The sequence below is a fragment of the Monomorium pharaonis genome, chromosome 3 (assembly GCF_013373865.1).
Source record: "Monomorium pharaonis isolate MP-MQ-018 chromosome 3, ASM1337386v2, whole genome shotgun sequence".
NCBI lineage: Eukaryota > Metazoa > Arthropoda > Insecta > Hymenoptera > Formicidae > Monomorium > Monomorium pharaonis.
This window is the reverse complement of record NC_050469.1, coordinates 16,152,302-16,223,561: the sequence shown is the minus strand read 5'-3', so window position 1 is coordinate 16,223,561 and position 71,260 is coordinate 16,152,302. Positions and strand designations below refer to the sequence as shown.

The following is a 71,260-nucleotide window of genomic DNA, read 5'->3' as shown; positions in this document are numbered from 1 at the left end:
ATTTAGTTTTCAATTAAATTTTATTTAATTAAAAATTAAATTTAATGCTCAATTAAATTTTGCTGTAATTAAAAATTCAATTCTCAATTAAATTTTGTTGTAATTGTAAATTACATTTTAATTTTAAATTAAATAAGATTTAATTTAAAATTAAATTAATTGACTTTTAATTTTTCAATTTCAATGTAATTAATGAAATATAAAAAATAAAATATTTATTATTTGCAACGCTGCCTGTCGTGTCCCATTTCGACACTGTCATTGGCTACACGGAAAAAGGAATTATAATCTAATTCTTAATTTAATTTAATTACATTGAAAATTAAAATTTCATTCCCTGAGAGATATAATTTTATTGAGAATTAGAATTTAATTATTGACTGAGTTTTATTTAATTAAGAATTACATTTCGATGATCAGTTAAATTTATTTCGGTTAAGAAATCAATTAAATTTATTTTAAATAAAAATTAAAAATTTTTAATTAAATTTTATTCCAATTCATAATTAAGTTTTAATTCAAAATTAAATACAAATTAATTAAGAATTAAAATTTTATTCTCAATCAAATTTTATTTAATTAAAAATTAAGATTTAATGCTCAATTAAATCTTGTTGCAATTGAGATTTAAATTTCAATTCTCAATTAAATTTTGTTGTAATTGAAAATTAAATTTTATTTCTCAATTTAAAAAAAATCTAATTTTTAATTATAACAAAATTTAATTAAGAATTGAAATTTAATTCTCAATTAAATTTTATTTAATCAAGAATTGAAATTTAATTTTTAATTAAACTAAATTTAATTAAAAATTTTTAATTTAATTATTCAATTATTAATCAATAATTAAATTATTTTGCAACTCTGCCTGTAATTAACTGCGTATAAAAATGGATTATAATCAGTATTATAGTCAGTACATCGCGTACTTTAAATATTACAAACGTACAGTAGCAGGTATAGTTGCTTCGCTGTAAAGTTCGACTGTGTCGAGCGTGCCTTCGCTGAGATGCGCTAAAACGGCCATTTTAACGAAAATCGATGGAGAAAGGATAAAAGCCAGCTTTGTTCGCTCGCATGAAATTGCACCTTTAGAATGAGAAAAAATATACTTATCTTACTTTAACTTATTGCACCGGTGCAACAGTGCAGCTAGAAAGAACAGACCAATTCATTCCTTACCGGCTCACCACGCGGCTCTGCAAGATCTCGCACGCATCTCCATCAACAGCGCAGGAAACTATCTCATAACCAAACACAGGCCGAATCGTCCCTCTAGATAAACAGGGACGGGAGCTTTAACGAGAAGAAGTTCTCTGATGCTCTCTGATGCTCTCTGATGCTCTCTGATGCTTTCTTGTGATACATCGAGATGCAGTGGCCTTCATTAAGCGTTGTTCTCTGTGAAATATTTCTGGCGTATATCGTGTACTCGATATACATTCTATCGTTGCTGTTCGTGTCACCGGTTTGCGAGGATGGACAGCCATGCCTCCAGTCATATCTGACTGAACGGCCGCGGTTGGATTTATACATGTACAGCTCTGTTAGAAGAAATCCTACCAACAGAGACACCGATCTCGTCTACTCGGCGCAAAGCTTTAATTACGATCAAATGCAAACCATGTGAGCGTCTCGGCGTTTACTCATTTACTGCGATCTCCTTTTGGTTACTTCAACTCTGCTCAACAAACTTTGTCCATCCTTTTTGGATTTTTATGTATACTCAGATAGCAAAATACTAGCAGCTTGCCAGAAATATACCAACAAATTCGAACATGATTTTGCAGCAGATTTCAATCTGCTGCCTTCTCTATTAAACTTAGTTTCTAACAGCATAGCTTAGTAACATAGAATGTTGACAGAAATGCAGCAAAAATTGAGCATTATCTGTGGCAATGTCGTAATAGCAAATACATAGCAAATATCAACCACAATAGATATGTCAAATTTCTAGCTACATCTTACTGACTTAGCGTGCGTTCGGGAAGACGCTATTAGCGCTATCAGCATCAGTCTATCTTCATTACTCATTAAAAGTAGAACAAGGATAGACTGATGCTGATAGCGCTAATAGCGTCTTCCCGAACGCACCCTTAATATGACATCATGACATATCTTAATTTTGATTTTTCTTGTGATATATTGTACCAACACAATGCCTAAATTTTGTTTTTTATGTAATTAAATTTTGTTATATTTTTGCTGCATTTTTAAAAATATATGATACAATGTTTGCTTCATTTTTACTGTATTGCTGTTAATGTTAGCTGAAACGGCAAATCATGTTTAATTGCTATCCAATTTTGCCAACATAATACGTATCATAAATTTTCAATTTATGCTCTCGGCAGGTTTGGCTATCTGGGTATATTTCACCTACTTGCCTTCTCTGGAGCGGGACGCCGCACCGAAGAGAAAATCCATCTATGTAAATTCTACTTTAAATCTAATTTAACACTTATATAAAAATTTGTGCAAGACTCCTGACTTGCAAATCTAATGAATGTACTTTCTTTTTTGTAGTCCAGTAATACTGACTGTACCACACAAGACACGGCAAAATGGAACATTGTTTTTACATATATTATTAATACCTTCTTCTGTAAAACAGGACAGGACATTTGTTGATTTGCAAAAAGTAATGTGATACATAATATTATGTATATATATATATTTTTATTGTATGTCCAATATCCCTTTATATTACTTTATATTACTTTAATTCTTCTACTTTATATTACATCTACTTTATATTACTTTAATTCTTCTTGTACTTTTATAGGATATATCTACTTCATATATTGCTATTAAAATGACACAATACATAGTACCTGAAGTGGAAGCATTCAAGTTGTTAGGCAACAAAAACCATAAGGCAAAGAAAATTGATAGCGAGATTGTCATACATCCAGTTTCACATGTAAAAAGTCACGTAACTTTTACAATAATGACAGACAATGTTACACTTCCTATATATGGCATGCCTGCCGAGCTCATAAATCATATCAAGTATATTAAGTTTCTATTAGTTCGACCAATCTATGTATGCATTAAGTAATGGATTAAAAAATTTGTCATCTTGCACATTTGTTGCAGAATAATTGGTAAACGGGCATTCTTGCCAATTATAAACTGTGATTTCTTACAAACACGACATCGAGATCTTAAGAAGATTACCCCACAAAATTATACAATAAATGTCACGATAGAATATTCTCCTGTGTCTCTAGGAAAATTAAGATTGATGTTGCACGTGCAAGCAACTATGGAAAATTTGAAGAATCTCGGCTTCTCCGATAAAGATGTTGATGAGGTAAAAGGCATCTTTGCTGATACAAATGTCTACTTACTAGGTGGTACGTTCTTCATCTCAGCTGTACACGTAAGTATAATAAGTACAGATATTTTATGTACTTAAAATAGGAAAATTATAAGAAATAGAAAAGAAAGAAAAAATAAAGGATTGCTTTAATCTTCCATGTTACAGTTGGTGTTTGACTTCCTTGCTATTAAAAATGATGTAAGCTTTTGGCGGAAAAAAAGTAATCTTATAGGTCTCAGCAAATGGACTATGATATGGCGTTCGTTCAGTCAAACTATTATTTTCCTTTACCTTTGCGATCAAGGTTCTTCCTTACTTATTCTCGTCCCGACAGGTATCAGCACTGTTATCGAGGTGCGTATATATGATACATTCATTCATATCGATGATATAGTTGATATAGCATGATTGATGTAATATAATTAAAGTTTAATCTTCCGTCGGAATACATAGGTTCGATACAAAGTAAGATCTATTTATAAAATTGGCAAACTTGTCTATTAAAAAAAAGATATAGAGGGACTCTCAAAGTTCTAGAGCCAATACAAAAGACAATATAGTGCTGAGCATGTAAAGGCATGAACTTGTGTCCCATATGTGATTTTTCTTCTATAAGTAACAATTGGATAAAAATGCCGATTAGTAGAGATCCCTACCGACGATCTTTATCTTGATATGTACTATTAAAGTCATTCTCTTAAGTGACCCTCAATAAGTTTTATTCGTTACTCGCGATAAAAAGTTATTTACAATCAAAGTTAATCATCTTTTTTGATATTTTAAACAATAATACAGTTTAGAAAATAAAGATTTTCTACGTAAGATGGGATGGATATCGCTTCACGGAAAATCGAAAACTCATCACACCTGCACGACGAGGGTTATTTGTTCTGTTCTATAGATTTCCGACTTTCCATGAGAGATTTCTGGAGAGAGATGATACGTTTTTCAATCTCTTTTTCTATTGATATCTTTTTAATAGACAATGAGCTAAAATCTTTTGAGGGTTATTTAGGAGGGCGACCTTGATAATATACAGTGGTGGCAAAAAAATAGGTACACTCTTGTCATTGTTTTTTTAATTTATAAACACATGCGTTAACGTTTGAATAAAATACTTTTTACCTCGACAAGGCATGTATTAAAAGTCTATTTATATATATAGAAATTTTTTTACAATTAAAAAGCTAATGACAAGAGCAAGTGTATTTTTTCTGCCACCACTGTATATCAAGGTCGTCATCGGTGGAATTTCCCCTATTTAGCATTTTACCAATAATTGTACTAATTACTTATAAAAAGTGTTTTTTATTAGTCAAAATGTTTCCTTAAAAGATTTTAAGGATACCTTCTAGTGTAACCGCATTAAAAATAAGATCTTTCTTGGAATTTTTTTTAATCCGTTTTGGCCCAGAACGACCTAAAATTTGTCTTCTTTTCATCCCACAAGTTCATCGAGAAAAAAAGGTCTTAGTGAAACTTTATACCCTATAGGTCTTACAATTAGTGAAACTTTATACCCGATAGGTCTTAGTGAAATTTTATACCCTATAGTTTTCAGATATGCTTTTTTTTAATCCAGCTTCAGTTTATCGCTATTTCTGACTATTTTTTCAATATGACGGAAAAAATTTCTAAAAATCTAAAAAAAAACATTGTTTTTTGTTCAATATTATTTTTTTTGTACAATACAAATCATTGTCGGATTATCTTAGCCATCTGGACCTAGTGACATAATAGGTTGTAGTAAACGATGATTCTAGTAAATTCAATATGGCGGATCCAAGATTGCGTCCTTATGACAATAATTTCTATTTTTTTACGTTTTTTGTTTATTTATAGTTTTATAGATACGTTATTATCTTTGCACATCTATGCATATTTCATAGATTTACATGTATATGTAGATGTAATTTTATCAAATGTAGTGAGAAAAATTAGCTCAGTACAAAAAATCCAAAATGGCGGTATTGCTACGTTTTCTGTGAAAATTTTTGTGTTTTTTTCCTATTTTTTACACCTTTCAGTGTATGAAATAGTGCATTTAAAGTTTTCTTCAATTGAAACACTAACATCTCTCATCAGATAATAGCTAAGATATTAGAATATTATAATTTCCATGTTTTGGAATCCGATACACCTGGGAAAAAGCCAACGATAAATTGTAATCTTAATTTGAAGTTGCCGCTGATTTCAAGTACCGTTCAACTATAATTTCCATGTTTAACATAACCTGTAAATGGTATAATCGTTTATTGTTATTTTGTTATAACTATATTATTTTGTGATAACTAGCAATCTTTCGGCTTATCTTTTTATTTAAAAACTATGAATCTTAAAAACGAAAAATATAAGAATATAATAAGATGTATTATTACGAGAAATATAAGAATATAATAAGATATATTATTCAGATATAATAAGCATTTAGCATAAAATATTAATTATTAAAAATGAATAATTATGTACCAAAAATACGGGTTCAATATAAAACAAAAAATATGCACAAATATGAAACAAAAAAAGAAGTGCATGTTTCTACGAATGATGTCTTTTGGGGACTATTAGGTTCTGTCTTGATTATCAAGAGCACTATTACATAAGCTGTTTTTCTAAGGTACATAACAAAAAAATGAAAAAATCAAAATATAAAAAATAATAATAAATTTTAATTAAAATAAAAATACAAAAAATATAAAGGTAAAAAAGACAGAGAGACTCTGACATCGTCGACCTTCATGCTGGTGAAAGTCGGGCAACGTAGAATTATCCCAGATAACACAAAATATTTATAAAATATTTATGAAATATTTATAAGGAAAAATATTTATGATAAACATTTTGTACATATTTTTATGTCCGAGTTTAACAGGTATAAAAACAATTATGATAAATGTTTATGAAAATGTTTAAAATAAATACTATTATTATCAAAGAATATAAAAAATATTTCGAGTTCATATACCATAAATATTTTTCAGTACATTTAAAAAATATATATTCTATATATTGTTGATAATAATTTTTGTATTATTTCTAAATGGTTTATGAAAAATAATTATATAATCTTTAAAAATTTTTTTTTTTAAATAAATTTGTAAAATATTTATGAATATTTATGATAAATATTCTGTGGTATCTGGGATATTTACGGCTGACAGACGCTAATTCGGCATCAATTAGATTTGAAAAAGAACTTTTTAATGAAATTTTCTTTCATAAAGGAATCAATTTCTATAATATTTGTCGTTTCGTATTTTGATATTTTTTGTTTTTAAGATACAAACAATTTTTTAATAAAAAGATAAGCCGAGAGACTGCTAGTACCATTATCATATAGTTATAACAATTATACCATTTACAGGTTATGTTAAACATGGAAATTATAATCTATCTTAAATATTGTTTGATAATAATATTAGTGTCTCAATACTACTTTATGATGTTGAAAAAATAAAAAATAGGAAAAGAACACCAAAATTTCCAAAGAAAACATGGCAAATGCCGCTATTTTTGATTTTTTATACTAAGCTGACATTTCTCGCTACATTTGTTGAAATGGGATCTACATACACGTGCAAATTTATGAAATATGTGCAGATACGTGCAAAGATAATAGCAAAAGCCATAAAAAAATAAAAATTGTCGCCATAAGGACGCCATATTGGATCTGCAATATTGAATTTAATAGAATCATCATTTACTACTACAATCTATGGCATCAAATCCAGGAGGCTGAGATAATCCGACGGTGGATTTATATAAAAAAATAATATTGAACAAAGAAAAATTTGATTTTTTCCCGATTTTTTGTAATTCTTTCCGTCATATTGGAAAAACAGTAAGAGATAGCGATAAACTGAGACTGGATTCGAAAAGAGCATACCTGAAAACTATAAGATATGAAGTTTCATTTAGGTCCATCGATTTTTTTCTTGAAGTACTTGTGGGATGAAAAGAAGACAAATTTTGGGTCTTAACAGAAACGGGTTAAAGAATTTTTTAAATCGATCGATTAGTTTTCCTGAAATCCTGTTAATCGGCCAAAAAAAAACGTTTCGAGAAAAACGCGTTTAAAGTATTTTTTAAATAAAATTATAACTAAAGTATTTACTGTTAATCAGCATATAAAGTAAATCTTATTGTCGTTTTGAGTGTTCCTTCCTAAGAAACGCTTTAATAAATTATCGTTTCGTCCCTTAGTCTCTTAATAAATTACCTTTGCCTCTTTACCTGCATTTCGAGCGCCGCTCGGTTTTTGACTGTAGAATCGTCAATTCTTTGAATTTCTTTCTGAAATTTTGACAGTGTATTCTTGAAATGTACAATCAAAATATGTAATTTAAAAAATCGATTTTTTTTTTTATTTTACACTAGAAGGTATCCCTAACAAATTATCACTTCCCGAATTAATTAATTCTGGATGACAGAATTCGTTCGGATCAAAGTTTAAAGTTAGAAATAAAATCTTTAGTGAACAATGTTTATTAACATAATAAAATCTCTCTACAACGTTGACAGACCTTTTGGGATTTTTTTTAGATTTGTTTTAAACTTTGAGGAAAAATTGCGTTGGACGCGATAAATCTTTTTGATTGAAAGAAATCGAAAAAACGTGTTTAGTCGTATTCAATTTTACCCATACCTGAATATAAACTACAATCTATGTAGACTTTTCATAACTATAGCAACACATGGCATCGAAACATGTTTCGAATTCAAATATAGAACAAGATTAATTTTTATTTTTATTAAATATTTAAACAAATCAGATTTTTAACCATTAAATTTTTAACAACGGAAATTGATTCTACGAGGAAAATTATTAGAAGAAATGGTTATTACTTTTGCTAAATCACATTGTAGTAAAATTTTTATAAACAATTAACTGGAAAGTTTTTTGATCTGGAAGTATTAAAAGTGTTTTAGTTATATATTTATCTTATCCTCTTTTTTGAAAATGCTCATTTTTGATACAGAAATCAAATGCATTATGTTTTACTATAACTCATGTAAATAAGAGTGACATTTTTTTCTATTTGTTTGAGCAATTACCGTTTAAATACATTATTAAAAATCAATTCTTTCCAATGAGCTAATAAAGGAACCTCGCGAACTCGAAAATTCAGATTTTAATGAAACTTGGCATAAATGTAGAGGTAAATACATGAATTTAGAAATTTTTCGTAGCTGCCCAAAAACGGTTTAAAAGGGTGAAACCACCCTTAAAAGATTGAGACATTTTTCGTTTTCTCGATATATCTCGTAAATTAAACAAAATATTAAAAAATGTTTTATACAAAAGTTTTACAGTAAAAGTATTTCTATCTAACTACCGTAATTAAATTTAAAAAAAACTTTTTTAAAAAAAAGTTTTATGGTAACAATTGGTTTGTTCTTTTTCGCTGCACTGCTGCACTGGTGCAACAGATTAGAGTAAGATAAATATATTTTTTCTCACTCTAACTTATGGCACCAGTGCAGCAGTGTAGCGAAAAAGAACAGGCCCAATATCTCTATCTAACTACATTAATACAATTTTGAAAAAAAAATTTTTTTTTTTTAATTAAAAAAAAATTTTTTTATAATTTAATTACGGTAGTTAGATAGAAATACTTTTACTGTAAAACTTTTATAATATAAAACATTTTTTAATATTTTGTTTAGTTTACGAGATATATCGAGAAAACGAAAAATGTCTCAATCTTTTAAGGGTGGTTTTACCCTCATAAACCGTTTTTGGGCAGCTTTAGAAAAATTTCTAAATTCATGTATTTACCTCCTCTACATTTATGCCAAGTTTCATTAAAATCTGATTTTTCGAATTCGCGAGGTTCCCTTGTAAGTACAGCAATCAATTGTACATACATTGGAAATTATTGAAGGAATAATGATTCTTTTGCAAATGTTTTGTAAATTCATTATGATATCGTAATAATTAGTGAGACTATCTTAGTCTGAATTATTAAAAAATAATGTAATTTATTATTATAGATACAACTAAATAAACTTGTCCATAACTATGAACTTGCTCGCGAAGACGTGGATTTGTCTGAAAAAATAAATTTTCAACAAATTACACAATCATTTTAACAAATAGAAAATGAAAGTTTTATTCACAAGGTTATGACAAAGTATAATGCATTTGATCACTGTGTGAAAAATGATTTCAAGAAAGAGAGTATTTAAAACTGCACTTTTAATACCTTAGTTTGAAAAACTGTCCAATTAATTGTTTATAAGAATTTTATAACAAAGTTACATATGATTTAGCAAAAAAAAAGTATTTTTTTAGTAATTTTACTAACAGAATCGATTCCCGTTGATAGTTTTTTTAACCCTCGGAGAACACATAGAGTCAATTTGACCCTTACCTCGAATTTGATTGTAAATATCTTGAAAGCATTTTGAAAATTGGCGGGCCTGAGGCCTTCTAGTTTGGGGTACTAACTATATGTTAAGATGCACCTTTTGCACAGCGCAACACCTAATAGGTATTAGGCATTATTCGAAGTCGGTGCAGGGTCATTCTGACTCTGTTGTGTACTAAGCGTCGGTTTTTCAATAGTGAGCACGATGGCATATAGTTTGCGGCCACATATTCAGAATGCCTTAGTACATGTCGAGCAAGAATATTTCAATGGCAACAGTTCTTCTGAGGTGAATAATGTGTCAGTACAGTCAAACACTAACATGTCGTATTCAGATTATAGTGAAGCCGTCGCCGACAATAAATAAGTTAACTTTTACCACAAGTCATTTAAATAATAAAGTATTCACATATATGTAATAAGAAATAAATTTTTCTAAAATTTTTTCACAAAAATGTTTGATTCTTTTTACCTTAAAAACTACTTTTATTACCTTTTCATAACAAAATAAATACCTTTTTTTTTAAGGTACACTAAAGTACAATTTTTTTCTTGATTCTACTACATTTCAAGAATACACACGTAAATTTTTAGCCAGAAATATTAAAAAAATAAAAAAATACAATTTTTGTCAAAAATTACATTTTTTTTTTAATTTCTTTGTGAATTTTTTAAAATATGTAAATAATTCCAACAGCACTTTTTATTTATATCAATTGATTTAACAATGTTCGAAGTACATCTGGAAATTTTTTCAAGTTAATCGCACTCGTCAATTTAAAATGGTGGACGATCAAAGTGTGTGTAGAGTCAGATTGAGCCACAGTGTTCTTCGTGATCGAAAAAATAGGTGTGTTCTCCGAGGGTTAAATTAAATTGCTAATAATTTGTTTAAACAATTATTGTTTAAACAAATAAGAAAAATTAATTTTTTTTCTATATTTAAACATGTTTGTTTACTATGTTCTGTCGTGCACAATTACAAGAAGCTGCAGATTATAGTTTAAGCTCAGTCATTAACGAATTAATATGTACACACACACACACCACACACACACACACACACACACACACGCGCGCACACACACACGCACACGCACACATGCACACACACCTGTTTTGTTTAATAGCTATGGAAATTTAAAAAAATATCGAGAGTGGAATTAATCAACAGTGGTAACATTTTGCCAAGAATACGATTAAAAACCAATGATATTGATACAGCAGAAATGAAAACTAGAGAGTTCGATGCCGAGAGTATGCGTTATCTTAGTTATTTGTTATATCCATTAGTCATCATTGGTGCAACCTACTCGTTGCTTTATCAGCCTCATAAAAGGTAAATGATCACTTATTCATGAGACAAAAAATATATGTACGAATAATCTTGTATCTTATTTTATTTGATAAATTAGGTTACTAATTAAATTGGTTTAAATTACAGTTGGTATTCTTGGAGTATAAATTCCTTAGTAAATGGAGTTTATGCATTTGGATTTCTCTTTATGCTGCCGCAATTGTTTGTCAATTATAAATTGAAATCCGTGGCGCACCTACCGTGGAGAGCGTTCATGTACAAAGCATTTAATACGTTCATCGATGATGTGTTCGCTTTCATAATTACGATGCCGACTGCTCACAGAATAGCATGTTTTAGAGACGACGCCGTTTTTCTAATATATCTGTATCAAAGATGGTAAGAGAATTTATAAATGTGATTTGAAATTTAATGCCGAATCCTACGGAATTTTGCAACTTGTATTAAAACGATGGAGATTCGATTTACCAAACTATCAAACGATTTCTTTCTTCTAACGAAATTTTACCTGAAGGCACTAGTCAAATTCAGACATGTATTTTTCTGTTTTTCGCGTTTTCAATACTTTTACCAGACCTCCTTTACATTGAAACCTCCTACATTGAAACCCGAAACAAAAATTGTGCTACGTTATTAATTCTTGGAAGGACCTAAACCTGAACCTGAACCTGAACCTGAACCTGAACCTGAACCTGAACCCGTTTTATTTGAAAATTTATCACTGTTTATCGCTACCTGCTGTTCAGTGGTATTCGGTGCGAATGGCACATCGCGTTTTGGATTTTTCGTCCGTCATATATGTATCGATCAATATTTCAGAACGCAAAAAAAAATTTCTCAACACTGCCTACAGGTTATATCCAGTGGATAAATCACGTATGGATACCAATACAATTACAGAAGAAGCTGTTGATTTCGGCAACGATACAAATAAAAAAACAAATTAATGATTCCTATTACATACTGTTATCGCTTATCTTCGTTACTTAGAACTTCAAACTTTCATAACATTATGTTAAAGCATTATAATATGCTAATAAACAGTATTTATATAACTAATGTGCAAATTTAACTAATATATTCAATTGTTACAAAAGTGTAAATTTTTCCATCTCTCTCTCTCTCTCTCTCTCTCTCTCTCTCTCTCTCTCTCTCTCTCTCTCTCTCTCTCTCTCGCTCTCTCTCTATCTATCTATCGAGCTATCTCAAAATTTTTAGTTTTTTTTTAAATCTGATCTTGTAATCAACTAAAATCAATGTGATAATATTATCTATAACGTTCTCGGCGTGATGCGTTCAATGACCAGTATGACAAAGGATTTGTAAAAGGAAATTATATAACATTGAACACGACAGGCAAAAGTTGGATAACGGCACATTGGTTTGGACGTTTCATTCAGTAGGTGTTATATCATCAAGCTGTTTCTAGGTATGATTATATTTGATATGTATAAAAAAATACTTTAACTGTGTTGCGATAACGATGGACCTTGAATTGAATCTAACGCGATAACACGTCAGTGTTTCGATAGTCACCGATATAATAAGATAGAGAAACGGTCTTTTCTGAAAAGTCTTTGCTCTACTAGATGGTAGCATTTGCATATGTAGATATATTTATGTGAATATATGTGTGGGTATGAAATTGGGCTTACGCGTATATTGCAACGCGTGCGCGGACACACACAATTTTTATGTTCTTTACAGCGTAAACGGAAATTTATATTGCAAGCCATAATACTTGTTCCACATTACAAGATAAATAATGGCGTATATTTTGTGCGTCATGCAAATAATGATTCCGCTTATTCTTTCTGTATGGATTTATCTTTGGTTTACGAAAAAACAGCTTTCACATTATCTAGGTTTAGGTAAGATATTCCAGGCTATGTAAATAAGTTACATAACTTTGTTTATTAGAATAATATATGAAAACTATCAAACTTGCTCTATTAGTTTTGCGATAATGTAATAATAATAATCAGTTAAATAAAATGATGCATTTGCATTAAAATTAATTTGGATATGTTTTGCAGATATACAGTTTATCTTAAAGCGATGGTGGGCTCTTTGGCGCATCTCAAAAAGGAAGACAAAGAAAAGCAAACTCAAAGACAGCGATGTGATGTCCAATATAAAGAAGATATTAAAACCATGCTCGGACAATCCAAAAATTATTATGGACGAAAACGTAAGTAGTATATTCGTGTAATATTTCCCAATAGATTAGTTATAATTTAAAGTTATACAGAAACAAATTTTTAAACTCATATTGTATGACACAGAGTTGCGATAATATATTCTTCTATGGTGCAGATCAAAAAGGTAATTGGTTATTTGTTAAAATAAATCATAAAGGATATCACACAACAGAATTGATGTTCCAAGTCACCTTATCGGACGGCCGAGTCTACGTGTTACCTGGTAAAATTCATTTGACAAATACACACAAGCGAAAATATAATACTCTAATGTAAACGTATTTTTTAAATGAGGTAGATTATCCCGATACAATGACGATAGAAAATACAGGCCAAAAATGGTCAGCATTAGGTTTAAAGATTGAAACATTAGAACCAAGGCAACGTTGGAGAATTACGTACAATGGTTTCCTCCGAAACCAATATCAAGGAGATATGCCCAATAACGATAATATGGAACATATTCGTCTAAATTTTATGTTAGTAAAGGCAAATAAAGCTGTAAAATGTTTTAAAAAGTAATTAAATAGATTTTCGATTCAAACAAACATCCTGTTTTTTCAGATTTACTGGCAAATCTCGATCGTTAGAGTGGCCAAGTGACTGGAGCATTTATTTGCATGCAGATGCTTTAGCACATGAACCATGGAAGAGTCCCGATTGGATGCACAAAATGTAAAGCTTAACATTATTGTAGTTCTTTCATTTCAGTGTACTTTAAGATCTAAACTTTTGTTGTTGTTTTTTTTTTGTTGATATTACAGTAAATTAATAGATTATACCGGGTTTGATTTATGGGGATCCATTATAATGAACATAACGTTCAAAGATTCAAATATAAGTAAGTTTTATTTACGCGGACTCTGCCAACGACGTTGGGGTAAACATGAATCTTATCAATTTCATCGAATAATCACATTTTTCGGTGTGACACAACATGGAGCGATGTATTATCTTGGCGTGAGCAATACCAAACACAGCTTCTCACAGTAAGACACATAAATACATATCTCAGTAACGCATCAACATGACAAAATATCATCGTTACATTTAGATAAAATTTTCTATATAAAGAAATTTAACTGTTTATTATTTCTTTCAATAGAAAGGGCTTTCGGATACATGCCGCGTCCTGATACAGCATTGCGCCAACGTTTTGTAAACGTTGCAGTTTGTATAATCAGGGCTAGGAACATTGAACTCTCTTGGATTGTGATCGTCTTTCAATATCCCTTATTCTGGTAGTAGGAGAAAGAGAGGGAAAGGGGAAGGGTCACTTAATTAAGACCACGCTTAGAATCACCAGGTGTATACAAAATTTTTTGCTTTTGCGGTGTACATAGGAGAAAATGGGAGAAAGATCAGTATACAAACCAATCATCAGTGGTGTACCACTTTCCTCAATCAACCTTAGTTGAACATTGAATGGAGACTGGACACTTCGTATCCAATACAACATAGCTACAATGTTAGCCTTTTTTCAAGGTTATTTATCAGGAAACATCGTGAAAGTCTAGAAATGTTGAAACATCCCGATAACCTTAACTGTGATAAAGATTATCAGATAAATCCAATTTGGCATACTGTTCTCCCGGTTTTTTAATTGATCAATTAATACATTGGAAAAACCATCCTCCTTCCTCTCTTTTTTCCATCACCAGAATAAGGGAAATTTAAAAACGATCACAATCCAGAGAGCTCAATATCAGGGCTATTATGGGCTCCTAGCCCTGATGATGTAAACTACAATGTTTGCGAAACGTCGGCGCAACATTTTATTAGAACCAACGTCAATAGCCACAAAAACTTTAAATGTAAAATATTTTTATCACTTATTTTACGCTATTGCGTCTTTTTGAAATATCACGATTACATTACATAGAGAGCTTTATACAAATAATAATAAATATATTTTTTAATATAATTTTTCAAATAATAAGTACATTAATCACGTTCGTGACACGAAATTCATTGTAGCATGCAATTTGGACATCTCCAGGAAGCCGGAGGGACAATAAGCAGAATTGATTGGACCAATTTGAAATTAAGCGATTTTGAAAAAGAAGATACAGTCCTCATGAACTACAAGATTGCATTTACAGGTTTTTATTCTGGATGTATTTATCTTATCGGTACAAACGAGTCATGCTGTTGAGACATAATAGTGCGCCATTGATACATCAAAATTAAAACATTTTGATATCCAAAAAAAAAATGCATCCCTTAATAACAAAAAATATTTTTAGAGAATATAAAATGTAACAAGAAATATAATATTAAAAATCTGTAATGGTATTTAATATATTACATATACAAGGTGTCCTAAAACATGTGGGTTATCGTAAAAAGGTAAAAGGGATTGAGATGAATATAAAATATTGTTTTAGGTTAGGATCCACCAATAATCGAGATATTAACGTATGTAATCTGCAAATAATCTAATTAATTTCTATCGTAATTATGAACAGTAAATTAATGAGAAAGCTTATCGTACATTCACGATAGATTTTTTCTTCCGTGTTATGGCTTGAGCGGATCGAGCTCCTCCCTCGGCGCGTTCTCATTCGCATAATTTGAAAAATTAATACCTCGATTATTGGTGGATCTAATTCAAGACAATATTAGACTTTTATGTTCATCTCTATTCCACCTATCTTTTTATGAGCATTGACCCACATGGTCAGGGACACCCTGTATATTACAAATGCGAAATAGTTAATAAAGTCATAGTATATATTTCACATTTAGTATAGATAATATAAATTCTTGTAAAAATTCACAAGATATATTTTTTTCATAAGCAATACTTTTCGTGCTCTAATAATCGCAAAATCATAAATTATTATATATAAAAATTAATATCTTTACATATTTTCAATTAAATTCTTAAATTTAATAACTTTTCATGATTTAATGATTTTAAATAATTTTCCATTAACAACAATTTATATTAAAACTTGTTTCATATAAAACTACTGTTATCAAAACGTTAAAATATTTTTAACTTCCTCTAAATTCGGATAACATTTATTAGTTAAAACTAATTATGAATTAGTTTTAAAATGTTTAAAGTAAAGACTGACTTTATATTAGAAAATATTAATAGCGTGTGCTGTTTAACTTTAGATGCCCAAGAAGGGTAACTTAGGATAACTAGTCCTACATGTATTGTTTTAACTTTTTGTTTCAATTAAGTTGGTAACCGTGCGTCCAGCTATAAAAGTTTTCAATATCATTTTTTAAACTATTTGAAACGTTTTAGAAACATTTACGACACTAGATTTCAAAGAAAATTCCAGGAGACTTAAGTTACCTTAGTTTAGTCATTACATAGATTTCATTAGTTTAGTGGAGCCTAGCTTAAGAATTAAAGCTCAAAATTTCAAAAAAAAAAAAATTTAATTGCATTTAGATCATTAATACTTAAAATTTATATTGCGCTCCTTCCAATTTTTTATATGCGGCAAGTACCTCGCTTATTATACTCTAGTTTCAGCTCTGTAATATATTATTGTTTTTCATTTTTTAGCAGCTGGAAAACGATACAGCTCCGTTATAAATTATTCAATGGGCAATGCGATAACCTGTTACAACGGCCAACCATGGTGTTGGACTTGCACAACTCGTAATTTACGCGTACAATTAAATGGCAGCACAGGTATGAGAATGTACAAGAAACTATGTGCGCTATTTTATGTGCCAAATCGAAAGACGATATTAAATCCACGATATTAGTCTTGAATTTATATATCTTTTTTAATGCACAGGTGTTGGGTTAATGATTACGTATTATCCATACAGTGGACCAAGGCAAGCCAAGACTTTGATGACGAAAATTCAACATATAACGCGACCTAACACATTTACGCAAAAAGATAAATACATCTTACATTTTGCTGATAAACAGTGTCAGAATGAAAAAGTCGTTGGGGGAAAGGGATATTCTCTTGCAATTCTGACATCTATGGCCGATGACGTATGTACTCGGGATACGTTGACCGTCAAGAGATTCTTTGTATGCAAAATTTATTTCTATTTATAGTTTATAGTACCTCGAGGCTTCTGCGTGACAAACCTCGCTCTGGAACGACAATTGCAACATTATCAACAATTGCAAACTTTGATCGCTGATATAATAGATATTAGTTGGAAAAGAAAAGAGGACCTCGAAAGTTACTGTCAAAAGTAGGTCAAACATTTCGTAAATATGTATCGCACTTGGGATTAAATGGCTATTTGTTTCTCAGGGCGGTATCCATTATTCAAAGTACTCCTGTCGAAGAAAAAATTGCGAAGACGATATTACAAGGTTTGGAGGAATTGGAATCTTCTGTAAGTGAGAAAAATTCACATGTTCAATACTACGCTGTAAGATCGAGTGCGGTTGGAGAAGATAGCGAGGAAACTTCAGCTGCTGGTCAAAACTCGACGTATTTAGGCGTAAAAGATGCGAATGATGTTGTCAGATGCGTTGCTAAATGCTGGGCAAGTCTGTTTTCGTATCAAAGCGTCGAGTATAGGTAATACAGATTTACCCCTCTACAATGTTGTTTACAATGTCAGTATAAGTTTTTTGAATTTGCTTCATTGATGTTATTTATATGATGTTTCTCTGAATCGATTACAGACGACAAAATGGACAACCGATAAAAACATCTATGGGTGTCTGCATTCAGAAAATGGTTGATGCAGAAGCAGCTGGCGTCATGTTTACTAGACATCCTACAACTGGAGATCCATCCAGCATTATTATTACAGCCAATTACGGCTTAGGAGAGGTCAGTTAACACTATATCAATATTAAAAATATTCTGGGAGGTATAAAATAACATACTGAGTTTGTTAAAAAAATAATACGCCACATTTTTTTATTGAGAACTGTTTATTCAACATAAATAAAATTCATATTTTGCAAAAGTATATGTTATTTTTCTACAAATTCTCCATTCTAATTGTAAGATATTACGAAACAGGGGCATATATGCTATTTCTGTATCAGAAACTATATTGTTCTCGTAGCCTCATCTCTTGACAGCTTCAACAACGTTTTCGTCACCTTCGCGTGGAACAAAATTTGAAAATGAAAATGAAGGTTTGAAAGTTATTGAGGTCAAATATCGGTAAGCACGCGGCGAGATAAGACTACCGCGAGATGAAGTTGTTGTTTACAAGTTTGGCATCGCTATTGCCGTTTGTAAACAATAATTCCATGCGTGTCTAGTGATCGCGGGTGCGTGTCTTGCTGGGCGGTCTTATCTCGCCACGCGCTTGCTGATATTTGGCAGGAGGCCAAACAAATTGGCTATTTTTTAAAATTAATAACTCCTTAACTATTGCGGAAATAGTAAAATGATAGAAGATTTTCCTCAGTTTACTTTGTTGTATCTCTATGCAAGCATTGTGTCAAAAATTTTTAGACACTCTGTATAGCTGAAACATGTATTAAATATGAATTTTATTTATGTTGTTTAAACAGTTCTCAATAAAAAAATGAGGCATTACTTTTGAAGCAAACAATCCTAGTATTTTACAAAAGTATTTTAACGTGTCGTTTACCCATTTATAAATTAATACACAATAGTATGTTTCGTATAAAATCGTCATACAAATATTATAAATAATTAATAAATTTTTCATTTAATAATACAAATAACATGTAATATTTTGCTTTAGACGGTGGTGTCGGGGAAAGTCGAGCCTGATACTTTGACGATTCATAGAAAGTGGAACAATACTTTGACCATAGGTGCCTCAATGATGGGAAATAAGAGGCAAAAGATCTCGCTCAGTGACGATGGTGTAACTTCAAGCACGCTAGGTGAACAGGAAATTAATAAGATCTCGATATCCGATAGAATTGCTCTACGATTAGCTGAAATAGGATTGCGCTTGGAATCACTTTTTGGATCTGCTCGAGATGTAGAATGGGCGATTGTCGGAGAACAGATCTATCTGCTGCAAGCAAGACCTGTCACAACCATTAACATATGGACGGATTTCGAGATAATGCACGAGTTAGACTCGGGAGTACCTTGCGACGTTGATCTTATGACTTTTGCCAATGTGGGAGAAGTGCTTCCATATCCCGTTACTCCTCTATCAATTTCTACACTTATCAAAGTTTTGAATCTATCGCTTAGTGCAAAATTTAACAACTTTGATAATAATTATCTTCATATGATCGGTATGAGGTGTGCGATAAATTATTTGGATGTAAGTACTTGAATTTTTCTGTCGTTAGCATCTTCTATCGTATATGTCGTTTTTTAAACAATAGATGCATAAATTGATCTCCCCCCCCTCCTCTCTCTCTCTCTCTCTCTCTCTCTCTCTCTCTCTCTCTCTCTCTCTCTCTCTCTCTCTTTCTCTCTTTTAGTCAACTTTACAAGATGTTGATAGAGAAATAACAATGACAAATAAGATGATAGATTTAGCCATATGCGGACGTGTAGTAATAACGCCACAAATACATGAGGCAGCAATAAAAAAGTATGGTATCGTAAGTAAATGGCGACGCATATATATGTTATACGATATGATCAAATCAGCATGGATGAATGATGCTATGGTAAAAAAAGCAATTGATACGTTTCACAAGTATACTCTGGATGCTAATGAATTCGATACACCTCACGAGTTATACAATACCCTAAATAAAAAATACGGGGAAATTTTTCTAGTAAGTCACTACACATTGAAAAATCATAACTTAAATTCAATTCTTTAATATACTTAGTTTAACGCTCTATTAATCCCATCATTAAAACAATCATATTTCAGATAGGAAAAAGTCATAATTTGGTGTCTTTTGTAAGTGTATCATACCAAATGATAGCAATGTCACTTTTAACAAACGGAAACGATAATTTTACGTCTGATCATCTTGCGGACATTGCTGTTCTATTGGGTTCATGCAGCAATGTTATCAGTACTGAAGTGCCGATAGCTCTTGGCAAAATAGCAGCATGCATCAGAAAAAGCGGTAAAGCGGATGAGTTTAACAAAATCGAGACCGCGAAAGTTATGGACTGGTTGGAATTAAATTGCCCTCCAGCTTTGGAAAAATTACAAACCTTTTTTAAAACGCACGGTCACAGATGTATTCATGAATTAGATTTTTTCACAGAGCCTTGGATACTTAAACCTGACACTATCATCAAAACAATTCAAGTACGATTTCAAATTATTTACAGAGACAATTAAAGATTGAAACAGTAGCAATGAGCGTGCATGTGTATGAATGTGTATATTTTCTATTACTCTCAGGTACTGACAACATCCATCGAAGAGAATTATATGAGTAAAACACTTAGCGTGCAAGAAACTATAGCATCTTTGAAAACACCCATGTCATCATTTAGCAAGTTTATTCTACAAAAACTGATACCCTTGTGTCGAAAAGCTGTTATACGTAGAGAAACGACAAAGAACATAACTGTATCAGCTGTGCACATATTGAGATTAGCTTACAGACGGCTTGGTGCTTTGATGATTGCGGAAAGTTATATCCCTGATGAACAACTTATATTTTTCCTGACACATCAAGAAATCGGTCAACTCTTGAATAATCATAATCCATTACTTGTACGGAAGTAAGTCTGAATTTACTCTGCTTTCTTTCATTATGATCATATTATTTATTACATTGCTTTTTATTGTTTCTTTTAATCATAATATTTGTTATGTCTATGATGTCTAAAATCTTTCAGAGCGCTACGTAGAAGAAAGATTTATCAGCAAGTAGCAAAACTTGAATATCCAGAATTTAGTATTGGAATGCCTATGCCAATAGAGGTTGTTTCCCATTGTTTTTTAATATATTTCTACCGTATATCTGAGGTTATATACTGTGTACATTTTATTACAGAAAACCCTCGACATCTCGTTCTACAAAGGTTGCGTAAAACTTGAAGGTACTTCGGTTTGTGGCGGTTCTGTGCTTGGCAGAGCGTGTGTGATAACTAATCTAGCCGAAGCAAAAAATATACAGCGTGGAGACATTTTGATCACACATTGCACCGATATCGGTTGGAGTCCATATTTTCCATTATTAGTTGGAATTGTAACAGAGTTGGGTGGTCTTATAAGTCATGGCGCTGTTGTAGCAAGAGAGTATGGTCTTCCTTGCATTGTTGGTGCTAAAAACGCGACTCAAATTTTTAAAACGGGTAAAGTTTCTTACATCACGTTGTATAAATTGCGCGCGCGTGCGTGCGTGCATTTGTGTAATGCATTCTTCCATTTCACAGGTGACACTATATTATTAGCTGGAGACATTGGCACACTCCAACTGATTAAAAAAGCTTAAATTCAACTTGATATATGAAAAAGGTGAAAACAAAATTTCCATCTGTTTTATGTTACGTCACGATGAACATAAGGAAAAAATATAGTTTTATGTGAATATCACTTAACGCATAGCAAATATATTCTTTAAAAATGATTAAATTTCTATTTCAAAAATATAAGGAACAGAAAATAAAATATTTTATATAACGAATAAAAGTATTTTACAATGACTCTTACACAAGTCTCAAGTTTGTCGCAAATTCAATACTTCACATTTATTGTACAATGTATTACCTCTAATAAGTATCTTTCATGTCAATAATGCTGATTAGTAATACATCAATACAGTATATACATCAATATTTGTACAACTTAAAATTATTTCTACGATTTCTGCATCATTCATGACTATGAATGAAATTATACTAACAGAAATATTGACACGTACTCTTCAACATCACAACAAAATCATTATTACTGTCAATATCTCTATCACACAATGTTACTAATGCTCGAGAATCGAAAAATTTGAATCAATAGGCCTGTTCTTTGTTGTACTGTTGCACTGGTGCAATAAGTTAGAATACGACAAATATATTTTTTCTCATTTTAACTTGGCTGCGTTCCGATATTCACTGCCAGCATTGAAATTCTATAGTGTATGTGACGTGAACTATAGATTTCCAGTACTGGCAGTGAATATCGGAACGCAGCCCTTATTGCACCAGTACACAGTAATGTAGCGACAAAGAACAGGGGTACTATTCCGTAACCACTTACCGACAACTATCGATGTCGTTAAGTGTCGTTGCGCATATTTTTTCACACATCAAAATACGTGCGCAAAAATACTTAACGACATCGATAGTTGTCGGTAAGGGGTTACGGAATAGCACCCCAGCAGTGCGATTCTGTAACTCGTTAAGAGGTATCGGTATCGGTATCGTTATACAGTTGTTGCGCAGATATTTTATATGGTAAAAAAGCTGCGCAACGACAGTCTAACGAAACCGATATTTCTTAACGAGTTACAGAATAGGCCTACAGGCCTATTATTCTATACCAATCCATCAGTGTCAACCATGAACAACAATGGCCGCGTTCAGCAGACACAACTGTTGAGTGAGCACTCAGTGATTCTTTAATATGATTGGTTAGATCTAAAGGTATTAACCAATCATATTAAAGAATCACTGAGCGCTCACTCAACAGTTGCATCTACTGAACGCGGCCAATATTGTTAGTACTAATCATTATTGTTGACCATATAAAGTTCTTATATATGTATGTAAATACCTTTGAGTATGTATACATGGAGGAGGAATCGCTATGGTTTCATGTAGACCGAAAGTGTGTCCAAGATCTGTGCGAGAGAGAAAGATATATCATGATACTCGCTTTCTCTGCGCATGCGTTAATATCATTATCTGCATCGCAGTTTCAACACTTCTTGTGCACTTTTGTACTTAATTACGCATTGTATGTGTGTGTGAAACATACAATGCCAGCCATTGTACATATAGCGTTTGATGCATGCGCAGAGAGAGCAAGTATCACGATATATACCCTTCTCTCTCGCACAGATCTTGGACACACTTTCAGTGCTGGCATTCCTCCTCCATGTATATATACTCAAAGGTAAATACACTCAGTCTCCCCAAAAAGCGGTACTTAAGATGTGAAAAAGTTCAGGTCATGTTCAAATCTTTATATCTTCGTGAAAATGGTTGTAAAAGTACAAATCAAAAAGCATTTGAAAGCTTAAACTCTCTAATTTTTTAATTCTTTGTTTAAAAACTTGGAGTTTTGCAACATGGCCATTTTTTCTTAAGGCAAAGCACAAAAAATTTTTTTAATTTGTATCAAATTTGAGCGTGTCCATGAACTAAAATAATTTTTTTTTACTTAATCTGATAAAAAATTTTTGTAAATTTGATTCTTTTCTTTAATTTGCTTTTTTTAAATTTTCCTACGATCATTTTTGATCGAGTTATGAACGGTTAAAGAAAAAAAGACGTCATTTTAAATTTAAACGCTCGTAACTTGGTCAAAAATGGTCGCGATAGAAATTACAATGACAGATTCAAAAAGCTTAAAATCATTACTTTGAGATCCTTTATTTGCTTATTTGATAAAAAATGTTCTGTTTGAAAACCACCTTAAAATGGCTATAAAAATTGCATATTTTCCTTTAGTCTAAAGATTTGGCGCCATTTTTAAAATAATCATGGAATTTTAAAGGTGTCTACGTTTTCTTTAAGTTAAAAATCCTTTAATTATGCAGGACTCAGAATATTTTTTCCGTATATCCTAGGACTTCAAATATGTCCTTTTTCAGTGCGATGATCGTTGGCAGAGGTGTGAGTGATTAAAGAAAAAATGTTTAAAATAAAAATTGCAGATTTTCTTTTATTCCTAAAACATGGCACCACTTTATGATTAATCATGCGATCTTTATTATATACCGCCTGCATTAGCATTACATAAGGCGAATCACGAGATTTCAAATGCCGTTTCTTTTAGTGTTCATAACTCTGTCAAGAATGGTCATAGAAAAAATTTAAAAAAGTAAATTAAAGAGAAGAATTTACAATTTATAAAAATCTTTTATCAGATTAAGTAAAAAAAAATTATTTTAGCCCATAAACACGTTAAAATTTGATGCAATTTTTTAAACATTTTTCTTTTGTGCTTTGTCTAAAAAAAGTGGTCATGTTGCAAAATTCAAAGTTTTTAATCAAAAGATTAAAAAACTAGAGAGTTTAAGCTTTCAAATGCTTTTTGGTTTGTATTTCTATGACCATTTTTCGCGAAACTATAAAGATTTGAATATGACCTAATTTTTTCTCACATTTTACCGCTTTTTGGAACTGAGTGTATAATACAAGATTTTATAATTTAATAATTACAACAGCTTTGTAGTAAAAAGGGCATAGCAGAGTAAGCAGGTGAAATCTGCCCCCGCACTAATCGAGCTTAAATTGATATCATTAGTTGGCACCCTTGAGATGTAAAACTTCCCCAAATATTAGCTACAAAATTGCATTTTTGGGGGAGTTATCGAGGGGGAAAGAAAAATAAAGAAAGTGGTTTTTTTCAAAAATGGTTGGACCGATTTTAATAAAAAAAAATATATGTTGTAAACATTGTTTAGACAAGTTTAAGAAAATTTTAAGTAATTTTTGTGGTGAAAAAAACCCGATAAAAAATTTTTGAATTTTTTATGAATTTTTTGGGGAGTGATAATTCTGAGATACCACTTTTATATTTTCACAAAAACATCTCTAGATTTTCTTCTTTAACACTTTTTTTTTTTTCAAATTAATCGGAGTGGTAGAATATGGTTAAAAATAATAATTCACACCGCGCTGCGCCGGCTGGGCGACCGCGCCGCGGCGCACGGCGATTGTTGTCATGTTGAACTTACATACTAGTTGCAGTGTTGCAATGTTTAGTTGCCAAGAAAAATTATGATATAATAAAATATAATAACACATATAATATTTTTAGGACATCTACAGTTAGCCTATAAAACTTATTGTTTCGGCAGTTTATCACGAGATTGCAGTACGTTTTTAAATTCCATATGTTCGGGGTGCTTTTTTAATGTGAGTCCCCTTGCCTCTCACATTATTTATCATCGGTGTGCTTTTTTAAAGTGAGTCCTCTTGCCTCTCACATTATCTATCATCGAGATGCTTTTTTAATGTGAGTTCCTTTGCCTCTCACATTATCTATTATCGGGGTGCTTTTTTAAAGTGAGTCCCCTCGCCTCTTACATTATTTATCATCGGGGTGCTTTTTTAATGTGAGTTTCCTCGCCTCTCACATTATTAAAGACCTATAATCAAAGATGCGCCAATGGCTCCCCACCATGACTGCTATCCACTATCTTGTACCCATACGGAGACTGGATGGGAGCTGGGGTCGGGGGGCTGGGGTCTGGAGTAGTGGAGATAGTAAACAATGCGAGCCTGCTCTAAGTTGTACGCAGCCATATAACAGATGCAAATTTAATTTTTCTTATTCTTCCTGAGTGTACCGTCAAAATATAGTGACCCTCGAGAGTGCAGAGATTGAATTACCTTATAATTTCTGACACATATTCCTTTAACCTATACTGCTCAACACAGAGCACTCTCCCCTCTTCCTCGCCCAGCGTGGGTACGCAATGGCGGATAAACCATGTGACTCAAGTGACCAATCAAAATTGTGTTCGCCATTGGCGAATCTTTGATTATAGGTCTTTACACATTATCTATTATCGGCGTGCTTTTTTAAAGTGAGTCTCCTCGATTCTCACATTATCTATTATTGGGGTGCTTTTTTAAAATGAGTCCCTTTGCCTCTCACGTTATCTATCAATGGGTTGCTTTTTTAAAGTGAGTCCCCTCGCCTCTCACATTATCTATCATCGAGATGCTTTTTTAATGTGAGTCCATTTGCCAAAAAGATAATGTGAGGCGAAGGGACTCACATTAAAAAAGCACCCCGATGATAAATAATGTGAGAGGCGAGGAGACACATTTTTAAAAAGCACCCCGAACATATGGAATTTAAAAACGTACTGCAATTTCCTCGTGATAAACTGCCGAAACGATAAGTTTTATAGGCTAATTGCAGACGTCCTGGAAATATTATGTGTTATTATATTTTATATTATTATATCATAATTTTTCTTAGCAACTAAACATTGCAACACTGCAACTAGTATGTAAGTTCAACATGACAACAATCGCCGTGCGCCGCGGCCCGGTCGCCCAGCCGGCGCGGCGCGGCACGGCGGCGCGGTGTAAATTATTATTTTTAACCATGTTCCACCACTCCGATTGATTTGAAAAAAATGTGTTAAAGAAGAAAATCTAGAGATGTTTTTGTGAAAATATAAAAGTGGTATCTCAGAACTATCACCCCCCAAAAAATTCATAAAAAATTCAAAAATTTTTTTATCGGGTTTTTTCCACCATAAAAATTACTTAAAATTTTCTTAAACTTGTCTAAACGATGTTTACAACATATATTTTTTTCATTAAAATCGGTCCAACCATTTTCGAAAAAAACCACTTTCTTTATTTTTCTTTCCCCCTCCATAACTCCCCCAAAAATGCAATTTTGTAGCTAATATTTGGGGAAGTTTTACATCTCAAGGGTGCCAACTAATGATATCAATTTGAGCTCGATTAGTGCGGGGGCAATTTCACCTGCTTATTCCGCTATGCCCTTACTACGTGCTCTTTGATCACTACAAATTACACAGTGGTAACGCGTTCGGGGTCTGCCGTTAAATAAGGAACATTTTCCTTTACCTCACTGGTAAGACATGATAGTTGTAATCGCATGCACATTGTAACTTTCGACAAAAGAGCGTCTATTCTCATATGATCTTCCTTGTTCACGGGCTGAGGTATCGCGTCAAGAGCTTCCTCGAAAAAGCTTCTGTTTATAAAAGAGAAAGAGAGATCGACTTCAATTCTAACAGAATTAATGTACAATTTACACAAGGTTATAGTCCATTTTTACCTTGCTCTGGTCGTGCTGTAAGCCTGTAGAGCGTTTCTCAAAAGTATTATATCTGTTTGAGCTTGAATAATTCCAGCCGGACGAAATTGCGTCACACATGACATGAGTCGCGCAAGTTCTTCTGCTATAGTTTCTATTATATGGGATAAAATCCGTTGTAACAGAGCCGGCGCAACTCGACGTACCTTCGAAACGATGAAAAAAATATAGATATGACAAATGATATCTCTAATTTGCTCAATCGTCCATTACCTCCGCGTGTACCGCGATTAGATTCGCCAATATTTCTTGAGCATACGGTTTCAAATGAGTCGGTTCTGTATCAAAGTCCCATTCTAAACCTCCTAAATACATACTAGGCTCTATTGTACCGACGAGTGGATCGCAACGGCGTTCGAGATACGCATCCAGAACAGCATTATCCAACGTCTCCAATTGTGTCCAATCCGAGTTCCATTCGACCGCGGTGGATAATTCCGGATAACCTTGCACTTTCAGGACATCTCCAATTCTTGGTAAAACGATATTTAGGGTATATCGTATATTACTTAACGAAATTAACAGACACTGCTCCCACGTCTGATAAGAAATTTTTAGATATTTTGTATATTTTTACGAAAGAAAGGATGTTACAGATTATTTTGTATACTATTGTATGTATATGGATCACTCAGTAAGTAATTATAAAAATATAATCTGTGAACAAAATCAACTGATTACTTTGAGGATTATAGATAGGTTTTTTTTCCAATAAATATAGGCACATAGTAAGAAAACTGCCCCAAGTCATCTTTTCAAAAAGTAATACATGAATATTTATAGCCTTTTCAATTGAATAAAAATTTGATCACAATTCATTGGGGGTAAAACCATCGAAATGTCTGGAAATGAATGAACAAGATGTAATGATAGATATATCTGTTCCTCATTTTTTGATCGAATAATCTATTCACTTCCAGATTCATTCTGATAATTTCATTTTCAATAAACTGTGATTAAATTTTTGTGTCATCTAAATAGTTGTAAAAAAAATGTTCTTACTTTTCAAAAGGATCAGGCAATTTTCTCAGTGTATACCTTGTCGTTATATATTGAGACAAGGTACAGCTTATTTATATAAGTCCTCAAAGTAATCAGTTGGTTTCGTTCGCAATTTATACCAAATTATTTTGCAATTATTTAAATAATCCATGTATTAGCGTCAAATCGATTTTGTTACTTACTGGTCCTTCATGCTTATTGGTTTTGTTCTTATAGCCAGAAGGCGATCCGATCAATTGCGATACCGATGTTTCATCATTCTCCATAGCTTCCTCACAGCCACTAAACGCCAATTGTTGTAAACACCGCGCGAATGATACGAATAATGTCTTAATGGTATTGTGATAAAGGATCTGGTTGGTCGGATTATTAAACAATGGTCCTTCTCTTGGACCGCAAGCAACTACCGTTTCTCGCGTGTGTCTCGATATCGCCAAAACTATTTCCTCAAATAGGTACGGCTGTTGACACGAAATGACAATACGTACAATTAACACATGATAAATCCGATGAAAACAGCAAATTCTAATGGTCGGTTGTTCCAACTTCTTGATAAACTTACCTATCAGGTAAATATATGTTTGTCTTTATTTATTTAATGAAGATAGACACATGCTTACCTAGTAGATAAGTTTACCAAGAAGTTGGAACAACCGGCCCTAATAGTCTTCCATTAGAAAAAACTCAGTGGCACCAGCAGCACTGAGTGCTAGAGTATTTCATTGGGAGTAATAATGTGAGTTCTGAGTGCTGAACGTTTCATTAGGAGTGCAAAATGCTCTCAATGCGCACTGACTTCTACCAGGTAAGCATGTGTCTATCTTCATGTTTTTCTTAAATAAATAAAGACAAAACATATATTTACCTGAGATAAATTTACCAAGAAGTTGGAACTACCAACCCTGAGTGCAGTAAAATTGGCCCCAAGTATAGAGGCTGGAACCACTTCAGTGTTACATTATTTGAACTGTTTTGCACTGCTGCGATAATAGTAAATTAATTTTTCGAATTGTCTTCATCGAACGAAGATAAAATTTTATTACTTACAAACGTGAAAAAAAATTACGAATTGACATTTTTTTCTATAAATTAAAAAAATTACTAACAAGGAAACTTCGCGAATTCGAAAATTCCGATTTTAATGAAACTTGGCATAAATGTAGAGGGGATAATACATGAATTTAGAAATTTTCTTTCAAACCACCCTTTAAAGGTTGAGACATTTTTGCCTTTTCTCGATATATCTCGTAAACTAAATAAAATATCAAAAAACGTTTTATACAAAAGTTTTATAGCATAAATACTTCTATTTAATTATGTTATTTATTTAAAAAACATTTTTCGAAAAACAATTTTTTTCAAAAAATGAATAGCATAGTTAAATAAAGGTATTTATGCTGTAAAACTTTTGTATGTTGTAAAACAACTATTTATGCTGTAAAACCCCTTTACATTAACACAAAGTTTCATTAAAATTAGAATTTTCGGGTTTGCGAGGTTCCCTTGTAAGTAAGAATAAAATTTGTTTCCCTTACCTTAAAGCATTGCAAAATTATTTTTTATATAAATTTTACAATTATATTTGAAAACAAATGATTAAGTGTGTGATTTTGGTTTAAGGTCATATTTTTAATAATGTGTGTAATGTAATAACATGTGGGTGTGTGTGGGTGTTTAGTGTGTGTGTGTGTTGTGTGTGTGTGTGTGTGTGTGTGTGTGTGTGTGTGTGTGTGTGTGTGTGTGTGTGTGTGTGTGTGTGTGTGTGCGCGCGCGCGCGCGCATGCATCACGATTATATCATATGTATACAATACATTATTTAAATTATATTTTTGAAAAAAATTTTAATATTAGTTATCCAAAAAGTTACAATACTTTTATAGTTTATTTTTTAATTATTATTTTGCAATTGCATTTAATTTTTTAGTTTTCTGCTGAGTTTTTAAATATATTCCATTGAGAGTGCAAAACTGATGGTTTTGCACTCTCAATGGAATATATTTAAAAACTCAGCAGAAAACTAAAAAATTAAATACAAATTAAATTTATGTTATTCCAACGAAAAACCGAAAAACTGAAAAACTAGGAGGACCTGAGTGCCAACGAGTTTTTGCCATTAAAAGACGCTATAAAATTTCAAGTTTTTAATATACCAGTCTCGTAACACCACCATCGTCATTCAAATATTCTATCTGCCATGTTTCCCTTTGACTCAGAGCTGTTATATTGTCGGCTCCTTGCTTGAACAGAGCGACCAAACACTGTATTCTATAACATTATAGAAAATTATAGACATATATATAAATAATGGATTAACAAATTGATTATAAAATTTTAAAGTACCTTAAATCCAGTATAAACGATCCGAAAATGTCGAGAGCTTCGCTAGGCAAATCCAGATGTATCAAAGATGCGTACATTTGTCTAACGCAACGTAAGATATGTAAAAGCCACTTTGCCTCTACATCGTGATTGCACATACTCTTCATAGCTCCCATGGCATGTTGCATATTCGATAAAACTAAATTCTATCATGGACAAAAGTGATAAATATAAATATAATTACATATTATAATGATAAATATATGATAATTATAATGCAATATTATCATTTGATAGCAATGATAATTATAAAGCAATATTATCATTTGATGACAGAAATCGTAATCGAGCAATATTTATTTGCTTCTTTAGTTTTTTGTTCTGCTATGATAAAAAGACACATTTAAGGCATAAAGTACATACTTTAAAATGACTTTGCTTTTCCACATCTACTGCTACATGCAATTGCCCCGTGAAATAACTCTGGCCCAATCTCCACAAGTCTGGCAACTGTTCGATCACAATATCGCAAATAGTTTCAACACACAAGATTTGTGGTGGTGAATTATCTTCGTTATTCTTCTGCGAGCGTAAATACTTAATACTTATTAATGTGGACCTCGACATTTTGTTGGCATCTTCGCAATTAAATTTAATTCCATCCAATTGCTCATATACATTGGCAACGCTTTTTTTTAAATAATTTGCATGTGAAACTAATAAAAGATTTAAAATTATAAAACGTAATGTACATAAATAAATGTTATGTAATCATAGCAAAATGACTTTCTTGAACATACACTTTGAATTAAAAAAAAATAAAGTTTCATTCATTTAGGTAAATACTTACCTATTGCATCCCATGCTGGATCACCTTCAGAATCGAGATTGACAAGATTTCTAATAATCTTTTTACGCTCCTCTAAACTGAATGGCATCTCTTGTAATTTTTTCCGTAACAACAATTTAAAATTACTGATTCTATTGTCGATCTCCTTTAATATCTTTTTAAAGACATCTACTTCAGTATTTTTAAACAGATTCTTAACTCTAGCATAATCGTTAATTACAAGATCATAGTTTCCACGTTTAATGTTTCTCTCAATGTTTATTGGCATACAAAAAAGAAATTTATAACGTTGCATAACAGCCAAAGCATTACGAGTGGCATCAGCTCTGTCCCTCCTCGCTAATACATCATCAAACAATTTATTAGCCTCAGACATAGATCGCCTGATAGCCGTTTCCAATTTCTCTGTAGGATCAGTACCATAACTTTTTACGTCTACTTCAAATTGATCCTTTAATGACATTATCGTGTCAAGTTGTTCCATTACTGCTCCTACATTGGCCTGTTTTGTAGTTAAAAATAAATTTTAATTTGATTTGTCGTGTAGTGTGCGATTCTAATAATTATATACATTATAAAAATAATAGGGAACACTTTTTGTATACCGAAAATTTAGGCTATTTTCAAACCACTGAAAGTTAGCAAAAAATCATCACAGAAATAAAATCTAAAATGCATTTTAAAGCTTCTTTTTTTAAACACTTTGGCGATTTTAGTTAAATTTTTGGTATACAGTGTTCCCTATTTTTTTTAAATAATGTATATAAAAAAATCTTTTAATTATAAATAACCAATATTGCTTATTCACCTTTAAAAATGACAATTGTCCTTCCTTTTGGGAGTTGACTTTTCTTCGAAGGTAAGCCAAACCAGCTTTTAAATCTTCCAAAGTCGTAGCATGATGATGCTGCAATAAAAACCATCCTGGATGGAATTTTTCACTTGTAAGATCTCCACTTCCATCACCAAAAAGTTCAATCAACTCATCCTCAGGAAACTTTTTCCTTTAAAACGCGATAGAATTAATTATCAAAAGTGAAACATATTAACAGTTTGGTATATTGAAAATTTAGAGATTCACTCGTTGCCTTCTACACTGAGCCCTAAAGGATCTTCCTGTTGATAATTTGTAGGTGACAATGCCCTTCTACCCCAGCCTAAACTCTGCATAGGGGCTTCCTCTACCCATACTGCTGACTCCTTCATCGGGCCTATAGTCTCATGGTAACCACGAAACTGTACTGTTGATGTTCCTTGTCCTCCGCTTCGAGTCATCACTATTATGTCTCCACGACCTTTGCAGGGCCCTGATCTCGCTATAATTTTGTTCGACGACTTCCATTCGGCCGAAAGCAGACAATCGCATCCACATATTGTCAGTCCTGCAAAGATATAAGAAATTACTGCACTAGATCTATAATACTGATCATATATATCATACACATGCATACCTACACACACGCACACCACACGCACGCACACACGCACGCACGCACACACGCACGCACGCACGCACGCACGCACACACACACACACACACACACACACACACACACACATATATATATATATATATATATATATCATATGAGAATGCACTAACCTATAAGATCCTGAGCCTTAGTTCCTAAAAATTCTCCACGCACTATCACCCGAGTGCCGGGTGGGCCTTCCTTGGGCGAAATTCCAGTAACCACGGGTGGAGGTCCCATTCTACCAGCGATATCAATAAAATTAGAGATCTCTTTAATGTCTTATAACTCAAATAGGACACCACTTCATATGCAGTAATGCAGTGTGCACTAGCATAAAGGTGCAATTTCATGCGAGCGAAGAAAAGCTGGCGTTTACCCCCTCTTCTTCGATTTTCAATATGGGAGTGTAACGTCCGGGTCTAGGGATATTTCTTCTCAATGTGTGCGTCGCGACGCCTCGGTCGCCTGACCGACGCGGGGGCTCCTCCTTTCGAATTTCGGGCAGCCCGCTTACACGAACTCTACCCGGGTATGGCGAGAGCTTGTTGCCGATGGAAAACCTTGTGGGATTTGATTAGTATGACCTTATAGTCTAGTAGAATTAGCTTCAAAAAGGGCCGTTTTGGGAAAAAATTGGTAACTCAGGTTTGACTGTGCGTAAAGCACAATTAATATGCGTAGATTAAGATAGGTATGTTTGCCACTCGCAAAAAGCTGGGGGTTATTGCAAAATTACGGGTTGAAGTGAGGAAAAAGTAGTTTTTTGCTTGCGTCTCATAAACTAAAAACGGAATCGAAAAAAGTTTCAAATAAAAGTTGTAGGTATTAAGTAGATCTACAATAATAAATTTAGTTCATTAAGATCGGTCAATTAGTTTGGTTGTAAAGTTGAAAAAACCATGAAAAATGGCCATTTCTTAAATTGTTTATAACTTTCTTAAAAATTAACTCAAACATTTGAAATTGTAGAAAAATATAGCTTTTATGACGATAAAAAAGTGTACTAAATTTCATCAAAAAATATTAACAACTTTTCGAGTAATCTCAATTGTTTATTCAAAACGCGCCCCACTAAAATTTAATTTCTACATTTTTGAGACCATGCACAAACCTGAACCAAAGTTTTTTCTCTTCTTAAAAAGTTGCACTATTATATATCGGTATTGCGAAATGTGTGCAATGCAATTAAGTGTCTCAAATAAACGTGTAAAAAATAAGCCTTATTAACAATTATATAACTTTTAAAATATTAACGCTATCAACATGGGGTAAAATGCATTTGAAAGGTGCGATTTTTCTTTAAATTTCAAAAAAAAGAACTTTGTTCTAGGTTACTCAGAAGCCGAGATAATTTTTTTTTTTTTTTTTAAATCACTGTTGCTACAGTTATAAATATTAAGAGCTGAAATTTTAACAGCGTCTTATTAAATAGTTAAAGTATCCTTTCCAAAAAGTTCGAAGCGATTCATGAAGATTAACCACTGTAAACGTGTTAACAAAAGCAGTATCACTCGAGAGCGGCGGCCGGCGGCATGCGCGCGCGCGCTCGTCGGCTGCTAGCGCGTGGCCAGGCGAGCGCGTACAAAATTGATCTGGCGCGTTCAAATTACTTGAATCGGCAATATCTCGGGAACTAAGCGTCCTAGAAAGACGATTTTTTTTTTAAACTGGGCTATCTCGACGAGACAAGACTAATGAGCTAAACCATTTTCTTATATCTCCTAAAATAAACGTTCTAATTAATTTTTTTCTTTTTTTAATTAATTATTTCACGCGTTAAATACGTATAAATAATTTATATATCTATGCGGCGTATGCATATGCCCTATGTTATTATAATTTAATTTTTTTATTTTTTTTGTTGCAAGGAATATGTATGTTTTTTATTTTTTTTGCTAATTTAGTACAATTAACAAACATTTATATATTAAAAAATTAATGTTATATTACTAATATTTAATTGTAGGTTAACGTTCATTTAATAATAACATTAATGCAAAAATTATATTAAATTATGCAAAAAAAAATAAAGAACATACACATTCCTTGCAACAAAAGTGATAAAAAAATTAAATTATAATAACATAAGGCATATGCATACGCCGCATAGATATATAAATTATTTATACGTATTTAACGCGTGAAATAATTAATTAAAAAAAGAAAAAAATTAATTAGAACGTTTATTTTAGGAGATATAAGAAAATGGTTTAGCTCATTAGTCTTGTCTCGTCGAGATAGCCCAGTTTAAAAAAAAAATCGTCTTTCTAGGACGCTTAGTTCCCGAGATATTGCCGATTCAAGTAATTTGAACGCGCCAGATCAATTTTGTACGCGCTCGCCTGGCCACGCGCTAGCAGCCGACGAGCGCGCGCGCGCATGCCGCCGGCCGCCGCTCTCGAGTGATACTGCTTTTGTTAACACGTTTACAGTGGTTAATCTTCATGAATCGCTTCGAACTTTTTGGAAAGGATACTTTAACTATTTAATAAGACGCTGTTAAAATTTCAGCTCTTAATATTTATAACTGTAGCAACAGTGATTTTTCAAAGAAAAAAAATTATCTCGGCTTCTGAGTAACCTAGGACAAAGTTCTTTTTTTTGAAATTTAAAGAAAAATCGCACCTTTTAAATGCATTTTACCCCATGTTGATAGCGTTAATATTTTAAAAGTTATATAATTGTTAATAAGGCTTATTTTTTACACGTTTATTTGAGGCACTTAATTGCATTGCACACATTTCGCAATACCGATATATAATAGTGCAACTTTTTAAGAAGAGAAAAAGCTTTGGTTCAGGTTTGTGCATGGTCTCAAAAATGTAGAAATTAAATTTTAGTGGGGCGCGTTTTGGATAAACAATTAAGATTACTCGAAAAGTTGTTAATATTTTTTGATGAAATTTAGTACACTTTTTTATCGTCATAAAAGCTATATTTTTCTACAATTTCAAATGTTTGAGTTAATTTTTAAGAAAGTTATAAACAATTTAAGAAATGGCCATTTTTCATGGTTTTTTCAACTTTATAACCAATCTAATTGACCGATCTTAATAAACCAAATTTATTATTGTAGATCTACTTAATACCTACAACTTTTATTTGAAACTTTTTTTGATTCCGCTTTTAGTTTACGAGGCGCAAGCAAAAAACCACTTTTTCCTTACTTCAACCCGTAATTTTGTAATAACCCCCAGCTTTTTGCGAGTGGCAAACATACCTATCTTAATCTACGCATATTAATTGTGCTTTACGCACAGTCAAACCTGAGTTACCAATTTTTTCCCCAAAAAAGTCTAATTCTACTAGACTATTAGTTAAGATTAAGAAACCTGGATATATATATATACATATGTATATATTTATTAATAAAACAACGTATAGGATTATTACATGTATCACTTAATTTTCTGGCGGAAATATAATAATCTGTGCTACTGCATCGCTATGGTATTCTGTTGTTGGATCTAAAGGTTCCAACTCCGGGGAATCGTGATCGGAATCGCTGAGCGTAATTATTTCAGGCGCGTTGGACGTTAACTGATTATAATTTTCCAAAGGGACGGTGTCTTCTTGGAACAGATCAATGGAAGAGATTGCTCTTCCTGGCGGAGCGTCTGTGACTGGAGGAGGAAGGGGGGTGTGTTCCAGCGGGTAGTCCACGAAATTCTCAATTTCCTCGAAAGCCCGCTCTAGGGCTTTTTGTTGAGCTTTGAGGATCTTTTCCCTTTTCCTTTTTCCAGCGCGGTGGCGATTCTTCCCCCTACAGCATGAAATATTGCTGCAACGTTGCAGAAATATTATTTTGCAAGATTGGAATATTGCAGAAAATATTGCTGCAATATTGCAGCAATATTCCTATGTCCGCTCCAAAACAATGTTGTGCAATATGTCTGCAATATTTCTGCAATATTCCCCGTAAGATTTCTGTAATATTTCAGCAATATTGCTGCAATATTTCTTGTAAGATTGCTGTAATATTTCTGAAACGTTAATGCGCAATATGAAGGAAATGTTGCAGGTGGTTAAATTAATCAAATAATATGTAAGATGTGTATTATACGAAAAACGGAAAATGAATTTATTGTCATACCGTTACGGCACAATAATTAAAAAAATTATTAATTAAAAAAGTAATTAATTAAATTAACATACACCAACGGATATCGAATATCGTTCCATTCTAGATTTAAGTAAGCATTAAAATGAAGCAAGTCCAGAAAATGCCCATCCTGATCAATTTATACGCTAGAATTACACATGCATGTATGGTTCACACATGTTTAATTAATGTATTATATATATAAGTCAGAGTGAACATCTTCTGGACTTGCTTCACTCAATCTAGTATGGGACGCAACGCTATCGTGATTACAGAATTTGTTGCACATCTATGTATCTTTTAGCTCTAATCTTACATAAAAATTTAAAATAAAAATATCCTGCTCTATTTTTTTATTTGTCCCTTAAAACTATGTAAAATATTACTTATTGTTAGTTCTAGATTAAGAAATACGGATTATACGGAAATAAATTTTGCACGGTTGCAATATAATATTGCCACAATATTGTGCAATATCTGTTAGGAAATATTACATTTGTAATATTGCTACAATATTGCACAACATCTGCTAAGAAATATTACATTTGTAATATTGCTGCAATATTGTGCAACATTTGCTAGGGAATATTATATTTGTAATATTGCTACAATATTTCTGCAATATTGGTTATATTATGCACTATTGCAATATTTCTGCAACGTTGCAGCAATATTTCATGCTGTAGGGGTCTTGATGGTCTACAAATAAACGCTTGGTTAAGCGATTGAACGCTTAGTTAAGCATTTTCTACGTCAAGGGAAATTAGGGCCGTCGAGTATATTCGTGCTTGTGAATGATTAACTAACTTATATCGCTGGCAAACGATAGAACGCTCGCTAGCGGGATCTACGGTTTTGTTCACTTATATCGCTGGCGAGCAATAGAATGCTCGCTAGCGAAATCTATGGTTTTGTTTACTTATATCGCTGGTGAGCAATAGAATGCTCGCTAGCGGAATCTATGATCTTGTTGAGCACGAATATACCGGCTTTTCTAATTTCACCGACGATATTTCAATCATTGAGCCTACTCACTTTAGGTGTTGTAGAATTCATCGCGGGCACAAGGGAGGGGAAAGGGTTGTACCTAGAGGAGTTGTTTCATAATTATTTGGAAGTGGATCGACAATTAATCCTTATCAAAAGGATTCCTTATAATATGGCACAGTTCGATTTCGGAAAATATTCTAGGGAGCGAAAATAAACAATAATTAATTAGTACTCACGAGTTATAATATAGTTTGAAGCAATAGCTCCAATTAGATGGTTGATGTAGGTTGACGGTTGAAGGTGGTCGCAGAGATATGTCGATGATGGCAGTCTGTCGGAGCACGCACTGGTTAACTTAATTGATAATGAGTTGATCGCGAAACTATACAAGAGAGGTTGCAGATAACTTGAAGATTGAAGAGTGACGCGTGACCGAGAACTAGTGACTGAACTAATAAATATGCTGAACGAATGTCGAAAAAATAATGAGTGAATGAATGATCCGGCGTCTGTGCGCGGATTTAAATAGGGCGCGGACAAAGGGATCGAGCAAAATCGGCGCTGCGCTCAGCGGCCGCTAGCGCTCCGGAGTAGGGAACACGCGCGAAGCGCAAGAGTCGGTAAGAGTGGGAGTGATTCGGCGGCTTGGCGGGAACCGAGTTTCGGGGGCCGCTGATAAGGCGCGTGAGACCGTCTGCACGTGTGCGGATGTTTATTGGAGATATCTCGTCTAGGATTTCGTCGATCATTTGATCCGGAATATTTTTCGGCTAGGATCGCTTTCACTACCAAATATCTCGTCGGTTTATCAATCTTAATTATTTCTTGGGCGCGACATCTCGTCGCCAACGTGAAATGGATATCTTACGGACTGTTTATGTTAAATGCCTAGCTATGGTTCACCTGATCTTCCGACACGCAGTCCGGATATTACGCGGATTAATTTCGTATTGTATTTCTTTAGGCGCGACATCCTGTCGCGGTCGTGTTGATAATAACAGATTTGTTTTAGAACCGGTTTCGGTTTGAATCTTTGAGGATTCAGTTGACGAGATATCATTTCTTTAATCATCCGACAGTGCACGTGCAAGGGCCTTTACAAATATCCGGTTCTTATTAATCTTACAGTTAATTAATCCTCGACGAACCCATAAGCAATACGAGAGTAAGAATTTAGAAGTTTAAACGATCCGGTTGCCTATGCGTTCGTATCGATAAGAGAGTTAAAATAATGCTAGATAACTTAAAGTATACGTATATGTAATATATGATTTTGATATATATATATGTACGTAATTTTAAAGTACGATTAAGTGCTTAATATTTGAATTATTATTATATAATGACGACTTAGGGCCACCGCACAAACTCTTCCATAACGCGTTACGTTACGTTAAGTACTCCATACGAACCTAAGTTGTACTTAAAATTTAACTTAAATCAACGCACAAAGAAATCCTTAACGTAAGTTCTTAAGTTCTTACGTTAAGGATTTCTTTGTGCGTTGATTTAAGTTAAACTTTAAGTACAACTTAGGTTCGTATGGAGTACTTAACGTAACGTAACGCGTTAGAGCCACCGCACAAGCTTTTTCGTAACACGTTACGTTACGTTAAGTGCTCCATAAACCTAAGTTTGTACTTAAAATTAAACTTACATCAACGCACAAAGAAACTTTTAACGTAAGTTCTTAAGTTCTTACGTTAAGAATTTCTTTGTGCGTTGATTTAAGTTAAATTTTAAGTACAACTTAGGTTCGTATGGAGTACTTAACGTAACGTAACGCGTTATGGAAGAGTTTGTGCGGTGGCCCTTAAACGAAAGTAAGAATGAGCCATAGAAACGCATTACTGAGTAAGGTAACTCAGCGCGCATGCATCTGGACAAGTTTCGCGAGAAAACTTTTGGACAAAATTTTCCGGACGCTGGGACGTTACAGGAGCTTTCCAGCAAGTGACCTTTGAGTATATTGTGACGTCCCGTCGTCCCAAACCCCTCCCCTTTTTATTTTTTCCCTTTTTCTATATTTTTACTTATATTTATTCTCTATTAGGGCCACGGCACAAACTCTTCCATAACGCGTTACGTTACGTTAAGTACTCCATACTAAAGGCCAGTATTCATAGTCGGATCTTATATTTAAGATCATCTTAAGTACTGTCTTAAGATGCCATCAGCCAATCACAGAGCTGTATTAGCATCTTAAGATATTGCTTGAGACGATCTTGAAATAAGATCCGACTATGAATACCGGCCAAAGACCTATATGGTCTGTTCTTTCTAGCTGCACTGTTGCACTGGTGCAATAAGTTAGAATAAGAAAAAATATACTTGTCTTACTTTAACTTATTGCACCGGTGCAACAGTGCAGCTAGAAAGAACAGACCAGTAATCAAAGATGCGCCAACGGCCCCCCACCATGACTCTTGTCCGCCATTTTGTACACCCATACTGGAGACTGGATGGTGGCTGGGGGGCTGAAGCGCTGAAGTCTGGAGTAGTGGAGATAGTGGGTGCGTTCCGTTTCATGCATAATACGCATGATGCATCGTTCATCCTTGTTGTTTGTCAAACGTTAAACAAGGATGAACAATGCATTATGCGCATCATGCGTTGAAACGGAACGCAGCCAGTAAAAGTAAACAATGCGAGCCTGCTCCAAATTGTACGCAGCCATATAGCAGCTGGAAATTTAATTTTTATTGTTCTTACTGAGTGTATCGTCAGAATATAGTGACTCTCGAGAGTGCAGAGATTGAATTTAAACAATGTAAAGATGTAAGTATGGTTTGTAATTTTGAAAAAATAATATATTCTAAGGTTATGTTGAGTAATAGCCTAATTCAACACAATAAAATTTTCTTTTCCAGATTTTCCAATACTTTTATCATTTATTACAGACGTTGTCTTACTTTTTTTTTAATCTTCACAAACGCACTTTAATCTCAAGGTTAGTTTTTATTTACTTATAAAGTTAAAGTATTTCTTGAATATCCGCAGGCTGCATTTTAATATTCATTGCTAGTATTGAAAATCTATAATGTACATAAACTATATATACGTTTTCAATGCTAGCAGTAAATATCAAAACGTAATTTTAGTACGTGAATTCTGTTTGCAGGCTACGTGTACTTTTCTGAAAATTGTGATAAAATCAGCTCTATAAATATTGAAGTTACACTGCTACAACTTTGGTCCGTTATTTTCTGAAGAATCAAAACTGTTTCTCTACAGAAAAAATGTGCAGTCAAAGTCAGTAAGTGTTTGTGCAATGTTACAACTCTGATTCTTTACCTTTAAAAGAATCGGAGCTGCTATACAAAAGGAATGTGCGATTGCATCTGAATCATCAAGTGTTTGAAATTAAAGCGTTACATGAAACTTAATAGGCTTAAAAAAATTTTATATGAGATGACTCGAATGAGGAATGAACTATTACTATATAATTTAATGAAACATACTTAATATGTGGTGAAAATTTAATTATTACATTTATTTAATAAAAATATACAAATTATAATACTGTATTATTAGTATTATTATTAATATTACTGTATTGATGATAAGAAACTGACTAAGGGCCTATCCAGATAAACCTGCATCTTGCATGTATGCAAGTTTGTCTGAATAGGTCCTAAAAATCAAATATTGTCCTTATGTATATGTATATTTTTATATATAATAAATTATATATCAGGATATTTATATATACAATAAAGAGTTTATTTGGAAAAGGTAATGTATACATATTTATTTCATGTATTTATAAATTTTTATATTCTATAAAAAAATTTTCTCTTTTATAAAAATATCTATGTTACACTGTTAATTGTCTTAACATTAAAAAACAACAAATAAAAATAAAATCTATTCTACATTCATTGCAAATGCAGTTGTTAAAACTAACATAACAATTCTATCACAGTGCTGTCTTCTTAATTAAAAAAAAAATTAATAATGTCTTATATAACATATATAAAACAATTCTAACAGAGATATAAATCTTCTTAATTGCAAAGCAAATAAAAAAATATTGCTAATGTCTTAATAATAAGAGCTTAATAATAAAAAGAAAGATAAAGTTTTTCCAACAATGAACACAAATAATTAAAATCACAGATCAGATGTAAAATGTATAAAAATCTTCATTCCATCTTCTTCACCGAAGCATGCATGGCCATGGTTTTGCTGCCGTAATGTTTGCTGTTGAGATATATTAAATCTTCACAGCATTTAATACTATATGTCCGCAATCTCATAGTAAAGAACTTTTTCAGAATTTTGTCAGTGATAGAGTGGCATACAGGAATATTACAGCCATTCCAGCTAGCCAGGCCTGTTAAAATCACATATCGTGAAAGCTTTACAGCAAGGATTGTTTCAATTTTGACAACAATTTTATGACAAGTAATTGTCTGTTGCTTTGTTTTCTAAAAGTTTCAAGCAAATTTACGGCAAAAGTTTTCATCACACAATGCTGCAAATAATAGAGAAAGACTTGTACATAAATATTACGTATAGAAATTACAAGATTTGTTCCGACACGATAAAATGCAAAATTTAAGCAAATAACAGAGCAAACCTTGCTACACGACATGACAATAAATTTATGACAGAAACAGGAAATCTTGTTAAGCACAGAATAACAGCAAATTAGTAGCAAGAACAAAATAAAACTTGCCGAGCATACTTTCGCAACAAAATTGCGACAAGATGTGTCCATAAACAGCTTAGTTTTTGTTGGCAAGGCTTGTTGCAAATAGTATGACGCACATTTTATGTAAATAACGGGGTTGCATTATCGAGTTTTAAACTTTATTTCTGACTTTACTATCTATCTCGAGATGGCGCATTTCTCGTTAAAAAGATTTACCTACTGGATTAATAAAAGGAGCTCGTTGAGAACAGAGAACCAAGTACGATTGCACCATTCACATTTGATATTGGACTAATCAGTCTAATATTTCAGTCTAATAATCATTTTTGTTGATCTAAATTTCGACAATATTTGTCCTGTTCTTGCCACAAATTTGCTATCATATTGTGCATAGCAAGGTTTGCCTTGTTTTTGCCACAAATTTGCTATCATGCTATGTACAGCAAGGTTTGCTCTATTCTTGCCACAAATTTGCTATCATATTGTGTACAGCAAGGTTTGCCTTGTTCTTGCTGTAAATTTGTTGTTATGCTTTACTAGTAAATTTTACCCTGTTATTTGCATAAAATATGCGTCATACTATTTACAACAAGCCTTGCCAGCAAAAGCTAAGCTTAATGCGGACACACCTTGTCGTAATTTTGTTGCAAAGGTTTGCTCGAGTTTGCGGCAAACTTCGCGCAAAGTTTGCGTCATTTTGCTAGCTGGGATCCCATACATACTCCATTTGTTTTACTAAAAAGTCCACCATGTTGATTTTAATGCTTTCACACAAATCATGTCGTATTTCTCGAAATGTTATTTCTGACTTTGCAATTGCTTTAAAACAATCGTTGGAAACTTCTATGAGGCTCTTGTCTTTGTAATTCTTCATTTCAGTTATGAAGGAATAAGGATGTCGGTCACTCCCTTGCCATAAGACAGAATTGAAACACACCTTACAAATTGTCGTGCTGCCTATTCTTATGCTATGAAGAACTAATCCTGCCATATCATATAATCTGCAACTCCCAAGTATCTGATATATTTATGTGATGATCTTTTAATTGAGGCAATATTAAAGCAGATGATTCCATTAATTCTTCAATGACATTTTCTTCACGTCGTGCTATAGACAAATCTCTAGAAAATTTAATAAAATCCATTTTAATAGCTTCATGATCAATGTCATTGTCATAGCTGGTATTTTTAGCGTTCGTGCAAACTTGACTCAACACCAAAACTCTCAGATTTTGTTTAACTTGGAGAGGATTTGGAATAGGTTGTTTCACTCTCAGAGCAGAAAACAGATTTTCAAGACAACATTGGCAAAATCGACTAGTTAAAATAAACTTGTAGGAACGCTTGCACAAAAAATAATCTTGCAAATCAATGATACTTACGCATGCCATAACAACGCCTGTTTGACAAGGTTTCCAGTGTTTGTCAATGCCTACTGTCATAAAACGAAACACATAAGCAGTTTTCTTTATGTGCTCAATTGCTTCTTCATATTGTTTGTTGTTCAACAGACCAAGAGCTAGCTTTGTAGATCTGTTTGACATTAGATCAAACCAATGGCTCACTAATTTAACAAAAGAAGCAGTGGTCCTATAGGCATCATTACCAGTACGTTCAGCATACTTTCTCAAAGCAATCTCAGTTCGTCGATTGAAGACTGATCAGGCCGTTCCAACTTTCATTTTTTCATAGGAGTTCTTGCAATGAAGTTTAGTCTTTTTCAATCTGTAAGCTATCTTCATTTCAAATTGCAATTCAAATTGTAGCACATCATCTATATGTTGAATATTGACTATTGGATGCGTTAGTTTCTCAGAGATAAGAAAATTATAAGGAAGATGAATAATTTGATTGCTTTCAAGCATAGTTAGAATATTTTTGTATAAGTGCACTGGATCTGGTATAAAGTAAAATTTGTCCTCTGGCCTAACGGGGTGCTGTGTACTGACTTTAGCATCAGATTCACGTGTGCAACCAACACCAAATGCATTCCACATGGCTCTATTTTCAGATCCCATATCAGTTGTAATTGAATGAACTTTCAATCCTATTTTTTCACATTTATCAATGATTTTCAATATCACATCCTTGAAAGCAATGCCACTATTATTAACATTTTTATTAATTATTTTTGAGTCTTCTTTTCCAGTAAAAAAATAAGCCACAACAACTTTCCTTTCTTTTAGTAATTCCTCCACACATAATGACAAGGACTTTCTTAGCTGGTCCGACATGAGTAGGAAATGTGCATTTCCCTATCATTTTTTTAGTTGACGGATCAAATATTAATCCAGCTTTAATTGCCATTTCATTTGCAGTAATCATACAGTCTTTTTCATTTTCAGACATGCCTTCTACTGCGGGTTTAAGCATGTTAAAGACTTCATCTAAAATACCACTTTCAAACTGAATGTGTTCAACTGCTCTTTGCAAGGTTCTCGCTGATGGAAAGATAGGTAGATAATTCACAAAATTAGTAAAACTTGTAGTACCCCACATTGTCTTGAACATAAGAGCGTCCTTAATACTTTCTGAACTCCACTTAAAACCACGATTGGACTTTCTTCTCAAAGCTTCAATCTGATCAGCACGTAGTCTTGATTTTAAGATTAGAGGGAACTTTGCTTTGCTTTGTTCTCGCAAGAATCTAAGCCTGCATTTGTTGTAAGTAGACTTTAGAGTATTAAATTTCTTTGTCACCTTTTGTGTTATAATATTCAGAAGCTTATTATTATGTTGTAAGACTTCTATTTCTTCCTTTTGTTTTTTTAGCTGATCGTGTAATTCTTGAATCATTGATGACTTAGACTTTTTAATGGATAGAATCGGTTCAGAGGCAGCACAGACGTCAGCTAAAATAGATAGTGGCTCGAGATCATCACTATTACAGTTTACAGTAGAAAATCCAGAGGAGGATTCATGGTCAATTTCTTTTGAATAATCCATAACATTGAACATAACAGAGATGTTATGAGAAAGAGAAGAGGTGAGATCCTGATTTACAACGTGATGTGGTATACTTTCTACTGCAATGTTGCTTGGTCTGGCTATCACTTGGCTTTCTGCAACTAGGATGGATTTTGATGACTGAATTGAGGCATAACCATGGTCATGAGGTAAGCGGTTCACTTGTGTGGTGAGGTCTCGAAAGGGATGACGTTGACATGCGCTGACAGCGTACCCATGATCATGTGTTATCAAACAGATATTTTCATTATTTTCTACAGGTAAAGGTATTGCACAATGCCGTAAGACTTTGGATCCATCTTCACGCACTGTTTCCCATTGTGTTATATCAAAATGATCCTGAAATTGTGTCAACATTAATCAATGTATCATTGTAAATATGGCACGTACATGAAAGGCAATAAAAATATTTCACCTCACAAACGCAGCTAGAAGCTTTAGGTTGCCAAAATCTCCGCCCAGTTCTCGACACCCAAACAGCACGCCTCTCAGGATCTTTAGGAAAGCGAAAGAGCTTCTTTCCCTGACCTTCCCGAACATTGCAACCCTCTACTTTACAGGTACGACCCATTTCAACTACACATAAAAAACAGTGGCATGATATATGATATTTATATGAATAGTCTTATAAAATTCTATTGTAAATAAAAAGTAATAATATATGCACATATATACATATACATTCATATCAATAACAACACAGAGGCACAAACTAATCTCTCATTAAAACTATGATTATAGTTTTACATACTGAGATAAAATAAGACAAAAATATATATAAATATAAAAATATAACTCTATATTATAAACTTCTAATATTATACATTATATCTAATATTACATAAAATAAGATCTTACCTTATAATTTGATACATTCCCTTAACCTACTGTTCAGCTGTCAGCATCAGCACAGAGCACTCCACCCTCTTCCTCGCCCAGCGTGGGTACGCAATGGCGGATAAACCATGTGACTCAAGTGACCAATCAAAATTGTGTTCGCCATTGGCGGATCTTTGATTATAGGTCTTTAAGCGTCGCGCGACAGCAAGGCGTCGCGGATTAGCGCGTGCGGACGAGAGGAGGTAACCCCAAGCGATCTCGGCGGCGGCGTGCGCAACCATGCGTCGGGATTGGCGAACGGCGTCGGGAGGGGGAAAGTATAAAAGCGTGCGGCGAGAGCTCTCGAGAGCTTTCGCACATGAAACATCTTATGGGAAACATCCTAGACACCCAAATCGTTAAAAGTTCCCGCCGAATGCGAGTAGGCAAGAGGAACAAGCGCGAGTTCAGCGGATTAATAAATAATAGTGAAGTCCGCGTTATAAATAAACCTGGCTGAATGCGAGTAGGCCTGATTAGTACCCGAGAAATTAAAACACATCGACTCGATTGTGAAAAAACGTCGCGGACGAGTTTTGTGATTGGCGTTGTTTTCGTGAACGCGAGACTCTATTACACGTCTGTGAAAAAGCGACGCGGACGGGTATTTGTGATACAAGGACCAAAGTTGAATAAACAATTTATTTGTTGTTTGTTAATAAGAAACATACCTTTGAGTTTATTCACTTACCTGACGTTTCCTGGATACTGTTCCTGAGACGCGAGGGATTCCTGGTGACCTGAAAGAAAGCAGTCCTGGTTAAAAACGAGACCGCGGGTAAAATAACCTGTAGAAATAATACTTACCTGGCGAAGTTCCCGTGGGACAACGGCGACCTGGGAGGACATCCTGACGTTGACGGCAGCACCTGAAACAGAATAAAAGTTATTAGTGTAAGACACTGATTAAAGCGTTAAGTGTTGTGCGACGACGTGTGAAGGCGATCCAATTGATGGTGATTGTTCTTCCGGCGGACACGGCACCGACGAGCTTCCAGCGTTCCAGTGCAGAACGACGATCCTGGAAGGCGAGACCTTGCCTCTTGGAGGGAATAAAGAAGCTGGCGACTGTGGCGACCTGCGAAACAAGGTTGGTGAGTTCTCCTTTGTTCAGATCGCGACTCGTGCCTATCGGTTATCCGGTCACAAGGTTGTGACCGGATAACCGAATGACGCGATTTACGTAAATGGACAAGTATTGACTCACGAACCCTATTTTGCAGGTCGCCACAGTCGCCAGCCTTTTTGCCCTCCAAGAGGCAAGGGATCGCCTTCCAGAATGATCGCTCTGCTCAGAAACGCTGGGATGCCATCGATGTTGCATCCGTCAGAAGGACCGCTACCACAAGTCGGATTGCCTCCACTCGGATTCACACAACGCTCAACGTTTTTATTTAATTTTATCACTAATTGTATGTTTCTTTTCTTTTTCAGGTGCCTCCGTCGTCTCAGAATCGTCTCCAGGATCGTCGTCGTCATCCCACGGGAACTTCGCCAGGTAAGTATAATTTTTATTAGATAGATTACCCGCGGTCTCGTTTTTCGTTAGAACTTTTCTTTTCAGGTCACCAGGATTCCCTCGAACTCAGGAACAGTCACGCAGGTTGGTATTAAGGTAAGTGAGAAACTGAACACTTTAGTCTTTGTTTAACAAATAACAAAACAGTTTGGTTTATTTAATCTTGTCATAAGTATCACAAATTTCCCGAACGCGTCGCTTCTTCACACTCGTGTAAACGAACTCTAAAACTTCGGGAAAGTATCGGACCTACTTGCATTCGGCCGACTTCTATGATTTGTAACGCGGGATCTATCGTGTTCACACTTCCGCGGAACCTTCGCGAATTTTCACACGCCTACTTGCATTTGGCGGGAAATCCCTTTATCTATTTACGCGAGATGTTTCCGGCGCGAAAGCTCGATGTTTTCCCCGTAAAAGATCTCGAGCGAAAGCTCTTGCACGAGAGCTCTTGCTGCACGCTTATATACCCGGGAGAGAGGAGCTACCCCCTCCCGTCGGGATTCGCCAATCACGACGCATGGCAACGCACGCTACTGTCGGGAACGCTGGGGTTACCCCCTCCCGTCGGGATTCGCCAAGCACGCGTGGCGTCGGTTCTTTCCGCCTTTCCGGGCGCGGGAACTGCTACAGCCCCCACTCCTTGCCGTTGGGCGAATTCCCGCTTCGTGGTGGTGTTGCACTGTGGGTATCTCTAGGCTCTCCCCACTCCCGTCGTCGCATCCAATGACCGACGTGTTCCCTGGGTGGAGTAGGTGCAGATTGCCCCTGTGTGCTTGGCGTCTTCGTTGTGGTTTTTTAAACCAGCTAACCATTTGCTGCCAAATTGTCAGCAAATTGCTAAAAATTTCTTGCGGAATCAGGCTGCCAAAACCATGGCCTACTGTGTTCTCGAGTGCGCCCCAATTGCAAGCAAAAATTGTTATCAAATCTTGACATCAAATTGAGTGACAACCAGAGCAGATCTGTCACTAGCAATACAATGACAAATTCACGCAGCAAATTGAGAACAGATGTTGCAACGTAAACTCACAGCAGATTTGCGCCAAATATGCAACAGATCTGTATTCATAAATGATGACAGATTGGCGACAGATTTGTCGAATCTTTTCATTTCTTCTTTCATCACAGTTATAATTTTATTTGAGAATCGATGTAAGCAATCTCCTGGGAAGATTTATTAATTCAGGAGTAGAAACAGATTAAATAATTTACCCAACCCTCTCCATAACATCTAATATTTCTTATAGAGGGGCCTCTAAATTTCTTTGTAGTTAAGTTAAATCTCACTCCAAAAAAATGAAAATACTACCAGTTCTGTATCATAAAAGTATAATGTGACGGTCCTCCGTCACATCCTCCGCAGGCGCAGCGAAGGAAAATAATTTTTGCTTACCTTAGTCGCGCTGCGAGTGGTCTTTATGTAGCGAGTTGACTGCATTTTACTCCCGAGAAAGTAAGCCGCCTATCGACGGTGCCGCACTTTTTATTGTCAATTTGACATTTCGACAGATCTGCTGCATTTCTGGTATCAATCTGTTGCGTACTTTGACACACAAATGTTGTTGCATTACTACAAGCAATTTGCTAACATTGTTTGCACTTTGGTGTTTGTCGTCAATCTGTTATCAATATTTTCAATAAATCTGCTCGCAGTTCATTATTATTTTGTCATGTATTCTGATAACAGACGTTGCTAAATATTTGCTGAATATCTGCTAATAGTGTTTGCAATGACAAGATATGTTTCTCATTTGTCGCCTTTTTGGCAACAGAATCTGTTGCCAATATTTGTCACAGCAGAAATGGTTATAGGGGTAAGTGATTGCACTTAAAAGTGCAGATTTTATTGCAGATTGCACCTAAAGTGCAATCCACTAATGCAACTAATTTGCTTGCTAGAATTATTATTATAGCCACAAAACAATGAAATATAAACAAAAAGCATACGAGATTATAAAAGTAATGTTTAATCTTAAAATAATGAAGTTATACAAACTTAAAAAGTAACACACTAGTTGCGTTTCTAACTCCTTCATATTTTGCTAGACTGACTAATATTAAAATTAAATAATAAAAGGATAAGAGAAAACATGCTACGCATAACATAAGTTTGATAAAGTTTAACCAGGTCATGGCTGGTTATACTCTCGCTCGCGTGTTTGATATATTTTTTACTTAAGCCAATTTTGACTTACGCACGCTGTGCAAGGAGCTTTTTTAAAAAAACTAGGATTACAAAACTTAATATTATTTAATGAGGTAACTATATGTTTTTGTCATGGGGTGGTTAGTTATAACCTATAAATAACTAAAAAAACTAACTCGTCGAGCACATTATATTGAGTACATACATTAATAAGATAAAAATAGCGAAATATTAGAATAACAAAAAAAAACATTTGTTTCGCTTATTGACGCAATGCGCGATCACGCGGTGGCTTGCTCTGTTTAATTTTTTGATTCGCATCGGCCTGCGCCGCCTCCCTTGACCTTTCCAACCTTATGGTTAGGAAGTTATTTCCGTTCGCTTCACTGGCCTCGGTCCTCGTTGTCTTGAATTTCTTCAGCTCCTTCGGTCCCTCTTGACCTGCCGTGGGTGAAAAGGTTGCCTGGTCGCCCCTGGGAGTCGGTTTCAAGGTTAGGGTTAGATTTTAATAAACATCCCAGATAGCACAGAGAGTTCAAAAAGAACTCAATTGTATGTCATCAATTATGAATTCTTTTTGAGATGCAAAAAGAATTATTTTTATAAAAATAATTCTTTTTGCATTTCATAAAAAATTCATAATTGGTGACATACAATTGAGTTCTTTTCGAACTCTCTGTGCTAGCTGGGCTGGCACATTAAATATAATAATTAATAATATTTATTTTTACATAATATTTATCATTTACATAATATCAATCACATAATATTTATAATAAAATAATATAATATATGTAATAAATTTTTATATAAATACAAAACGCAGTTTAAATAAAAGTACAGCAATAATTTAATGTCTATCTCATTACGTCTCTTGTTCGTTAACTTATTGTTAATAAGATCTTCACACGTGATATGGCAGAATTGTACAGCTATTCGCGTAGAAATCTCCCAATCTTAAGGAAAGATTGCACCAAACTTTGTCTCAAAATCGAGCAGATGTTTCTTAATCCACGCCCTTCGATCTATCTTATCCAACCAGGCAAAATTCTGATTCTCGTCAAACAAATGTGCGTATTCTTGCAATTGGTTATTTACAAACCAAACGAGCAGACCTTTTCTATAAAAAAAAAGATGCTTCAAACATTATCGTACATTTGTTATTGCTTATACTAAATCTTCAAATATTTCTATGAGGTACATACTTCACTTTAGGATGCAATTCTGATAATATGAAACATCCTTCCGTTAACTGATTGAAATGCTTTGGATTTTGAAAAGGCCTGTTTAAAATCCGCTGTAATCTGCTAGGCTAACTCATCCAGAATCTGACGACCTTTTGTCCAAACAAAAATAAAATACTTAATAAAAGGATCAATTCTATTAATTATTAGCTCTTACAATATAATGTAAAAAAAGCACTTTATCCATACAAACGACTGTGGCGTAGTGAGTTGTGTGTCTGCTCTCTGGGCAGGAGACTTGGTATCAAAACCGCGTAATCAGAGAGCGGATACACAACTCACTGTGCCACAATCACTATCTTTATTTTGGAAAAAAGTAGTGTAAATAAATTACTTTCAAAATTTTTATGGAAATTAATCTGGGATAAAATGTTTGTAGGATACGAATTAAAAATACATTTTGCGTCCTTACTTGATCAGATAATTGCCTCATTTGTGATATGTCCAAGTAGCTGTTAGAATGTTACATCATCTGCAACACTCCTTGCAATGGTAAAATAATTTCTCCATTGTTTCCTTTGTGTTAATACTCTGAAATCAAAGAAATCCGCAGTAGATTTTATAATTTTAAGACAATGTCTAAATAATATAGTGTCTATATATTTTTAATATACGTACTTTAGATTATCTACTCCTTCCACTAGCATATGAAAATGATCGAAAGAAATGTGCCGACAGCTTCACTTTATTTAGAATTACTTTAATTCGATAGCCACGATACCATAAGCTCCAATTGATTACATATTAGGCTTACAATTCAAACTTCAGTAAGTATAGAAATAACCTGTGTGCAGCACACTTTATCCTGAGGATATCCTAAATTATCCCAGACAAACGAAGGCGATCCCACGGATATCTCAATGAGTAGCTCCCGGGATATCCTACAAAAATATCTTAAAATATCGTAAAATATCTTAAGATATCATATGATGTCCCATTAATATATTTCGATATCCCAAAAAAATATTTTAAAATATTATAAGATATTGTAAGATATGCTATAATATCTTATAATATCCTATAACATCCAGATAATATCCCATCATATCTTTTATCTCTACAATTAATTAATAGAGCGTAAATCAAGTGTAAAAGGAAAAATGAATTATAATGTAATAAAAGAATGACAAAAGCGTTAATTAAATCTCTAAGAAACGTAAATTAAAACAGAACATAAAGAAAGCACACTTATCGAAACAATGTGGTATATATTAATAATACTAAAAAATTATAAAAAATGACATTAAAAAATTTTTCTGATTTTATACAAACAGAGCAAAAACAAACTTTTTAATAAGTTATTCCACATGCTATTTTGCACTCATATGTAAAAATGAATAAAAAACTAGAACTTTATATTTATTCATAAAAATATAAATTAACTATACATAATTTCATCCTTCTGATAACATATATTGTAATGATATGTATGCATAACAAATATTTGTAGGGTACGATGTATGCATAGACAAGAAGTGTTCATGGATTATCACGTGGCGTTAGGATGCGTACGGTCTTCGAAGTCAAGCAACGTCGGCGATGGTTGACACTTGGATGGGTGACCGTTTTTTCAGATATAGAGATTAAACATGCTTTAACGGGTACGACTGCAGTGACTTGGCTGAAACATGTTGTTATAGTCTTCTTCCTCTTACAAGATTACCGTAAAAATAATTAGAATTTTTTATATTTTGCTAAGTTTTTTTTAATTCTTAGAAACTCCTAAAAATACTTAGAAATATTCAAAAATTTTCTAAATTAATCAAAATTTTTCATTTTTAAAGTTTTTCCGAAAAACGTTTTAATTCTGATAAATTTTTTCACTAGGGTATATTACAATATCTCAGGAAATCCCTTGGATATCCTTTGGATATCGTTTGAGACATCTACAGGATGTCAAATCGGTGGACATTTGTGCATCCCTTGGATATCCCTTGGACATCGCAGACGGTCCATGGATATCTAACGATATTGCGATATCCCAAAATGACATCCCAGGGACATCCCTAAGATAAAGTGTGCTGTGTGGGAAACTTTAAAAGAATTAATAAGATGATTATTGAAAATTATAAAATAATTTGTAAAAAATATTACAAGAAAAGATTATTTAAGTTGCATTTGTACGCATAAAACTTTCCTGCATCTTAGACACTTTATTACCTTCAGGTTTCTCTTCTGGTTCCACTGGTTCTTCATCTCCTGACCCGACTTCTTCTGTCTCGTCTATCTTTGCATCTGCATCTTCTGATCTGTTATTGCCAATTCAAATAGACATGCACGCAGATTGCTCTCTAATAACAGTGACTTTCCTCTCCTAAAATGCAATTAGATTAAATTTATCTTGCTGTTACCTTAAGACTACTTGATGTCATATGAATCTTATTAATACGTTTATATTTTCTACAATTGTATTGATCTCATTATACGACTGCAAATTAGACATTAATTTATATGTGATGCGTGCTAAACTTAAGAGGATGCTAAAGCCGTGTGTTTTACCGACATTCTGTTTAATCATTTAATTTCGAATTGAATTTACAGAATTGATAATCTTTTTGCACTTTTAAAGTACGTACACAAATGAACCCAGAGACGATTAAAGACCAAAAATGCAAAAAATTTTGTAAAGTTTATTTGTTTATAAAAATACTTGCTTCAAAATACAAGTTATGTAGCTTATACGTACAAATGAATGGTGTTCCCGGGTTCGGAATAGATTAAGGAATAAGATTATAATCGTCAAATTATGATTACAAGCCGTAAAAAAAAGATATTTTTATAATAAAAGCGCTTAAATAAATAAAATTTTTGATCACATAAATATGTTTTTTTACGGCTTGTAATCGTCATTTGACAAATATAGTCTTATTCCTTCTATTTCAAACTGCGAGACATCATTTATTTGTAAGTATAAGCTATATAACTCGTATTTTAAAGCAAATTTTTTCATGAACAAGGATAAATAATGACTCTTGCATTATCGACCTCAATCAAGTTTGATGGGCAGTTTAGCATCCTCTTAAGTTAATTATATAAAGAGATGCGCACTATTCACCTTCAGAGTACTGGGTACTACTTTTGCTTTTCTAACCCATAATTCATGAAGCGTTGCCAACACCCACACAGCACACTTTATCCTGAGGATATCCCAAATTATCCCAGACAGACGAAGGCGATCCCACGGATATCTCAATAAGTAGCTCCCGGGATATCCTACAAAAATATCTTAAAATATCGTAAAATATCTTAAGATCATATGACATCTTATTACTATATTTCGATATCCCCAAAAAATATCTTAAAATATTATAAGATATTGTAAGATATTCATTAATATCTTACGATATCCTATTACATCCAAATAATATCCCATCATATCTTTTTTATCTCTACAATTAATTAAGCATAAATCAAGTGTAAAGGGAAAGTTAATTATAATGTAACAAAAGAGTGACAGAAGTGTAAATTAAATCTTTAAGAAACGTAGATTAAAACGTCAAAACATAAAGAAAATACACTTATGGAAACAATGTGGCATATTAAAAATATGCCACATATACTAAAAAATTATAAAAAATGACATTAAAAAAATTTTTTTATTTTATACAAACAGAGCAAAAACAGATTTTTTAATAAGTTAGTCTACATACTATTTTGCGCGCATATATAAAAATAGTAAAAAAAGTAAAAAAAATTGTAAAACTTCATATTTATTTATAAAAATATAAGTTAATTATACATGTTTTATCCTTCTGACAACATCTATTGTAATGATCTATAACAAATATGAATCCATAAACAAGAAGTGTTTATGGATCACCACGAAGCGTTAGAATGCGTACGGTCTTCGAAGTCAAGCGACATCGGCGAGGGTTGACACTTGGATAGGTGACCGTTTTTTCAGGTATAGAGACATTAAACTATTAAACATGCTTTAACAGGTACGACTGTGGCTTGGCTGAAACATGTTATATTATAGTCTTCTTTCTCTTACAAAATTGCCGTCAAAATAATTAGAATTTTGTTTTTTGTTCAAGTTTTTTTCAATTCTTAGAAACTCTCAAAAATACTTAAAAATATTCAAAAATTTTTTAAATTAATCAAAATTTTTTATTTTTAAAGTTTTTCCGAAAAACATTTCAATTATAAAAAATCGAAACATTTATCAGAAATCCTGAAAAAAATTCTTTTAATTTTGACAAATTTTTTCACTAGGGTATATTACGATATCTCAGGAAATCCCTTGGACATCCTCTGGATATCGTTTGAGATATCTACAGGATGTCAAATCGGTGGACATTTGTGCATCCCTTGGATATCCCTCGGATATCGCAGACGGTCCACGGATATCCAACGATATTGCGATATCCCAAAATGACATCCTAGGGACATCCCTAAGATAAAGTGTGCTGTGTGGGAACCAATGCGTCGTTTGAGAACAGAAAGATATCATGAAACTAATATCTAAAAGATTTCTTAAATCGGATATCTTTAAAATGCAACTAGAGATAAAAAAATAATATAAAAATTTCATTTTTTTTATTATTCTTATCAACAGTACGTACTAAATTTGGGACAAATTTTTATTAATTAATTAAATTTAAATTATATTATTTTATTTTATTTTTACTTGCCGCTGGTAGGTTTTGAACCCGGGACCTTAGGATTACAAACCTTGTACTCTATCTGCTACGCCAGTTTGAATCATCGATATGGGTACTTGTTATTGTCTACATATACCTATATGTTATAAACTGTCGCAATTATATTATTTTTTATAAAAGCAATTAAATTTTGCAAAACATATTAAAAATAAATAGCATTAACTTATTTACTTATTAATTTCATTATTAAATTTAACTTTTTCCATAATCTTTATAATTTGATGGAAGTTGCGATCTATTTAGCACTAAGACTTTGAAGCGTTCAAATGGTTAATTTGACCATTTTAAAATTATTTCCAAGATATCTAAATATTTTCTTAAAAAAGTTCTCTTAAAGTTGAATATAATATATATGCTTATATAATATGCTTAAATTATGCGTTAGGCCTTAAATCTTATTTATAGACACCGCTTTAGACCGTATCTAAAATACGTCTTAATGACGTCTTTATGTCCCGATTTTGGATGTGTGCTGTCTGAGAAAATAATCGTCAGATCATGACTGAAATATGACTTCGAAATGACGTCAATTTTAGGTCATGTAAAAAAATGGTCATTTTGACGACATATGACCAGATATGACCATTTTGGGACATCAAAATGATGTGGGCTTGCTACCTGGGATATACATGGAGGAGGAATGCCAGCACTGAAAGTGGGAGGAATGCGCATAGAAAGCGAGTATCATGAATACCTTTCTCTCTCGCACAGATCTTGGACACACTTTCAATTTACATGAAACCATAGCAATTCCTCCTCCATGTATATATTATACTCAAAGGACGGCACTAGAGATACTATCCCAATAAACATCCAGATGACTTTTAGAGGACTTGTAAGTTATCTTTTTTAAAAGCTCTTTAAGATGTCTATAAAGTTGTCAATTTGACATCTCTTTGACGTCTTGCATGCAAAACTTAACTTTTTGATCACCTTTGTAAGATGACTTTTTTGACGTATTAAAAAGTGATCTTTAAAGACATCTTTTGTAAGATGTCTTCAAGTTGTCCAATTACAGAACTTTAAGACATCAATTAGAAAACTATGCTCACTCGAGTGAGTTTTCCGAACGCAGCTCGATCGAGAGAGGGTACTGCACAACATAACCTAGAAAAAATGGGAGCGTCCCAGATGCGCACAGTAATAAACGGACACAGCAGGCTGAGTGAAACGGACACAGACCAAACGGACACAGTAATAAACGAACACAGTAACAAACGGACACAGACCAAATGCGCACAGAGCGAAACGGACACAGTAACAAACGGACACAGACCAAATGCGCACAGAGCGAAACGGACACAGTGTGAAACAGACACAGACCAAATGCGCACGGACCAAATGCACACGGACCAAATGCGCACACTGCACGTGCGCACGGACCAAATGCAATCCATGTACATTGCAAGCAGAGTAAAGTCCACATAGGTTAGCGACTTTGACGGGGTGGGTGCGGGAGGGGGGCCGAAGGCCCCCCTTGCACCCCCCCGCGCGCGCGTGTGTGTGTGTGTGTGTGTGTGTGCGCGCGCGTGCGTGCGTGCAAAGCATTCACTGCATCAAATGGGTTTGCGACTTTCCGTGTATGCATTTGGTCTGTGCGCATGTGCAGTGTGCACATTTGGTCTGTGTCCGTTTGTTACTGTGTCCGTTTCGCACTGTGTCCGTTTTACACTGTGTCCGTTTATTACTGTGTCCGTTTCACTCAGCTTGCTGTGTCCGTTTATTACTGTGCGCATCTGGGACTCACTCGACAAAATAAGATATAAAACTGCAGTCATCGAGTATTAAGTATCGACAGTCATTGTGTATATACGTGAGATATTAATTTAATAATAATTATGTTGAAAAGGAAAGGTATCGAAGACTGTATGAAAAAACATATCAAAAAGATTAGTAAGTATAATTGTTTAATATTTGCTCTAACGTATATGATACGTATCGTATATATTATATTTTTAATGTAATTTTATTAAATATTTTGTGCATGAATTTTTATTAATATTTTAGTACGTACAGAATGATCTTTTTAATAAATTATTTATTAACACGTGCATTATTATATGAGATAAATGTAATTACGTATTTATTTACGTATTCTAACCTGTACACTATACAATTTTGTGTTTATATATATAATGTATATTAAATTACATATTAGTTTATGATTACACATTTTTATATTTCAATTTTTTAAATAATTTGTTAAACATTTTTTGTAACTTTTACTATAATTATAATTTACAGTTGAGTATACATGTATGTGAAAAATTAGTAAATCCTTTTCACAACAAATGAAATCACAATTTGTAATGAGTTATTTATTTAAAATATTTAAATGTATTAAATTTTATTTAGAAATTTTAATTATGTTACGTTTTAGGAAGCAAAAATGATTACCGTTGGTGATAATTTCGACAAAGCTATAAAAAAAAAAGATGTCAATAATTATGACCGATGAGTTAGCAGGTCAATGTACTTGGATTATTAAAAAATCTAACAAAACCAAGATTTCAAATTATAATTTTCCAAACATAATAAGTGGTAAGTTATCTTTAGTTTTTAAAAAATTTCTTAACCCTAGAATGGCTTACCGCAGTAATTTTGTTGTGCAACGCGAATTTGAAAAGAAGTAATTTTTGCGATTTTTTCTAATTTTATTTTGTTTAAATTATTTTTTCACATGTTTAATAATAATTAATATTATTGCCGATTATACCATCGTCTTCGCCATAAAAAGACAAAGAAATTCATGTAGCATAATAATGATTTTAGTTTATCTCTTCAAGGCATACTACGTTTGGGAACCAATGAGGTACATTTTTAACCCAGTAAAACGTTTATGGTTGAAAAATATAGATATACCATTCTAAGGTTAATTTTGTACACGCGCGTGTGTACATAATAAATTTACATTAATTTATATTATTTCTTTTTAGCTTATATCACGCAAAAGTTTTTGACTACGGATGAAATAGTAAGAAAACGAATACAACTTTGGCTGCAAAAGTATGGTAATCATATAAGTTATTTTGTTTAATACGCTTATAATTTTCTAAATGTGATGTTTTTGTAATGTGTAGACATAGTAAATATTGAGTATATATACAAAAGCGTAATCGCTCACTGAGCTGCTATAAGTAGCAATTGAAGGTGATTTATTGGATTATATCTTCAAAGGTATACCTTTATTACTTATTTATAAATAATTACTTATTTTTTCAATAAGAACCAGCCACCTTCAATTGCTATGATACTATAGACGCTTAGTAAGTGATTATGAATCTGAATGTACTCAATATTAATGAACTAATCATATTTAATGTTATATATGATTTTATATTACTTTATTTTGTTACTTTATTTTTAATATTTTTGAATTTTTGATATTTTGTTTTATATATACAAAAATAATATTTTACTTTAATTAATATATCTATATATATATAAACTTGTAAAAAATATAAACTATGTTTATATAAACTTGTAATGAAATTTGGTTTGTAATAATAAAAAATAATCAATTTTGTTAAATAAAAATTTACCATCCTATGAAATTTATACATATATATTTATAATTAAATATAAATATATAGTGTTACGTGCGAGCTCGATCGCGTGTGTGAACGCGAGCTTTATTCAGAAAAATCAATATATCGATTTCCCTCGTCAGCTGACGGATGTCACTTCGTTTTGAAATTGTTTTGTTGTTTTGTTTTGGTTCTTGGTTTTGAGCTGTCAAGCCGAGAGTTACCCTTTTCTTGTGTTATAAATAAACCGCTTTCTTAAACGAAACGAGTTGCCTTATTTCATGCGCGGGCGAGTGTTCGGGAGTGCGCGAGCGTGAGCTGTGCAAGCGTGAGCGTGTGCGCGGCGTGGAAAACGCTACATTTTTGGGGGCTCGTCCGGGATCGGACGAGTGAGCGAGCCTCGCGTTAAGAAGGAACGAAATTCTTATGTCGATAACGCACTCTCCGAGAAGGACCCGTTCTCAGCTTATGTCGGTTCCCGCGGAGGGAAATGCTGAGATGAGTTCCGCGTCGGATGTCACGGGAACAGGATCGGCGGCGGCGGAGGCGGGGCGTTTTCTTCGAGTGAGTCCCAGATGCGCACAGTAATAAACGGACACAGCAAGCTGAGTGAAACGGACACAGTAACAAACGGACACAGACCAAACGGACACAGTAATAAACGGACACAGCAAGCTGAGTGAAACGGACACAGTAACAAACGGACACAGACCAAACGGACACAGTAATAAACGGACACAGTGCGAAACGGACACAGTAACAAACGGACACAGACCAAATGCGCACAGAGCGAAACGGACACAGTGCGAAACGGACACAGACCAAATGCGCACAGAGCGAAACGGACACAGTGCGAAACGGACACAGACCAAATGCGCACACTGCACATGCGCACAGACCAAATGCATACACGGAAAGTCGCAAACCCATGTGATGCAGTGAATGCTTTGCACGCACACACACACACACACACACACACACGGGGGGGTGCAAGGGGGGCCTTCGGCCCCCCTCCCGCACCCACCCCGTCAAAGTCGCTAACCTATGTGGACTTTACTCTGCTTGCAATGTACATGGATTGCATTTGGTCCGTGCGCACGTGCAGTGTGCGCATGTGCAGTGTGCGCATTTGGTCCGTGTGCATTTGGTCCGTGCGCATTTAGTCTGTGTCCGTTTCGCACTGTGTCCGTTTCACTCTGTGCGCATTTGGTCTGTGTCCGTTTGTTACTGTGTCCGTTTCGCACTGTGTCTGTTTCGCTCTGTGCGCATTTGGTCTGTGTCCGTTTGTTACTGTATCCGTTTGTTACTGTGTCCGTTTATTACTGTCTCCGTTTGGTCTGTATCCGTTTGTTACTGTGTCCGTTTCACTCAGCCTGCTGTGTCCGTTTATTACTGTGCGCATCTGGGACGCTCCCTTTTCTTCAACGCACGCCAGCGAAGAGGAGGCGCGTTGAGATTTTGGGGCTTCCTGCGGGTGTAGCTGCGCCGGAGTTCCAGGCTGTTTCGGAAGTATTTCGGCAAATGCACGAGGAGCAGACGGAAATTCTGCAGGCGATGCGTCGTCGAGATGAGGAGGTACAGCGGCTACGCGAGACCGTGCAGCATCTCCAAGGTCTAGGCATACTGCAGGAGTGGCTACAGGAAACCCAGCTAAGTCCCTCTAATAATTTTCCTTCTCGCGGAGACGGACTCTCTAATAATTTTCCTTCTCGCGGAGACGGGAGGGCGGAAAGCCTTTCGGGGGAAAAAACACACGCAGGGCTCGGGTACAAACTAAAACCGGATACGTACGATGGAACGATTTCGTTGCGTGAATTCCTCTATCAGTTTAATTTTATTGCAAACGCGAATTCGTGGAGTGACTCGGAGAAGACGTTAGCTCTCGTTTCGAGTCTTAGAGGGAAGGCCCGTTCAGTTTTGGAATCCTTAGAAAATTTCGATGGACTGGAATTCGGGGAGCTCGTCTCGAAATTAGAATTACGTTTCGGAGAAGGGTTGAATTCTTTAAATTCGTATTCTCTTTTTACAAATCGGAAGCAAAAGTTTGGTGAAGATTTTGCGACTTTCGGGGCGGAGTTAGAAAGACTTGCGCGCTTAGCTTATCCTAAATGCTCGTTTGCAGTGCGGGATAAAATCGCGTGTGCGCAATTTGTTTCTGCACTCGCGGACAGGTTTGTAAGAAGAACTCTCCAGTTAGAGGGAATTAATTCTTTAAAGCTCGCGATTGAAAGGGCGAAAGCAGTTAAAGTTATACAAGGAGATTTTGGTAGGCAAAATGATTTCTTTAAGGGGGAACGGAGAGGAAATTCTGAAAAACTGAGCGCGAGTGGGGAAGAGAAAAGAGGGGACGAGGGAAAACGAGAAAATTCGTTGGGAAAGAAAAACGGGCGTTTCGGGGAGAATTTCAAGAGAAAAACGAGCGGGAAGGAGTGTTGGTCATGCGGGAAGGAGGGTCATTTTCGTTTTGAGTGTCCGGGAACTCAGGGAAATGCGGAGTAGTCGATCTCGCCGGGGTGAGGTCGACTCGTGTAAATAATACTCCGGAAAATTTAGGAGAAAAAAAATTGTTAATAAAGTTAAAGAAAATTCTCGAGATTTTTGTTTTAAAGGGAAAGTAGATGGTAAGGATTATTTATTTAGAATTGACACAAGCTCCGACGTTTCCTTGATAAATAGTAAATTTGTAGAAAAGGGAAAGAAAAAAATTCTTGAGGAAAGTAGTTGTTTGTGTTATCCTACTGGGGAGAAGGTTCCGATTCTATTTAAGGTCTCTATGGAAGTTCAGTTAGAAAAAATTTCGAAAAAAATTTTATTGTTTGCGGTCGAAATGAATGACGATTGTTTGTTAGGTGCAGATTTTTTGGAAATGATGAATTTAGGATCAATTCTTGAGGAAATTTTTGGTTTAAAAAAATCCGAAAAAGAGAAAATTTTGAATTGTAGTCGGATAGGGAATTTTTCAGGGAAAATTTCTGAAATTTTGAAAGGTATCCATAATAGTAATTCGGAAAATTTAGACAAGGGGCAAAAGGAAATTTTTATTGATTTCTTAAAGAAATTTGAAAATGTTTTTACGGAAGACATTGTAGCTGGAAATTGCGATGTTGTTGCTCATAAAATTAATGTAGGTGACTCTCTTCCCATTAAGCAGGTTCCTCGTCGTGTCCCACTCCTTTTAAGGAAAGAAGTAAATGAAATTTTAGAAGAAATGAAAAAGCAAGGAGTTATAGAAGAGTCACATAGTCCGTGGGTTTCTCCAGCAGTTTTGGTTAGAAAGAAAGATGGATCTATAAGGTTCTGCGTTGATTATCGAAAATTGAATTCCGTTACGGTAAAGGATTGTTTTCCTCTTCCTAGGATTGACGATATTTTAGATCAATTGTATGGAAATAGTTGGTTTACGACGCTCGATCTTAAAAGTGGATATTGGCAAATTAAAATTCGTGAGGAAGATAAGGAGAAGACGGCGTTTTTTATAGGAAGAGGTCTTTGGCAGTTTACTGTGATGTCTTTTGGGTTATGTAACGCTCCTGCAACCTTTGAGCGAATGATGGAGAAGGTTCTTGAGGGAATTTTAAATAAAATCTGTTTAGTTTATTTAGATGATGTTATTATTTTTGGAAAAGATTTTAATGAAATGTTAAAGAATCTACGTTTGGTGTTTCAGAGGCTGAAATTGTCGAATCTTAAGGTTAATCCGAAGAAATGTGTTTTCTTTGGTAGAAAGATAAAATATTTGGGCCATGTTATTTCAGCGGAGGGAATTTCTACTGATCCTGGGAAAATTTCGGCGGTCGCAGATTAGCCGATACCCCATAATAAGAAACAATTGCGAAGCTTTTTAGGTTTTTGTTCCTATTATCGAAGATACGTTAAAGGATTTTCTTCTTTAGCTAAACCTCTCTTTGTTCTGACGGAAAAGCAAGTCAAATTTACTTGAAATGAGAAATTTCAAGCTGCTTTTGAGAAATTAAAACAAGTTTTGTCTTCTTCACCTATTCTCTTTTCCTAGGGAAGAGGGGGAATTTATTTTGGACACCGACGCGTCTAAAATTGGTATAGGTTCAATTCTTTTCCAGAGACAGGATGGTAAGGAAAAGGTTATAGCTTATTTCAGCCGTGTTCTCAGCAAAACCGAGAAGAATTATTGCATCACCCGTCGGGAACTTTTGGCTATAGTGGACTCTTTAAAATCTTTTCGTCATTATTTGTTAGGTCGGAAATTTATTATCCGAACGGATCATATTTTTCTTAGATGGTTGATGTCGTTTAAAGATCTTGAGGGACAATTAGCTCGTTGGCTTGAAAAACTTCAAGAGTATGATTTCGAGGTAATGCATCGCAGGGGGATAGTTCATAAAAATGCTGATGGTCTTTCAAGACGAAAGTATGAGGCCGAGGGCTGTGTTTATTGTGGGAAGGTTAAGGAAAAATTTGCTGAAAAAACGATAAATACTGTAGCTAGAATTGTTTTAACCGAGAAAACTCTTGAGGAATGGCGTAGGGATCAAATGGAGGATTCTAGTATTTCTTTGTTCTTGCAGGACAAGGAAATGGGAGTACGTCCTTCTCGTACGGAATTAGCCCCAGAGGACGTTTCGGCTCAGCTTTATTGGTCTTATTGGGAAGCCTTAGTCCTTAAAGATGGGGTGTTATATAAAAGATGGGATGCTCCTAATTTAAAGTCAATATTTTAATTGTCCCACGTAAACGAATTAAGGAAATTCTTAAGGAGGCTTATGATGGAGCTTCTGGTGGACATTTTGGAGTTAATAGGACTTTAGAGAAAATCCGCAGGCGTTTTTATTGGGCTACTTGCAAGCAAGATGTTGAGAACTGGTGTAAAACTTGAGTTTTGCATTTCGAAAAAAGGTCCTTCAGGTAAAGGAAAATCCCCTCTACAAATTTATAATGTGGGTTCACCTTTTCAAAGATTACAGATGGACATTCTGGGTCCACTTCCTAAATCTTTTTCTGGTAATAGATTCCTTTTAGTTGTGGTGGATTATTTTACGAAATGGGTAGAGGCTTTTCCTCTTAGAAACATGAGAGCTAAAACAGTAGCTGAAGTTTTTGTTAATGAGGTAATTTCTTGTCATGGGGTTCCTCAGGAAATCCATACGGATCAAGGAAGAAATTTTGAATCAAAGTTATTCAGGGAGTTGATGATTCTTCTTGGGATTAGGAAGACAAGGACTACGGCTTTACATCCTCAGTCCGATGGTCAGGTTGAACGTCAACATCGCAAGATCATCAATTACCTTGCCAAGTATATTTTGGAAAGTCAGAGAGATTGGGATCGTTGGATTCCTATGTTCCTTTTGGCGTATAGGTCTTCGAGGCATGAGTCTATCGGAGTAACTCCGGCCGAACTTTATTTGGGGAAAGATCTTAGATTGTCGCTGGATTTATCAATAGGAAATCCTCCGAATACGGAACTTAGAACTGTGAATAAGTACATAGATCATTTAAAAGAAAATTTACAGAAAATTCGTGCAGGAGCTAGGAATCATATGGAGATTAGATCTTCTCGGATGAAAACCTGGTATGATCGGAAGGCTAGGGATCTTCTTTTCCAGGAAGGGCAAAAAGTTTGGTTATATAACCCTTGAAGAAAGCTCGGAAGAGCTCCTAAGCTTCAAAGTGATTGGGAAGGACCCTATTTGATTGTTAGGAAAATAAGTGATGTTGTTTTCTGTATCCGTAAAACGCCGAAGCATAGAAAGAAAGTTGTTCATGCGGACAGGTTGGCTCCTTTCTTGGAAAGGAAATAGGCATGTAGGGCAGTCGGAGCCTAAACACTTACACATTCTTACATCCGCATACATTCACACACTTACAAAAAGGAGAACTACTAATTTTATTGTTAATGTTTTTATACTGCTTTTGTAATGTTTTGTTTTCAGAATTAATTAATTTTGGTTGCGAAGTTGAACATCCCTTCGAAGAGCGACACAGAACGTTTGATTTCCTGGAAATTTTTAATTGAAGTCTGTCTCGCTCACGGTTTTTGAGCGTGGTTTTTCCGTGAGACGAAGGGCAAATGCCGAGACGGGGACTTGGGAGTCCTGTGGGACTGAAGGGGTCCACGTAGTCTATTCTCCTCCCCTTGTCCGAAGAGCAAGAGAGAAGGGCGCAAAACTCTTCAAGAGGAAGAGAAACGCAAGCAATTTCAACAACAAGGTCTCAGCGAAGAACTCTGCAGAATGGTAGTCACCGTTCGGAAAGCCTTCCACTTCCTGAAAGAGGGTGACAGGATATTCGGGAGTAAAAGAAAGTTCGGGTTGGATGCAGCTCGGAAACCATTGGCTTCAGCTGAGGAAGAGCAGGAAGCATCAAGAAACCTGGGACTACGAGCTGAACTTTCTTCGGAGAGGGCCCCTCAATTGTCGGGACGACAATTTTGAAGAGGAGGGGAAGTGTTACGTGCGAGCTCGCGTGTGTGAACGCGAGCTTTATTCAGAAAAACCAATATATCAATTTCCCTCGTCAGCTGACGGATGTCACTTCGTTTTAAAGTTGTTTTGTTGTTTTGTTTTGGTTCTTGGTTTTGAGCTGTCAAGCCGAGAGTTACCGTTTTCTTGTGTTATAAATAAACCGCTTTCTTAAACGAAACGAGTTGCCTCATTTCGTGCGCGGGCGAGTGCTCGGGAGTGCACGAGCGTGTGCTGTGCGCGGCGTGGAAAACGCTACAATATGATTATAATCGTAACAGATTACATATGCAATAATAATAAGTTAGAATACATTTTTTCTTTAAAAGAGATATATTTATAAATATTTTAATTCTTTTAAAAAAAATGTATTTATTCTAATTTATTATTACTACGTATGTAATCTGTTACGATTATAATCATAATCCTATATCGGGCAACCTAAAGATATCTTTTTAGTTCTCTTAATGTTGACTTTTAGATAACTTCCATAAGAGGTTATAAAGATCAAAAGTGCTCTTTAAGATGTCTAAAAGACAACATTTTGGATGTCTAAAAGACAACTTTTTGGATGGACATTGGACATCTTTTAGTAATGCTAAAAGATCTCTTTTAGATATCCCGAAAGACATATATCTTTCATCATATAAAAGTTAACTTAATGAGCGCTTTAAGAGAACTTTTTGTTTACTGGGATAACAGAGATTCGCGGATGCGTTGACGATTTCTGATTGGCTTCCGTCGCTTGGGGTATAACCAGAAATATGAGAGAGAAAGATAGATATAACTGACAGAGAAAGCCTAGCCGACCTAATCTGTCACCTGTCAAAAGAAAACAGAGTGTCTACGTGTCTACCAAATAGAATATAAAATCAGAGAGAAACCTGAGGTTGCACATATTTTTCTACGAGTCTAAATACAATGCTTAAATTATATTTATAATACATAATGTGTATATAAACATAATATGTATTTATATATAATAATATATAATTTCTTAATAATCAATTTATATTACTTAACCTTACATGGAAAAATTAATGAAATATGTGTGTAAACCTTTTTTTTTAATATATTGTGTTTTAATATTCATTTTGTTCACAATTATTAAATATCAATAACTACAAATAAAAAAATATATATTGTATTCTTACATTTACAATCAAAATAAACCGCCATCGAAAACGTCATATCCGATATCCGGTTTTACCCCAAAATGGTACATCTGCGAATCTCTGTTATAGTATCTCTAGACGGCACCTAAGACTAAAAGATGACGAAAAGTTGACATTTTTAAGTCATCTTTTCGTCAAAGCCAAAAGACGTCAGTAAGACATCTTTTCGACAAGTCGAAAAATTTAAGACAACAAAACTGACATCTTTTTGTTATCTATTTTTTGTTATGTTTTCGGCAAAGTAAAAAAAATGATAAAAATATATTTTTGACAAATCTAAAATAGTTATTATTTAATATTATTATTTTAAATTTATATTTGACAATAAAATCATTTAAAAAATTACATGAATATTCCATCGTGCATGTGCTTACAAAGATAATATAGAATTCACTTGTATTGACCGAGCTGAGTACTTTGTGCCTAACGATCATCTGAGGAGAAAGCAAGTGTAGCGAAAATATTAGTTCTGGTCAGTTCTGGTGTAGTCTAGCGGAGTTAAACCTTAATTGTCGCGTGGTTAATTTAAGTCTTTCTGGCGCGCGAGTGTTTACGGACATATTTAAAGCCGAACAAATTTTTAAACATGCTTTTTGACAATTATAATAGCACATGATATCATTAGAATATCCTGTACTCATACTGTAAACATACGTACCGTATATAATGTACTGAGAATATTCTTATAATATTTTCTATAATATCCCAGCAAACACAGAATACAGAGGCAACATTGCACAGAAGTAACATGTGAGATAACAGATGTTACCTTACAATCATGTTAATGCAATCTAGATTGTTATCCGAGTACAATATAACGGTTTTATATTAATTTTTACATTTTTTTGTTATTTACTCGCAATATTGAAATAATAGTAACATAACAACACTTATATAACGGATTTTATATTGAAGTTATATTGATATTATATAATATTTTATATAATATTCGTATTGCACAATACAGATCTATTATATTGATATTATATTTAAATTACGCGGGAAAGCTTTCGGCAGCGCCATTTCGGTGACGCGCTATACATATCCGCGCGCTATCTGCTCTGATCGTTTGATGATGCCGGTGTACCCGAGCGATGCTGACTTGAGTGATTGTGTGATTAACGCGGATTCAGCGCGATCCAGACCATCCACCAAGCCCAAGGAACTTGACAGGTACGTTGGCGAATCTTCCATCGGATTCTTTCGTTCTTTTTGCGTTCTCTCTTGGCTATTGTCTTATCGCTGTGTCTTGCTGCATAAGACACAAGATCTATTTTATCCGAGGCAATCCTTTTTATTTTTCCATTAAATATTGTACTAAATTTACAATTTGGCAGTAGAAAATATTGTACAGCTATATTTTGTAATTATTTTCAATAATATGTAATTGATCATTCCAGATATTCAGTTTGCAAGATTGAGGTTAGTCTGCCAATTCATAGCAAATTTAATAAAATCAGTAATCTCAATATGAGTCGTTAAATATTAAAAAGGTCTAATTTTTGCTCTCAATCTTGCAGAATTAATATATGAATGATCGATTACATATATTATTAAAAATAATTATAAAATGTAGTTCTACAATATTTTCTATTGCCAAATTGTGAATTGTAGTACAATATTTAATGGAAAAATAAAAAGAATTGCCTCGGATAGAATGAATCTTGTGTCCTACGCAATAATCCAGATAACCAAACCTGCAAAAGCAGAATTCCACAGCAAATCTATAGACTACTGTGTCCACATTAAGCTCGTGTTCTGTGGACAAAATCTGCTGGACAAAATCTGACAGCATATTGGCGGCAGAAAAAGAGCAGCTCAGTCGAATGCAGTCTCTGTCCACAGAACACAAGCTTAAAATGCGGACACAGTAGGCTATGGATCTGCTGTGTGGGATTCTACTTCTCCATATCATTTTAGTACATTAATATACTATTTTCTTTTTTCAGGAGAATTGATTTTACGTTACGCACATCTGACAGAATCAGAGTTTGATAACATAGTCGCAGAATGGTTACGATTCGCCAAACAGAGGAAAGAAAGAGATGGAAAAAACAAAGAAAAAGAGATTCAGCAAAATAGAGGCGATGAAGAACAGCGTTTAGTATAACATACTAATCCCAGTTAATATTAAGCTTTTATTAATATGTAAAGTGTGTGCAATTTATAATTCTTATAAATACTTTACAATGTTTTTTAATAACATTTAGATATTGAATTATTTAAGAGATTTATGGAATGATGTTGGTTCCATTCTTATGAAACTGTTAACTTTTCTTTTTATTGATTTATGAATTCAAAGAAAGTGATTTATTTTCGTTAAAAAACCACAGAATAGCATACAGATTCTGCCGCAGGATATGCGGCAGAATCTGTATGCTATTCTGTGGTTTTTTAACGAAAATAAATCACTTTCTTTGAATTCATAAATCAATAAAATCCAAAAATTTATACTGTAAGTTTTTTCTTAAAAATCAAATGTTTTCTTTAATTATATTATACTTTGGCCGCTGTACAATTATAATGTATTTTTGTTTTTTTTTAATTGTGATATAATTGTATTAGTGCAAATATTTTTTCTAATTTTTTAAATAAAAATTATATTCAAATATAAATATCATCATTTTTGTGTATTTATTTTCGTGATACATTTATTTTAAGAGGTAAGAATTTAATATTCGAATATATAAAAATATTATTTATAGCTTTTATAATTATGTTAAATGTAGACAATTTATAATTTTTACAAATACTCTACAATGTTTTTCAATAACATCTAGGTATTGAATTAATTGAGATATATAAAACGATGTTGGTTCCATTCTTAATTGAAGTCAGTTTGTATTTTAGAATCAGTAGTGAAGGTTTATATATATATGATTAGGTAAACGTTGAAATTCAACTGTAAACGCTGAGCAAATTAATTAAAATAATTTTAACAAAAGCATTGGAGTTACACGTGATTGCTAGTAAACGCGGCAACGATAATTTAAGAAATTTTGGGCTGTGTAGGTGCGAGACAACGACTTTCTTCGCATATATTGTATAAAATAAAAAAATGTTTTATATATAAAATAATTTGATGTTTCCTATGATTTTATAAATATAATATAAAACATTTTATGATATTATTTTTCTTCCTACTCAATGATAATTTCTTAGAAATGTGTTTTGTAGATACTAATCTTAGGAAAAGCCTTTGAATTAATTTTGTACAAAAGCAATCATACATATTATATACGTTTTCGCAGTAAATTAATTCAAAGACTTCCTGGGATTAAGGCCTAAACACAATGCTAGGCAAGAGGCAATAGGAACAGGAAATAAAGAAAGAGAAAAAGAGAGAAGATCCTTTCTCTCTTTCTCTCTTTTATTATTTCTATTCCTATTGCCTGCTGCCTGGCATTATGTTTAGGCTTTTAGTATGTGCTTAGGGCAAATGAGGTTAATACAATAGCAACATTGCAGTTATATAACATACGTTAATCTTAATGTAACTGTTATATCGCGTTAATACAACTATATAGCAATCTATATTGCTGTTATATAATTGCAATATAACAGTCATATAATTGTTGCATAACATTTATGTTTTATCTCAGTTAAATGTTATATTTATATAATATAACTATAACATTGTATGAGTGGGAAATTACAATTAACATAGACGTTACATGTAACGTTTTAATGAATTTTATGGTGTAGGGCATTATTTCTTACACAGAGCTGCTCCTGAGACAAAGCGTCGGCGGCTCGGCCGTCAAGGCCGCGCGCGGTAGTGGGGACATAGGAGGCGGCGCGTTCGGGAATTGGCTCGAAAAGGGCAACTAGATTCAAGCACTGATATATATAATACAAAAATCTTGAAGAGAGTCAGTCTATATAATGTCGTGAGTAATGAGAGTAGCAGTAGTAATAGTTGAGCGGTCAGTTAGTAATAGTAGTAATAATGGTCAGTAATAATCAGTTAGTTGAAAGTAGTTAGTTGTGAGTTACGTTCAGTTACGTTTAGAGTTTTTAGTCAGTTTAGTTAATAAGAGAGTTAGTTAGTAATCATGTAAAATCAGTGCGCAAGTAAACTTTAGTGCCGTTCCATCCGGTCAAAAAATCCCTTCGATTCCAGCGGATTTATTCGAGAACCAGTAATGAGTAAGTCCTACAATCACAATTTCTTTCTTTGTTTTTACTTTACTCATCTACTCCCTTCCGTTTTAATTTTTTAAGACACGTTCCTATTATTTT

At 33.8% G+C, this 71,260-nt stretch overlaps 5 protein-coding genes and 3 long non-coding RNA genes across 18 annotated transcripts; 4 read left to right on the top strand and 4 right to left on the bottom strand.

The window, feature by feature from the left end:
- The first annotated feature begins 1,211 nt into the window (after window positions 1-1,211).
- LOC105837394 (cleft lip and palate transmembrane protein 1-like protein) lies at window positions 1,212-12,441 on the top strand. 3 transcript variants are annotated; one of them, XM_036283821.1, is made up of 8 exons: window positions 1,212-1,626; window positions 2,527-2,641; window positions 2,786-3,012; window positions 3,100-3,385; window positions 3,491-3,679; window positions 10,827-11,035; window positions 11,141-11,392; window positions 12,322-12,441. In XM_036283821.1, the coding sequence occupies exons 1-8, from the start codon at window positions 1,373-1,375 to the stop codon at window positions 12,338-12,340; spliced, it is 1,551 nt and encodes a 516-aa protein (XP_036139714.1). In that variant the 5' UTR covers window positions 1,212-1,372; the 3' UTR covers window positions 12,341-12,441. The 3 variants fall into 3 exon arrangements, with proteins under 3 accessions (XP_036139714.1, XP_012537609.1, XP_012537607.1); XM_012682155.3 differs by lacking the exon at window positions 12,322-12,441 and adding an exon at window positions 11,834-11,957; XM_012682153.3 differs by lacking the exon at window positions 12,322-12,441 and adding an exon at window positions 11,868-12,110 and having other exon boundaries at window positions 1,213-1,626.
- On the top strand, window positions 12,329-21,864 carry LOC105837390 (putative phosphoenolpyruvate synthase). Of its 6 annotated transcripts, XM_036283819.1 has the most exons (20): window positions 12,541-12,885; window positions 13,051-13,205; window positions 13,300-13,438; window positions 13,514-13,694; window positions 13,780-13,890; window positions 13,980-14,204; window positions 15,193-15,317; window positions 16,745-16,873; window positions 16,983-17,191; window positions 17,258-17,400; window positions 17,463-17,735; window positions 17,843-17,993; window positions 18,889-19,428; window positions 19,592-19,894; window positions 19,996-20,197; window positions 20,342-20,385; window positions 20,482-20,807; window positions 20,925-21,009; window positions 21,083-21,383; window positions 21,465-21,862. In XM_036283819.1, exons 1-20 carry the CDS (start codon window positions 12,780-12,782, stop codon window positions 21,521-21,523), a joined length of 3,807 nt encoding a protein of 1,268 aa, XP_036139712.1. In that variant the 5' UTR covers window positions 12,541-12,779; the 3' UTR covers window positions 21,524-21,862. The 6 variants fall into 6 exon arrangements, with proteins under 6 accessions (XP_012537598.1, XP_028045159.1, XP_028045157.1 ...); XM_012682144.3 differs by lacking the exon at window positions 12,541-12,885 and adding an exon at window positions 12,329-12,443 and having other exon boundaries at window positions 13,331-13,438; window positions 19,996-20,385; window positions 21,465-21,864; XM_028189358.2 differs by lacking the exon at window positions 12,541-12,885 and adding an exon at window positions 12,329-12,443 and having other exon boundaries at window positions 19,996-20,385; window positions 21,465-21,864.
- Window positions 21,865-26,662: 4,798 nt separating this feature from the next.
- LOC105828220 (exocyst complex component 2) lies at window positions 26,663-33,060 on the bottom strand. Of its 2 annotated transcripts, none has more exons than XM_012666461.3 (11): window positions 32,840-33,060; window positions 32,318-32,618; window positions 32,045-32,240; window positions 31,237-31,738; window positions 30,810-31,102; window positions 30,408-30,592; window positions 30,218-30,332; window positions 28,248-28,526; window positions 27,277-27,603; window positions 27,025-27,209; window positions 26,663-26,940 (listed from the first exon to the last, which is right to left on the bottom strand). In XM_012666461.3, exons 1-11 carry the CDS (start codon window positions 32,946-32,948, stop codon window positions 26,754-26,756), a joined length of 2,679 nt encoding a protein of 892 aa, XP_012521915.1. In that variant the 5' UTR covers window positions 32,949-33,060; the 3' UTR covers window positions 26,663-26,753. The 2 variants fall into 2 exon arrangements, with proteins under 2 accessions (XP_012521915.1, XP_028044749.1); XM_028188948.2 differs by having other exon boundaries at window positions 26,810-26,940; window positions 27,381-27,603.
- A 7,210-nt stretch (window positions 33,061-40,270) lies between these two features.
- On the top strand, window positions 40,271-41,504 carry LOC118644703. The gene is made up of 3 exons (XR_004962450.1): window positions 40,271-40,581; window positions 40,674-40,753; window positions 40,925-41,504. It is a non-coding gene; the product is annotated as an uncharacterized LOC118644703 (long non-coding RNA).
- A 720-nt stretch (window positions 41,505-42,224) lies between these two features.
- LOC118644702 lies at window positions 42,225-44,799 on the bottom strand. Of its 3 annotated transcripts, none has more exons than XM_036283818.1 (2): window positions 43,843-44,799; window positions 43,340-43,582 (listed from the first exon to the last, which is right to left on the bottom strand). In XM_036283818.1, the coding sequence occupies exons 1-2, from the start codon at window positions 44,002-44,004 to the stop codon at window positions 43,559-43,561; spliced, it is 186 nt and encodes a 61-aa protein (XP_036139711.1). In that variant the 5' UTR covers window positions 44,005-44,799; the 3' UTR covers window positions 43,340-43,558. The 3 variants fall into 2 exon arrangements, 1 of the variants encoding a protein (XP_036139711.1); XR_004962449.1 differs by adding an exon at window positions 42,225-42,280 and having other exon boundaries at window positions 43,398-44,799.
- Window positions 44,746-46,428, bottom strand: LOC118644926. The gene is made up of 4 exons (XM_036284834.1): window positions 46,286-46,428; window positions 45,843-46,003; window positions 44,819-45,766; window positions 44,746-44,754 (listed from the first exon to the last, which is right to left on the bottom strand). The coding sequence occupies exons 2-4, from the start codon at window positions 45,996-45,998 to the stop codon at window positions 44,746-44,748; spliced, it is 1,113 nt and encodes a 370-aa protein (XP_036140727.1). The 5' UTR covers window positions 45,999-46,003; window positions 46,286-46,428.
- A 2,880-nt stretch (window positions 46,429-49,308) lies between these two features.
- Window positions 49,309-52,125, bottom strand: LOC118644704. Its single transcript, XR_004962451.1, has 2 exons — window positions 51,837-52,125; window positions 49,309-51,749 (listed from the first exon to the last, which is right to left on the bottom strand). It is a non-coding gene; the product is annotated as an uncharacterized LOC118644704 (long non-coding RNA).
- Window positions 52,126-67,753: 15,628 nt separating this feature from the next.
- On the top strand, window positions 67,754-69,218 carry LOC118644701. The gene is made up of 3 exons (XR_004962447.1): window positions 67,754-67,768; window positions 68,026-68,191; window positions 68,968-69,218. It is a non-coding gene; the product is annotated as an uncharacterized LOC118644701 (long non-coding RNA).
- Window positions 69,219-71,260: the final 2,042 nt, after the last annotated feature.

Excerpts from the sequence above, each read along its gene's own strand:
- LOC105837394 (XM_012682153.3), top strand. The coding sequence starts at position 1,373 with ATGCAGTGGCCTTCATTAAGCGTTGTTCTCTGTGAAATATTTCTGGCG. Across the intron at positions 3,386-3,490 it reads TCTTCATCTCAGCTGTACAC|TTGGTGTTTGACTTCCTTGC; the intron begins GTAAGTATAATA and ends TCCATGTTACAG. Across the intron at positions 11,393-11,867 it reads ATATATCTGTATCAAAGATG|GTTATATCCAGTGGATAAAT; the intron begins GTAAGAGAATTT and ends CACTGCCTACAG.
- LOC105837390 (XM_028189356.2), top strand. The coding sequence starts at position 12,644 with ATGTGTGGGTATGAAATTGGGCTTACGCGTATATTGCAACGCGTGCGC. Across the intron at positions 13,439-13,513 it reads CCGAGTCTACGTGTTACCTG|ATTATCCCGATACAATGACG; the intron begins GTAAAATTCATT and ends TAAATGAGGTAG. Across the intron at positions 17,994-18,888 it reads CCAATTACGGCTTAGGAGAG|ACGGTGGTGTCGGGGAAAGT; the intron begins GTCAGTTAACAC and ends ATTTTGCTTTAG.
- LOC105828220 (XM_012666461.3), bottom strand. The coding sequence starts at position 32,948 with ATGGGACCTCCACCCGTGGTTACTGGAATTTCGCCCAAGGAAGGCCCA. Across the intron at positions 32,241-32,317 it reads CTCAGTGTAGAAGGCAACGA|GAAAAAGTTTCCTGAGGATG; the intron begins GTGAATCTCTAA and ends CGCGTTTTAAAG. Across the intron at positions 27,604-28,247 it reads CCAATAAGCATGAAGGACCA|ACGTGGGAGCAGTGTCTGTT; the intron begins GTAAGTAACAAA and ends ATTTCTTATCAG.
- LOC118644702 (XM_036283818.1), bottom strand. The coding sequence starts at position 44,004 with ATGTCAAACAGATCTACAAAGCTAGCTCTTGGTCTGTTGAACAACAAA. Across the intron at positions 43,583-43,842 it reads CAGGCGTTGTTATGGCATGC|AGATTTGTCTATAGCACGAC; the intron begins GTAAGTATCATT and ends TAAATTTTCTAG.
- LOC118644926 (XM_036284834.1), bottom strand. The coding sequence starts at position 45,998 with ATGGGTCGTACCTGTAAAGTAGAGGGTTGCAATGTTCGGGAAGGTCAG. Across the intron at positions 45,767-45,842 it reads CTTCTAGCTGCGTTTGTGAG|GATCATTTTGATATAACACA; the intron begins GTGAAATATTTT and ends ACACAATTTCAG.